Raw genomic sequence first — 72,089 nt, 5'->3', positions numbered from 1 at the left:
AATAAGTCGAAAGTCAGGAAAATAGCGAGAAATAACTAGTATATTATATATTATATATTCACACCATTGCTGGAATACAACACTATCAACGATGGCGTCTAAACCTACTTTTTATTGTAGTAATCATATTCTATCAGACACGCATTCAGATGCCCGCATCGCCCCGTCGTCTCTACTCCGGGCATCACGAGTACCCCGTCAGTTCTGTGGCTCTCTTTTTTACTCCATATTTTTCGATCTATAATTTTAGTACGATGTCATCCGGGTTAGCTGATGAGTTATTAGTTGAGGACTCGGATCTAGGTTTCATAACATTGCGAGTAAGAGTTAAATCGCTGTGTTTCGAAGTTCATTTTCAATCGGTATAACTCACAGTAAAATCCTAACTTTGAATGCAGTGTTTTGAAAAATAATGAAGAAATTAAGCAATAAATTTGATTTGTTTCTCATTTCTGCTGAGCTGAAAAGTTGACCCGGGTGGCCGCCTATCTACCGGCCGGTTGGCCGCCTTTCTGGGCCAATTCTCCTTATAAGTAAGTTAAAGATAACCGACGGATAAAAACCAAAGTAACAATGAACTTTTAATTGTCACTGTGTCAACTATCCACTTCCGTTTCTGATCTCTATTAGGAGCCCCCCAGGAGTTGGTTTAAGATAACCGACGGATAGATACCAAAGTATCAAAATGAACTTTTAATTGTCACTACGTCTACTATACACTGGTTAACTCTTATCAATTAAACCTCCGGCTGTCTTTAAGCTAGGCCACTTGGCCACTTAAGCTCTCTCACCGCATCATTAGGTACAAATTGTTTTTTTTTTTAATTCAGTGGATGTACCAGGCCTCGTTGATCGAGCAACCCGGTTATTTTCGGCCGATTTTACAATTATGACGTCAATTCTACCAATTCAAAACAACGTCGATAACAATCAAAACCGTTACAGTCATGGATACGCCTCCAAATTCGCGTAAAAATACGGTATATATTTCATATCTTTTTATTCACTGAACCCCGAGATAAAAAGTCGTTACGACAGTTACATAACGTAAAATACCCCCGTGCTGGCATAAATTATCGTCAAAATAAATAGCAATAATTATTTCTAAATCGGGGACTGGAAGCGGGCGTAATTTTTAGTGGCTATGATTATCTTTACGAGTCGAAGCCAACACGGGGTAAATTAGATAGATCGGTGTTTAATGATTTATAGAAGCGAGAGCACCGTTTATCTTTTTTTCGTCGTTTTTTCTTTGCAAAAAGTGAATGAAAACGAAAATGTGTTTTGCATCGATGTTTCAAAAACAGGTCGCCATTATTTCCTTTCCATTTCGTAATGTAGTTTTACAAATCATTTTAATGGGATTCGAACCTAAGCTGTGGCAACCATTAACATCTCACTTTTTGCACGAGACTATCGCGCAATGTTTCCAACTTTGCCTTAGCGCGGATGTTATGCAAAATAGCGTATTTGCAGAACAATTTACTACTGGGATCCAGATCCACAGTTCTTAACCCAGCCGCAGTTCCACAGTTATCCAGTTCGCTGTGGAACTGGGTGCTGCATTTCCTGAATTGTTGATTAATTCAATTATGTGTTTTTAGTATATACACACAACTATTCAAATAAATAAACCGTTTCCATTGTTGACGAATGACGCTTTTGATGACAACGTCTAAACTGTAAATGTACACATTTTGATTTCTAACCGCGCGCACGCTTTGTTGTCTGTCAGCTCTTGTTCTCTCTCTACATATACTACTAGCGCACTCGGTCTAATAATATCATCCGAGGTCGACAGAAATGAGAAATCTGTTCACATCAACTGATAATAATTAGCGACCGTTATATAGGAATATAATCGCCACTAAATTAACGTCATATTTTTAATGACACATCGGTAGTAAAATATGTCCCTGACTGAGTACTCTCTTTCCAACAATCCAGCCGTCATTTAGTTAATAGTCAGCGCTGATGTGTATAATTGTTCTCTAGTTGATTATGTATATATGATGTATTTTGTGGTCTGTGTCGCGATGACTCGTGACCCAATTATTTTATTATTCTCCGCGATCCTTTGATGCTAAACTGATTTGCAGAAAGTGGAGTAAACAAACGTGTAACAGAGACATCTATAGGCTATAGGTCAAACTACGGCCCAGTAGGCCTGCAGTTCTAGATTCGCTATGGAACTACGTAAGATGGGCTAGCGCTTAGACTGATGAATCTAAGCCAAGACTGTGCAACTGGCCCTGTCTCTTGGCTTGGGGAAACAATAGATGTGCATGGACTCTGCAATGATAGCATCCCCGAGTCCATTGGCAGGGACTCGTCTCTGTCTAGCTTACAGGAGTTGATCATGCATATACCTGGGCCCAGTTGCACATTCGTGACTTGAGTCCACAGGTAGTCCTAAATCTTAAGACTGGTTTTAAGTTGTTAGATTGACTATAGAACTAAGTTGGCATTAGATTGGTCTTAAGTCTAAGCCATGACCACGCAACCGGCCCCTGAGAATTAGGCAAATTGAAAGTCTTCAATAGAACTAGAATCATTATGGTCTCGCTATGTTGGAATTGACTCTAGGAACCCTTTCACTGCTACAGAGACGCTCCCGATAAAGAAGCGCATGCTGGATGTCAGTGACATCCAGAGAATATGAGTCTTAGGAACGTGAAACTCCCCGAAGATTTTCACATGACATTTCCATACGAAACCTACACCGGGAGTAAGATAGATACTGTACCGCGAGTAATTTTAATCCTGGGTTACAGTGTTATGAAGATACCTCTATCTCCCGTTACACCTGACTCTCTCCCCAGAGACAAGGACGCAATAGTTCTGTTGTTGGACAAGCCCGGTAAATTCTTGAGTTATTTAGCCGATAATCCACAGAGTACAATATTCAACCACACTTATATCTGTTGCGTAATTCCTTGGAGTAAAATATTAATCCTATAGCTGCTAATTTCAAATACCCGGAAATTCTACAAATTCTAAACAATGAAAAAAAACAAAAACAAAAAGATTCTACGATCGAAATGTGATTTTTTTCTGTACCAATCCCAGTTCAGGTTTCATAAGAGTTTTTAATGCGGTCGACTCCACAAGAATTTCAGCAACGCGGCTTTCTGGGATGTTTTTTTTAAGTATGATTCGAACTGGGTTTCGCCGGTGCTCTGAACACCAAACCGGAAGCTTCCGCTGAAAACCTCAACGAAGTGTACGTAGTTTCCAGGTTCGCTGATAAACCAGAAAAAAATTCCTAAAATGGTGAAAACCAAAAATCTAGATCAAAATAAGACTAGCGATGTGACCCCGTTGGGTGATTGGCGCCGATGCAATGGAGGATCTCAAAAAAAGGAAGATGAAGTTGTTCTCAGGTCTCTAATTCACGGGAGCCTAGAACCTGCTAGAAACCCGAGTGAAAAAAATAATACCCTGAGTGACTCTCAACCTGCTGATAACTGCCTTACTGACACAATCAGAGGGTTGAGATATGAGAAAATAACTTAATTAGTTTCATCAAGCCTAGACAACAACATATTACCGATGGGCCGAAGATGGACCCCTGAAGCACCCCGAAACAGCCTGGAGACCCGCGTACATAAACTCTCAACTCTATCCGTGTATAATCTCTCGATAAATACTCGCTATAAAACCATCAATTAAACACGACTGCGATGAAGATAGATATCTATATTATCGGGGTCTATCATTATCATTATTATGATGATAATCATTATTATTATTATTAAAAGTATATAGATTCGACGTTGTATACGATAACGCGCAGTCTCTCTCAAAAATCTGCCGACGATTTTTTTTCTATATTCCGTTTTTGACCTAGACAATAATCATCGGTACAATAATTGTAAATAATTACTCCCGTAGATTAACGACCCTAATTATTGCCGTTGTAATTAAGAACAAATGAACGATTACGGGTTGTTTTTTGCGCCGTTACTACCGAACAATAGAACTGCTCCGTTCGCCTTTGTAGCGTAGATGAAAACCTAACATGTACACCTAAACAAAAAGTTAGCAATATTCCAAAACATAGTTTACTATCATTTACAATATTGTATAGTTATATTTAGGGTGATATTTGAATGGAACATCCATGATTCGTACACGGGGAGACTACACAGTCTCGTGATCGGGTGTCAAACGCTTTTTCGAGATCCCGAAACTTGCTGCTGCTGCTGCTGTTGCTTCAGAAACGTATCTTAACCATTCAAATATTGCAATTGGTTGCCATTCGCGTTTTTAGTCTAACTAAGATCTTCTTATTTAAGAGAATCTTGTAATCAGCAGAGAATGATGACCGGTACTGCTAGTGAATGAAGTCACCACACCTGACCGGAAAACCCTATAAATTCCGTCAAGTACTTCAGGTTTATGGTCTACTGGTTAGAATGCTCGTTTGGCATGCTGGAGGTTACAGGTTCGAGCCCCCTATGGTTGTGCTCTGGCTGAATTTCGGTCGAGTTGTGAAATACTCACCAAAATACGTTTTTCTGGGTCTAAACCCTAAGACCTAGCTTTCCATAAAAGATGTGACCAGACAACCTCGTCTGTAGTGTTGTTGTTAGAGTATTGGAATTAGAGTCCCAGTTATTAGTTAAGCCATAAGCTGGGTACGTTAAGGTTAAAGTTAAAAATTTTGCCCATTTTTTATCTTAATGAACGCAACAACTGTTAAAAGTTATGTATAGTACTGTAGAACCTATTGAATATATGAACCATTTTCTAAACATGTTCTATGAATTGATTTCAATAGATCTTCAAAACGCTCTCAAGCACCGGTGGTTTTTTTAATGAACGCGGACAGATTTTGAATTGGAGCCAAAATAATAGCGTCATTCATAGAATCGAATGTAAGGAGTCGATCGAGCTGTCAAATTAAAAATAAAATATTGCCAGTCGATGGTGGAAATCAAAAACATGTTTATTGGTACTAGATATTATTTTACAGGCCAGGTTTTTGTGAAAATGGGCATCGTACAAATTTATCTGATCCAGGGTCTTTAAAACGTTGGGTACAGTTATACGGTCAAGACTCACATAAAACCAGCCCAAGGCCATTTTGGTTCCGTAGCAAATCTATAAACAACTTAAGACCAGTCGAAGTTCATTTTGGTTCTAAAATCAATCTAACAACTTAAGACCAGTCTAAATTCATTTTGGTTCTTAAATCTAACAACTTAAAGTCTAAAACATTTTGGTTCTATGACCAATCTAGCAAGTTACGACAAGACTAATCTCATTTTGGTTCCATAACCAATTTAACAACTTGAGACCGGTCGAAGATCATTAGAAAGTTGTACAAGTTTAGATTCCACAAAATCCCTCGGGAGTTAAACATTATCATTCTCAACGTGAATTTGCAATTCTCGACATTTTCACAAATTGTTTGTCAGAAAACTAATTGCCATCTCGGGCTAATAATCTTAGCGCCTATAGTTCAGACCACGGACGTCGAGGACACATTCTATTATCGTGTCAACACTTGTCGGACAAGTGACCTTTCAAACCTCTTAGCTCGCTGCCCTCTCTCTCGCAGTAGAGGGGTATCTCAGGACGATCGAACACCGACACATTGCCAGAGATTAATGAGGGCCGAAATTGCCGAAATTTAGCCTCGATGAGTCACCGTGCGGTACTTAAAAACCGGCTCGTATGCAATTAGCGGAGTTTTCGTGTATATCTGTCGGGATCTCTCGATTATTGCCCCTGGGGATATAACCCGCCTTCTTCCCAGGTGTGCCAAATGCTTTAGCGAGCCACCCGAAGGGCAGGACGGCGACACGAGAAAACAACCAGCGCTAGATTTCGTAACGAGTTAGCAAATCGAACAATCCGAGTTAACTGTAGATGACTGACGACTCACAATTCGAATTTACACGATAGAATTTATCAAAACAGCTGAAATTGTTGATTCATTTGGATAGATTTCGTCTTCTTTATTCATGTGACTTTTCGCGTTTCATAACATAGTTTACACACTGGAACTTAGCTGTAGTTTGTTTTTGGAAAGTCGGAGTTCAAATCCTCTGTGACCAGGTTGCATAGTCAAGGCTTAGATTTAAGACCAGTCTAAGCCCATTTTGGTTTACTAGCCAATCTAAAAATGAAAGATCAGTCTAACCTCATTTCGGTTCTACAACCAAGTCTAACAATTCGAGTCCAGTCGAAGAACATTTTGGTTCTATAACCAATCTAACAACTTGAGACCGATCTTAGACTTAGGACGATCATTGTATCAATATCGCGTAGAACTTCTGAAAATCAATGGTCAATGGACACCTATATCTGTCTCAGTGTGGCGGCGATCGTGGTAAACAAACATTTAAAAGTTGTTTCGAAGATTTGTTGCCTATGAACTTATGTTTTGTCGATGGGTCAAAAGCCTTTGATTGAGTAACAATAAAAATACAGTAGGAGTTTCTCCATGCATGCGTTTAGAGAGTCGGGGGTGGGTGCGTTATAGTATATAGTTACTCACACACAGATTTGTAAACAGAAAAACGAAAGCCGTTTCTTTATTCAAGAAACAAAAAGACAACACTCAACATACTGTGTTTAATAGGCGACTACTCTTTGTGTCTGTTACACTCAAAAGCGTTGTCCATAACTTCATCATACAATAATATATTTGAAAAGCTTTCGATGAATGTAACTTTCGTTCGTATTGAACTGACTCTTTTGATGGTCGGTAGATCGTGTAAAGTCGTCTGTGTTTAGAGTAAAATAGCGTCACTTCGCGATTCAGTAGACTTCTAATGGCCTCCTATATAAAACACTTATAGACACCAAACAGAAATATAAACATATCGTTTGTTCGCGAATAGAAAAATGACTCTTGAATTTTCGATTTGAAGTTGTCGATCGCCCCATAAAACGACTCAACTTACGCTTTCCAGTTCCCGAGTCGTCGGTTTAGATTCGACTATAGGGCTAACTAATAAAACGTTTTCTAAAACAACTAATCATGGCTTTAGAAGCTGAAATCTGGGCTTTGGGTCATCGCACTTTGTAAGCTAATAAATCATTATTTTCATCAAATCATGTCATAAAAAATTTACTTCATACGTGTGATATGATTTCTTCATTTATTTCGTCTGAATTCGTCATGCTACCACGCCTGTGAAAGAGATTTTAATCGATATAAGAACATATCCGTTCTATGAATCTGTTTTATCGAATCAGGAAGCTATCTTTTTCGGGAGTTTCAACCAAAAAAGATTTTCGTACCCGAAATTTTCGGGGGTGCCCATATCTGGCCCCGATTTATTTCCCATCCAGTTTGGCGTCTATTGTGCCCGAACAAAGGCCTCCGAAGGTCCCATTTATGGTGGAATAACTGCAATTATCTGCGCTTCGATGCGTCTATTGTCGACGGTATAAGTTGTTTGTGTCAGACTGTGGCTACCTGTTAGGACGAAATGACATGCTTCAACCTACCACTAATGCAACAGATGAGAACGTTTCAATATTTTACACATCACTATTTCCTGATTCTGTCGTCGAAAACAAATTCTAAAAAATTCAATTTAAAATCTATTTCATACTGTGAATGAGTCTTTTTGGCATCTATTGATATTTTTATTCCTTATTTCATAGATTTTTTTTTTGTCGAAATTGGATCGCATCGAAGTTTATGTAAAGACAAAATGGCCTCTATTTAATCTTTGTACATTTCGACATTTTTGGAAGATTTTCGACATTGTTTTCAAAATTCATTTCAATCAACTGAATAACATCAAGGATATGTACTTTAGTAAAGATTTTAAAGAAGTTTGGTGTTTGATATTATCAAAAGTTTTATCTAGTGTTTAACAAAATTTTATACTCTATAGTTTGATAGAAAACTGAATTTCGGGAGGACTTTTACCAGGAGGGATTTTTGCCTAGGGGGATTTTTTGCCGGGGCGATCATTACCTAAAACCTCAAAACCCCAATAAAGTTACTTAAAAACAAAACGAGGTTATTCACGTTATATACGTATCGAATTATCAGATTTTCCAATTACAAATTATCCATTTTTTGAGTTGATGCGAAGAGGAATGGTACTTTGATACTTTTCAGATGGATAACTTGTCTATTTGAAGCAGTTGACGCTTCTTTAAAATGTATAGTAATCGTCGGGTTGATGAGTGTTTAGATTTTCTATGTTTAGTGCATTCAGAAATTTATGTCGATTTAATGAACGTTTATTTGTATATTTCTGTTTATTATTAACGTTGTATTCTTGTATTGTAAAAAGACTTCTTTACACGTTTCAAATCGTCCGAAACACAACAACAACATTAGAAAGTCAGTGGTCCTCATTTCACTCAATAGCGATATATTTCAATAGCAGATCATTATCATTAGACAACTAACTTATCGATCGAATAATGCTTTACACACAGACACACAGGGCGAGTTTAACACCTTTTAGTAGTAACAAATCTGATAATCGAAATAAATCACCGGACTCATTGTTGTTATTTACGTCAAAATGAAAGGGACGAAAATATAACCAAAATGGTGGCACGCGATCAGCATATTGTTCTGGATAATAGGTATTTCACCTTATCCGTTAAGTCACAATCAAGTATTACAAGACCCAAACAGTAATAATAATAAGGTGCTTTCTTTTATATTTCGGGAGCCCTTTTCTATATGAAACGGTGTGGGCCCATTAGGAGTCTACTGAATCGAACAGGCCACACTACATACCATTCACTGGAAACATAAATGAGATTTACACGATCTGTCGATCGCCAAAAGATTCGGTTCAATAAAAGAGAAAGTTACATTCATCGAAAGCCTTTCAAATACTCGACGACGATATGATTTTCGATTTTGTGCGCGGTGAATGGGACGGACAAAAGAGAGAATATAAAGTCGCTCGCCGGAAAAGGACAACTTCTAACCCTTTAAAACACGGGTATACGTCTCGTATATAAAGAATGTCCCTCTCTTTCTCTCTTGTTGTGGTCGCTGTTCGTAATCTATACGCGTCTATTTACAATGAAAAACCAACAAACTGTTTAATAATGATAATAACAACGATTTTGTCAAAAGCGTTTTGAAAATCGACGAACGAATGATTTGTCGATTTCTAGTTATAGTTTCTACGTGTTACTTGTGTATCAAAGGCGTTTCGAAGGTCTTCGAATATTTCAGTTTATAAGCTGTTTACCAAAAGCATTTTGAAGATCGACAAACAAATGTTTTGTCAAAATTTAATCACTCATTTATTGCAATTTTTTTTCGTTTATTCAGATGACAAAAAGTACCAACTTAAACTATTATCAAGTGTCAATCCGTGAGTGCCCTGGGTCCTGAGTTACCTCTGGATTACTACCAGTTTACTTACACATATCCTACTCTATAGCGAGCTAAATATGTATCCAGAAACCAGCTCGAAAATCGACAAATTCATCTGTTTATGAAACCCAATTCAAATTTTAAACGTTGAAAATACACGATATTGTTACGTATTTCTTAAGTTCAAATCTAACTTCGCAACCTTTTGATTTTCACAAATCAGAACTAACTCTACTTCTAACGAGGTACTCATTGCGGGGCTATAGGCGGTTTTTTGCAGATGGGGTATTTATCATAACAATTCTAACGGAAATGTAGAACACAAATAAGATCTCCACCTCGGGCGAAATGATAGGTGTGCGAAATTCACGTCGAGAAATGATTAATATTCGCAGAAATCGTGTTGACACTTCGCGTAGGTAGTCAAGCCCATAGTCACGATGATAGAGTGCAATTTGCCTATTGGTGTGGGACTAATGTCGATTTTCGGTCATATTTTATCGGCGGTCCGGGTTCCCGTGTTTATGAAACCGTGACTCGAGGATTTGACGAACAATTGTCGCCTAAGCCGAGCTTTGATACAGGACGAAATGACAGCGCATTGAAAAGCAGTCAAGCGCGCATAAAGACTGATTACTAAGCTCGTATAAGAACTGGTTCTCAAGGTGTGGTACCTGGGCCAGGTAAAGAATACACTCGTCCGTCTCGATGAATGCGCCCGCATAATTTAACTGGATATAAAACCATTCATCGAATGGCTTCGTAAACATTTCGATTATCTAAGGTTTTTGTGCGAATTCCGCGCGACGCTGTTTAAATCTATAACTAAATCCGACGTGTAAATATACGACGGTACAGCGAATTGAAACTTTCTGTCGAATGGGACGTTATGTTAGCGGTGTTTGTTCACCCAACACCCCGAGCCTAGAGAGAACTCGCATCCCGGGACTGCGCAACATCCTGTCTGATCACTAGTGAGGAGATTCCCCTTTGCCCGGTTTCACAAATTGGATGAAATACTAAATCTGTCAGTAGACGAATAAAACACTATTTCTTGTAAATGATAAATGATGAAGTCCCACAATTATAATTTAAATAGGCCTATGATGAAATCAAAAACAAAACCACCGAGTTTCGGCTGTTGACTAACAGCCATCATCAGGTGGAATGCCAGAAACAGAAGTAACTTAGCATACGTATTTTCTATCTTATTCATCTATTTTAAGAAGAACTGAATCGACGAGGAAATTAAATCGATTAAGGAATTGATCCATTTGGTGAAAGTGACCCGTGAGTCCGCTTTGTAAGAGATAACATGGAATCCGCCAGAATAAAAAGAGTCCAAAGAGTTTCCATGAGCCTGTAGTATATTCTACGCTTAATTCGACCAAACACTAATGTATAATGGCAGCAAAAACAACCATTTGTGAAACATTCCGAGTTCGTGTTGTAAAGATAATATAGAAAATCCTACAAAAGAATGAAAACATTAAGTCCGAAATGTTCCCTTTAGCTAGAAGTTTATTCCACGTTTCGACTACCTTCAACTATTAGTCTTCACGAATACAAGTTTTATAACAAAATTGGGGTGATATGCAAGATTAAAACGTTTATGAACTTAACAAGTTCAAAGCAGGACCGATCAGAGATTATTTGATAATACAATAGTGAATCAGCAGATTTAAAATAGCAGCTTTGTAATCATCTTAGATATTTTAGAGAGACAGAGGGAGAGAGAGACAATATTTCTAATCATTCAATATGCAGATGATACAAACTAGGGGTAACATACAAGATGAAAACAGTTAAGAAATAAACAAATTTAAAACTATAAGTGGTAGTTATATAATACAATAGTGATTATAAGTTAAAAATCAGATAGATAGAAGGGACAATTATTTCATCCGGAGACTACGGAGCGCATCCTGTGCTGCCTGCCATCGCTTTCGTCTATTACGTAGATATAGCCGCGAGGTTTCACTAAACATCGTGCTAATACAAACCGGGACAATATTGAAAATGTAACCAATCCTTAGCGTTTCCCCTTGTCAAACACCCCGAAGCTGGCTATACTATTAAGTTGCGCTTATAGGGGTTATATCATGTAATCTTTTAATTCCATCGCGTCTCAAAGGCTATTCCGTAATGAACATTTGTTTTTGATTCAGTTTCCTTTGCCTGAATCACCGGGACCAACACTTAGGTCCCAACGGTTTCAGTTTATATATAGGATTAAATTAGTTCATTATCAGACATTCGAACGTAGAGATTTGAATGTCTGAAAGTTTTTTTTAAGAGCCAAATTGCAACTTACAACTGCGAAATTGGGTCCAGAATTTACAATGATTTATCAGTTAATGTAACGATTCATAAATGGAAAAGTCAAACAATAGTAATTTTTCTCATCCGATAAAAACTATTGGAATGAAACCACACGAATGTTCAGCTGTTGACCAACAACATCATCAGATGCAATGACTAGAGAAAGTAATGACTAAGTATGTAAGCTCACAAGACAAAATCGGATAAAAATTTTATTGTAAGACTTTTTTCCTTGATCTACAGTTCTTCTTGATCTACAGTTAAAGTAATTTGATTCGAATAACAATCTACAGATAAGATTATTAGATTATTCTCTATTGCTCCAAATTATAAATAGTTTTTCGAGGAGCACAAAACAAAAATAAATACTTAATTGATGATAATGATCTACTAAATTTGTGATCAATAGTTGGGTTCATCGCTAAAAATTGGGGGTATAAACGAATTAAGCAATTCCGAAAAGTAATTGCACTCCAGAACATAATGGAAGACTGCAAGATCCGGTTCCACATTATTGTAATTTTCAGCGTGTTTTAATTATTTCAAATTTTTAAATTATTTTTCGAGAACCGCGGAACTGGGTCATAAGGCCGTTCAACGAGTCATTAAACCATTTTAATCATATAGTTTCTAAACATTTCAATACAATCATATATTCTCTAAACATTGCAAATTGATGATTCAGATAAAAAGCCGCTGCGGTGAATCTGTGGTGTGTCAGATTGTAGTAAGTAGCGATTACGGATTTCCGATTCAGATATATTTCAATATAATGCGACAATAAACTCTAATTAGGCGTGAACCGGTAGAATGCGTCAGCTTGGAAAAAATATTCAAAAAAAGAATTTGAAGGAATAGAAAAAAATATTAATAAAAAAAAATCTCATAGACCGCAACATATTGCGCTAGTTTATCAGAGTTCATCCGGTACGTTAATAGAATATTTAGATAAATAAGACATTCGATATCCGATATTCGATCTATTAACAACAGACATCGATAGAACGTCGATTAGAAACCTTTCGGCGGACGAAAAATTGCACCGTGGGAAGAACGTGTGGAAAATACGGAAATACCTCCCCCACCACTTCAGAATCGAATTTACAAGATGTACGATCATTATTCAAATATGTATATCTTCACACCTGGGTCTCGTGTTACTGTTGGTAATGGTAAATATTTGGAGGTTTGGGGTTTCGGTTTGACGTGAGAAAATCTTGCGCGCACGATAGGATTTGAGGTTATGTGGTGCTCCGCGAGGTCATTCTCAGCAATCCCATAAGAATCCCAATATCTAACTATATCACATAATTTGTGCAAATCTATGGTACTACATCGGGTTAAAATCCCAGAATTCTTGGGTTCTTTAGAAAATGTACCATGATATAGATTAATGACAATAATTGGATTCGAATCCCAGATAATCCTCTAAAAATCGAGATATTAAGATATTACCAGTCCCCGGAGTCTATGGAACTACATCGGTGATGGCATTCTATGGAGTTTTTTGTTGTCAAATTCTGACACGAAAAAAAAAACAGAGAAAATTATCCCACAATTTTTGTCTATTTTCGCTGCTAGATTCAGCGCGGTATCACACACACGCCGGAAGTGACGTGTTATTACTGGTATTACCGGTTGCAATTCGGCAGAGGAACTGTCGGTCATTAGAGAGCGATGCTAATTCGCGCGCTTGCGCATAACATCAAAAGTTCCGCTGATAGATCTAGGCGTCTGAGAGAGAAACCGTTCAAATTGATTATAGCTACGACGCAACAAAAGCGTCGTAAAAACTTGCGAAAGTTTTTTTTTCCGATTGTTGGAAAATTGGTTTGTAAATTGTCGCTACAGTAATCGAGACAATAACTGTCTTCATATACTCAGAAGAGACCCGTCATTCTGGTGCAGGTACTGCCACCGCTGCCGCTGCTGCTGTTCTAAGTAGCGAGTAATTATTTGACTCAGAGACGATTCAATGCGTCTCTAATGAGCTTAATCGTAACGGGAGAAACACACGAACGGCTGTTCTCGCGGCGACCACTTCAAAAGTAATCTACAAACCAAACGAAGAAACGAAGAAAAGAAAGACGAGAAAGACGCATAGAAAAGTATCCACTTTGCTTTCAACGTGTCCTTATAAGAAACACAAATTTTCTCATTAACGGGAAAACGCGTTTGGTCGTGAACAGCGTGAGCTGTATTCAAACAAACACGACTTTTATCAATAGGCTACTATCATAAAAACACAAAAAGGCCTGGTACCTCGGACTTGCTTCCCGCCCGGGACTCACGCCCGAGTGAGGTCTCATAGCAATCACAAAACAGGTCTTTAGCTGGTAGATTTGCGATAGAACTAAGATCATCTTGGACTTGGACGGGTTTTAAGTTGTTAGATTGGTTAAAAGTACTATATTGAACCTAGACAGATCTTAAGTTGTTAGAATGATACATAGTTGTTATATAGAACTACATTGAGCTTAGACTGGTTTTGAGCCGTTAGATTGGCTATAGAATACCAAGATGGTCTTCAGTCGGTCTATAATCTCAGTCGACCGATGGCCCCTGATTTCCAAGTACGCGTTTTTTCGTATTCAGCTGGTTCCACATTATGAATCAAATCTCGGAGACAATATCAAAGTACGTCGACAAGTAGTCACCTTGTCCTATTCAAATATACACTTCATGCATGTATTTCCTTATGACACACAAACTGAAGAAGCTACTATTGATTTTGTACGTGTGCGCTATGTTTTTTTTAATCTGTTACGGCGATGGTTAGCGAAGGTACAGGGGAGTTGTCTTTGTACCGCGTATCGCGGGTAGGGTTTCATTCCGCGGAGCACTAGGTTTCCTCTTTCACACGATATTCTCGGAGCTGTCCGTTTTTTGCCTCCGTATTCGCCACGATATTGCGTGAATGAATTTTTTTGCTGATGAGAAGTTTTTCACGAATACGAAGAAAAGCGATACCGGACACAAAAGATGCTACCGAAGAAATCGATATAAACCACGTACGGACGGGTACAATACCGACAAACCGGAAGTAAATATACAGATACTGACTTTCGGAATTGAGATCAATATGAGATCTTCATGTCCACAGAATCATTCGAAGACTGATTGTGACTGGTTTTATCTGGTTCTGAGACTGATTGTGACTGGTTTTATCTGGTTCTGAGACTGATTGTGACTTGTTATGGCTGGTTCTGAAACTGATTCTGACTGGTTTTTCTATAACTGGGTTTTTACTGGTCCTGAGACTGATTGTGACTGGTTTTCTGGTTCTGAATCTGTGATTGAATATCGAAATATCGTCATCAGCTATGATTAACCGACCAAATTTCATTTTGTTTAAATTTGCTCCGAAATCGAAAATGAGCCAGATTCAACCTAAAACCGTGAAGTTGATTTTGGACTGATATGCAATTTGAAACCAGCAGCCGCTTATTAACATGGTGTTTTACTAACTCGAATCACTTTATTTGGATTAACTCCAGCAAGACACCCTGGGGGCTTCGTAAATAATCCCAACGGGAATATCTTTTTCAGAAAATATAATTTTTCAAATATTGACTCAGTTTTCCGGATAGCGGACAAGACAAAAGCGTTCTACGGCGCAATAACATCTGGTTTTTTAAATGTCTGATATGATATTTTCACAGCTGAAGCTAGCTCTATTCTTCAATTCAGCGTTCATTCAGTATATCACCCCTCGAAGTCACGAAGGTCCAAATTTGCACATATCATATTTTCCTCGATGCGTAACAGAAGGTCCCTAGACCCTGGACCCCTGGACCCAGTTCCACAATCAGTTGAGAGGTTTACAACAAGGCTAAGACCAGCTATAGTCAATCTATACAATCATTTGAATCTTTGTTTTAGAGCCCATGATAAAACTCAAGACCACTCATAGCTCATCTTTGTTCCATTAAATGCAAGTTAAGACCAGTCTAAACTCATTTTGATTTTAAAGCCAATCTAACAACTTAAGAACAACTTAAGACTTGTACTTCGATTTAAAGAAAAAAAAATTCTGTTAACTCGACCGCCGATCACACAACTATATTTGTACTTCGATTTCCGATTTCAAAATCAAATCCACTGTTTCGCTCCCGGCAGGTGTGGTGGGTCTGTAAGGGACACTCAATCAAAACATCAAACGAAATTTACCAGCCAAATAAATAACAGGGAAATTCCCTATTTTAAGATTAAAAAACAACAACTTAAAACCAGCCTTATCTCGTCTTTATTCCATTAACTGCAACTTACGACCAGTCTAAATTCATTTTGGTTCTATAGCCAATCTAACAACTAACAACGAGTATAAGTTCATTTTAGTTCTATAACCAATCTAACAACTTAAGACCAGTCTAAGCTCATTTTGGATCCGTCTTACAACTTAAAACCAGTCTAATTTCATTTTGGTTCTTTAAGCCACAGCTTACCAGTCTAAACTCATTAAGACCACTTGTTGGATATGCAACTGGACCCATGGGTAAGAATATATCTTCACAGAGTTAAACATTTGAAAATGAATTATTTTTACTCAAAAGGTCATACAAAGTCTATAGGACCGCGACAATTCTATTAGAACCCTGATATTTGTGTTCTAATAACTAGAATCACATTGACAACTACGATTCAATGGTCTTATTCGAGATTATCAAATCACAGATGATTTGAGATTTCAATCGCTCAGATTATCAAATTATGATATCATAAATTTATTATTTACGCTTAATGCTTCGATTGTATATGTTCTAAGAAGGAAATGGGACTCGCCGAACCAGGAATCGTGAACCCGTTATCTGTTGTACTGTTACAATGAAATTAATCCTATAAAATTTAATTCACAATAAACAAAATACGCGCCATAAATTTTCATCAATTCTCCGTGCGTTGAAATCTAGCATATTGTTTTGTCGCGTCATTAGGCCCGACAGATCAACGTCGCAAACACCGCTAATTCCGATTACGTCATCAGTTTCTGGTGTCAAATTAACGCCGATTCTTTACCGGCTAATTTGGTTTGGTTCTCGCTGGGAGAGATGAATTAATAGTTGTTAGACGGTTTGACCCCGAGCGCCTGACTGGCCGCGGACAAAACCCAGTCTAAAGCCCTCAGATGTCTAATGGCTGTCAATAAGGCAATCATTTTAAGCCAGAGGGCAAAAGGGAAATAACTCGAGATGTAACTCGGGATGGTGATGGAATCATCACTTGTAGAGTGGTCTACACATTGAACCCCTCCTGGATCCGGGGAAGGTGCCGCTTTCACAATTAACGAATCCTTTCAAGAATCCGATTTTCAAACGACTCGTTTTTGAGTCCGTGGTGAAATCTAGGAGCTTCGAAATTGAGGAAAATTCGGTCCGAATTTTAAACTCGTTCCGAGAATTTCGCGAGCTTTTGTTCAAAGATCAAAGAAAAACCTAAAATTTGAAGAAAAAGCTAGGAGAGTTTCAACTCGAATTTTATGCGAGCGATTTTTTCAAAACTACGAGGGTAGTGACGTTCAGACTAAATTTTATGAGCCATTTTTAAAACTCAGAGAGTAGTGACGTTTAGACTCAATTCTACGAGCTATTTTCAAAACTTAGAGAGTTGTGACGTTTAGACTCAATTCTAGGAGCCATTTTCAAAACTAAGAGAATAGTGACGTTTATACTCAATTCTATGAGCCATTTTCAAAACTAAGAGAGTGGTGACGTTTAGACTCAATTCTATGAGCCATTTTCAAAACTTAGAGAGTTGTGACGTTTAGACACAAATCTATGAGCCATTTTCAAAACTAAGAGAGTGGTGACGTTTGGACTCAATTCTACGAGCCATTTTCAAAACTAAGAGAGTAGTGACGTTTAGACACAATTCAGTGAACCATTTTAAAAAGCTATGAGAGTTGTGACGTTTAGACTTAATTCTATGAGCCATTTTCAAAACTAATAGAGTAGTGACGTTTGGACTCAATTCTACGAGCCATTTTCAAAACTAAGAGAGTAGTGACGTTTAGACACAATTCAGCGAACCATTTTAAAAAGCTATGAGAGTTGTGACGTTTAGACTCAATTCTATGAGCCATTTTCAAAACTAAGAGAGTAGTGACGTTTAGACTCAATTCTATGAGCCATTTTCAAAACTAAGAGAGTAGTGACGTTTAGACACAAATCTATGAGCCATTTTCAAAACTAAGAGAGTGGTGACGTTTGGACTCAATTCTACGAGCCATTTTCAAAACTAAGAGAGTAGTGACGTTTAGACACAATTCAGTGAACCATTTTAAAAAGCTATGAGAGTTGTGACGTTTAGACTTAATTCTATGAGCCATTTTCAAAACTAATAGAGTAGTGACGTTTGGACTCAATTCTACGAGCCATTTTCAAAACTAAGAGAGTAGTGACGTTTAGACACAATTCAGCGAACCATTTTAAAAAGCTATGAGAGTGGTGACGTTTAGACTCAATTCTATGAGCCATTTTCAAAACTAAGAGAGCTGTGACGTCTTGATTCAATTCTATGTGAGCTATATTTCCTTTCGAGTCGAAACTGTTCTCCAAGTTTTCCTTAAAATCCCATTGTGGCTTTTCTTCAATCGAATTAGGGACAGACACTTGTCCATTGAAACCAACAGACGTATAAAGTTTTTTTTTTAGAAAAAATTTGAATTGAACGATTTTATTTTCGTTACGACAATATAATTTGATTTGAACAATTCATAGCAATCCGGTGACGGCGACATAAAATTAACCCGACCTCCGAGATAACTACTTCTAAAAACATCTATTGCGTAATAGAATATTTTGTTCCCGATTAGAACGCTTTATTATAACAAAGCCCTCGTTGTTGCGCTGTTTGCTTCGGTTAAAAATCATCCGACGTAAAAATAAAACCAATTCGCATAATAGTTTACGTTGCTTCTTAATTGTTGGGAAAACGTAGTTAATTAACAATGCGACCACGTTAATTAACTACTCAACGCTAATTGATTCTGTTTTATCGGCAGAAGTTTTTAGGGCAATCACCAACCACACCACTGTATGCGTATTTCTAATAGGACCTATTGTCTGGACCTGGCGCGTATATACATCAATGATAGGTCGGCTATTGTCTGATTTAATCGCGCCTTTTAATCGTAAGACTATTCGTAGTTATTGCGCCTCGGTTTAATTGTTCATCGACGCGGCCGCCGATAATTCTCTTTATCCGGATATGAATAATTATTATTAAAGTCCGGCGGTTAATCCGTATTGTGTCCGTATTACGGCGACAATAGGAGAAAATTAACGTTTAAATGAGAATTTTGATTTTCCAGGAACATCAATGTATATCTTTACTTTGTAACGGTTGATTGATTCCAGAATCTGCGGAATCAAAATCGTTCTAGATTCCCTTGCTTTGTCTCTTCTCTAGCTTCCCATTTCCTCTCTCCCTTCTCTTCTTCTCTCTTTCCCACCTCTCTACCTCTCATCTCTCTCCTATTTCCTCTTACCTCTCTCTACTCTCTCCCCTCTCCTCTCCCTCTCTCTCCTCTCTCCCTCTCCTCTCGTCTCTCTCCCTCTCTTCCTCCTCCCTCTCCTCTCACCCTCTCTCTCCCTCTGATCCCCTGCTCAGTAAATAATGAAAAATCACAACACCTTTCAATAAAACACATCTAGCATCGCCCGCTGTAACAGTAACGCGTGTAATCGGACGGAGTTATGTTAAATATGTCGGGAATGCGCCGCCGATAATTTACAATTTTCCATCAGAAAATCCAATCATCACAGTTCGCGGCATCGGCGCAGTTACCGTGCGTAACATTTGTAAATACCAGAAATAACAATGTTGATTGCGGCCCCCGTGATGAAACACATTACTTGCGCAACGAGAAGAAAGACATTCATCATCAAACAGCATCGTTTACTGGGGTAGAGAGAGAGGGAGCCATCTGCTCCTTTCAGTATTCGTATTCGTATTCGTAGCAGCAACAGCACCTATTATTAGAATTCTAATTCTTTTTTCTTTGCGGTCAAATATTTTGTGGAAAAAGTATAATCAGTTTTTTGCTATGGGTTTAAAAGAAATTGTAAAATTGTATATCATATTGGTGTCATACTGTCATATTAATCATACTGGCGTACATGTATTATCATACTCAGATTTCAGATTCAGATTTAAATTCATTGCTGCAGAAATTATACAATTCTGTTTGGAGCACATGATTACAAAAAATAAAAAGTTAACAGTTACAATTACATTCACTCCAGATTTTATAAGTCATAGATTAGATTAGATTATTCTTTAATGCTCCAAATTATGCATAATTTTTCGAGCCACAAAAACAAGAGTAAATACATGGAAATATAAGTTTACATACTCCTGCACAATATCTTAACATACACTGCAAGATTTCTTAACACATTTTTTTTCGGGAAAGTTACTAGTAGTTGCGGTATGCGCAATACCGTCATCTTAAACTTTCGAAATTCGACTGCGGCGTCTTCGTATCTTCATGACATTTTAAACAATCTTCTGCGGTTGCATAACATATTACAAGAACCGTTGCCTGTGTCTGTCGTGTATATAACGTCACCAGTATCAAATTCATCAACCGCCACAGAGCCGTTTGTGCATAATAATAAACAAGAGAACAAAATAGTTAGGCTTCTTCTTCGCGTTGAGTTTCACAGAGGAGTTCCTATTGTTCCGCGTCTGTGTGTGTGTCTGGTGGTGCTGTTTCAATTCACGTCGCTTTGACGCTTCCTTTTCTCGAGACGGTGGTAATAACGCAACCGATTGTCTGTGTCCCCGTCTACATCCCTCTTTCCCTCTGTGTCTCATATTTTACCACGAATGAAATGCCTTCGATGAGAGAATAATAAAAGACTCTTTTGGCGGCTCGAAGAAGCCGATTTTTCCGTGTTGACGATTAGTTTCTCTAATACTGTTTGTTAGGTCGTTTTGAAAAGCGGTCGCAACATGCAGTAAAATATCAGTCGGCGTATTTCATCTAGTGAGGATTTTAGTATCGCAATAGAGTGCTTATATCGGTTTATGAAACGCGTGTAAGCCTGGACTGAGGTTCTTACGGTAAGTAGACTGTAGACTGGTCTATTTCCTCGTTTAGTAGATTTTATAAATACTCGCAGTTCCTGCGAACGTATGTATCGCCTTGTTTAGTAACTAACTTCTAACAATGATAATCCCTGCGAACTAGGAAAAGGGAAAATAGAGTCTGGAAATGTTTACTCAAGCTAGTATAGTGTTTCGAATATATCAAATGTTCCAAATGTTTAAATATATATCATATGTTTCGAATATATTCTAATAGTCATCTTCAGGAATGTTTCGCAATATATCTTTTATGTTTTGGTAATAATTCTTTAAATCCGGTCTTTAAAGACGGCGTGTGTAGCTGATGATCCCCCAAAACCGTTAGTTAAAAAACCAAGGTATATTAACATCACTTGTGGGACTTAGGCTAGGCTAAAAATGTGTTCGACAAATAGCTTCATACGAAGTTCAGTTTTATTGTGTTATGTAAAAAAACATCTAATTTCTTTCTCTAAAAAGAGCTTGAATCGATGATTGTGTGTTATAACAATACCAATACGAGGAAGTTTATATTCGCTGGTGAAACTCGGTCGAAAACAAAAACGATATAAAAAAAATACGAATATTCAACCAGGCACGGCTCGCAAATATATATATACATAAGTCTGGGGATCCACTTATTTTTATGAAAAAACTTAAAAATCAAAACACGATACAAACTCGGGGGATTCTAAAGGAACGGATTCCCGTCGTCATCGTATGTATTTTGTATCGCGGAATGCGCCTCCCCGGGGGACCTAAGTTTTAGGTTTTAAACATCCGACTTTTCACGTATCGAATACGTACGGTATTTAGCTCTATTCTGCGCGCTGAACAGAATTTCGTCTGAACGGCGTAAACTTGGCTTATTAATAAATGATGTTACTAGTTTCGTTAAGTTGTACGTATATTCCGGGTCCATAGGGAAAACGAAAACGGAAAAAACAAGTTTCGAGTATAGGAACGGTATATAATGTCCCCTGGGAAACGCGCAGAACCGCGTACTCGATCGGGTTCGAATCCTTTTATTCTCGGGATCTCGGCTGCACGAATGTGGATATCGTATAACCGCCTCCTCAACACTCTCAGGGGACGCCCCGTAAACCGTCGTAATAAGCTTCTCCGTTACGTTGTAACTTCGATAAAGTTTCATAATCGTTTTATACGACGACGATGTAACGTTAAACCCCGAGAAGTACAAGAAATACGTAAGACATATTCATACAGATTTTTATCCGTATCTTTCGATGTAAGAAATGAAAACTGAATTCAAAATGCTATACTCACGACATATGAATATTTATAGTTTTGCTTCATCTTAAAAAATGCAGATATTTCAGCTATTCTAAGTACAACTTTCTGATTACTTTTTACTTTTTTCTCTCGATGTTTTCGAGATTTATATACATTTTAGCCGTATCGTAAAAGTTGCTTGAATTTTTAGATAAACGTTCGGATAAGATTTAGATAGATTTGCACAAACTTACAAAAAGTACAAACTTTCATTTTATTCCTTATATTGTGGGTTTTCTTACTTCAAGTATAGTATTAGTTACTTGTCTATGTGGACGGATTCTTCATTTTACTAAAATTGTGACAATGTGTATGAGACCGACGGGGAGGGAAGGGTCAGGGGAGGCAGAGGGGCCTTGGGGAGGGAAGATCAGGGGTTTGGAGAGGGGCCAGGGAGAGGCTCAGGGGGAGGGAGGGGTCAGGAGTCAGGGAGAAGGGTGAGTGGAAGGGAGTATCAGGGGTTTGGAGAGGGGTCAGGGAAAGACTCGGGGGAGGGAGGAGTCAGGGATAGGGGTGAGGGGGAGGGAGTATGAGGGGTTTGGAGACTGGGTGAATTACTGTGAAATTACTGATGACATATGTTACAGCGGTTCGATTGCGTGTTCGACTATTGTGAAGTGAGTTCCGTGTTCGATGATCATCTCGAATACAATGGCAACTTCTCTTTAAACTTCACTCGACGGTGAATCCTCGGCCCACCTCCTCTCGCGCAGCTATCAGCGCACGTGTGAGCAGTTCAATAAATGAATTTCCTTTAAACCGCCAGTTTTGAACAGATCGTTGATAATGGACAATTAATCTGAAGCATGAACTGCGGGATTAGTAATTTGAGATGTAACGATGGTCATCGCGGTACTCAAGTACAATCGTAGATCAGAGGGGAAAGAGAGAGGAGGAGGGGTGAGAGGGAAAAGAGAGAGAGAGAGAGAGAGAGAGAGAGAGAGAGAGGGTGAGAGGAGAAAGACGAGAGAGGGTGATCGGAGAGAGGTGACAGGGTGAGAGGGTGAGGAGAGAGGTGAGAGGGTGCGAGGTGAGAGGGTAGGAGGGGAGAGTCGAGGCGGCGAGGGGAGAGGGAGGGAGCGTGAGAGGAGAGAGGGGAGTGGGAGAGGGAAGAGGAGAGAGGAGAATAAAAAGAGGGGAGAGTAGAGGGGGAGAGTGGAGATAGGAGACCGGAGGGGGAGCGGGGAGAGGAAGAGAGAGGGGAGACCGAATATTGGAGAGGCAAAGAACTCATAAAACTATAGCCTTGAAATCATTCGGGACTCAAGTCACCACAGCGCAACAGCAAACAGCAAATGAAACATATGTCTGTTATTTATAGTAAACATAAAGATAATGTGTGCAATAGCGAACAATGGGGAATTAATTAACGGTTCTAACGACTTTTGTTTATTCAAATTCAAATACTCAAAATGAACAGATGCGCTAGAACAGGTGCGCGTTGTCAACGAATCATATTTCCAATTACATTTTTAATAATAGGCGACGATGGAAATTATACCAATATTTTTATTATTTCATGCCATTAACCTGCAGCATATGGTTTTACGCATGGATAAATAGGTTTGACTGTTAGCCGAGTAACAAGGTCGTTACGGGGTCACCGGGTGACAGATGGCGCTGTTAAATTATAGAAATAAATATTATTATCATCACGGTTGTCATAAATACACGTATAAGATATGTGATATGTTTGAAACGCAGTTTGGTACGCTTCGGTCAGAGGTATAGATAGATCGGAAAATGTTCCCGAAAACCTTTCGTATACATACGAACTTATTTACTCATTTGAAAACGAGATTCATCGTGTTTACGCTTTTATGGTTATTCAACTACCTCAACTGTCTACCACAGATTTAGATAGATTGTTATTGGTTATATTCGAGGATGCAGCGGGGAGGTGTGTGGGGGGTGTGCGGGTGAGGGGGTTAATGTTTGGTTTAACGTCGGTTATCGTTCAGTGATTTGATATTACTATCATTGCCACTGATTTATTAATGTACATGTATATATACCCTTCATAACGGGTATTGTTAGTGAATATGTAGCCATCACACCTGACTGGTAGACACAGCTACGTATGTGGTCACCAATCTGACCGGACACTCTGACCGGCTCATGGACAGATTGACGTACTGCCTCGATCAATATTGGTGGTCTAGTGGTTGGTATGCCCGGCTGTCACGCTGCTGCTTGCAGGTTCAAGTCCAGATAAGGTTTGAGTTACGGGCGACCAATCGTTAGCAACCATAAGACCTATATAGTTTTGCTCTTCGGGCGCCAACATGCTGCTGGACAATGCATCTTAGCTTCATATTTCCACTTGACCTATCGATTTTGAATTTCACGAACACCGTTCATGCTATATTTCTTTATGGTATGAAATTCTCACAATATTCTATAGCGCTTCACAAGAACGAAGACGTAGTGCACCTAAAGTTCTTGAACGAGCTTTTGAAAAACCACTTGTTAAATTCAAGTCCATTCAAATCCGTCTCTAAATCCTCTAGCGGATTATTGGCTTATTCCTTTCGTGGAGAAAATTATGAATTCTGCACCCGTGTAGTTGCCGGCAGCCAAGCCACGGCGCTGTGCGTGGAGGGGAGGGGGTCGTCTTCCGCGTGGCTCATCCGTCCCAAGCACCACACACCTCCTGTGGCAAGTGAGCCGTAGTCAGAAATCCGACTAATCCTTCATGCTCTCCGTGATACATATATAGTTATTATAGTTATCAAACATCAATGGCGGACAATAAGGGGCTTATTTGCCATCCGGTACAATCACCGCTGGGTGTTCCCATCATGACGTAATCACCGATAGTAATCTCCTAAATATTATCATGACGTGATTCACCTGATTCCGTATTCGGGCTGCCCCGAATGAGCGATCTTTTCGCAATTCGTATAAATCGCCGTTAATTACTATTTCTAGAAATTTTGACGAAAAATGTTTCATTCATTAAGAAACTAATTGTCTCCACGGGATTCGCATCAAATCCACCTCAAATCCGGCGATTGAGTCTAGCGAGAGTCCGAAATATCAATGAGCCTTAATTTCTATATAAAAGTACATTTTCAATCTTCAATTTGTAAATGATCGGTTATTGATAGAATTACGCTTCAAATGTGTTGGTTTTTGTTGTGATTTATTAATTGTCAAAATTGAAGACATTTTTCGACGAACTTCGAGACCGAATCAATTTCTCATTTTTTCTGTGTATAGTAGGATTACGTTTCTAAACTTTTCTAAATTTCTACATAGTTGGTCTATAATTAAACTTGGCTTCAAATACGACGTTTTATTGTATTTTCTTCGTTGACGAAATTAAAAACATGTTTTGACGAATTTTGTCGATAGAGATTCCGCCTCGAATCATCAATGATTGATCAAGATTCATAAAATTCGCGCATATTTAAATATCTTAACGTCTTTTATGACGACTGTGACGCGCACGTGTGCCAAGATCCCAACAGGTTCGTGCCGGTTTATCCGGCGTCGCTTCAAGCTCGGACAAGTCGATTAACTCCGGGTCCTACTCGACCGTGCACTAATCGATTCCCTGATCTGCTGGGAAAGGCTAAAGTCGCGTTCAGACTTTAAAACCGGCCGGCGACAAATACCGGATGTCCACCAATAAGTCGCTGTCTCTTAAGCGGTCAGATCGCTCTCAGGGGTAAACGCGAGTTTCCAGGCGACTAGCGACAGTGACGAGTGAATCGTCATGTGACACCCCCCTCTGCGATGGAAGCCCGGTCGCGCTGTAGGTGGTATCGGCTACGATACAGGTGTCATCTATATATCCACTGATATTACACCGCTATAGTTGCCTCGGATACTGGCCGGTAGTCTATAGACATCCTATCTATAAGCATCTCTAATAATAACAACGCATAATCGATATGCGCGAATTGAATTCTTTGACTTGAAAAGGTGAAATTGCGTTTTAATTTCAATCGTTTTAAATTTCTATTAGTGCTCTTTAAAAATGACGTAAAATCGACTTCCAGGAATTAAGTTACCAATCATAAACCGTTGAGTAGTCAAAAAATTACTCATCAATTTAAGATAAAAACCCACTATTAGCACACCTGACGATGATCTCTACGGTGAGATCGAAACGTCGTGTCTTATATATGTTTTAGATTGAATAAATAAATTCTTGTTTTTAAATTCTTTTAATCTATAAATAGTGGGTTTTTATCTTATTATCCGTTCACCACGTTTTAGTGTGGTTATCGTTCTTCTCATCAATCTAATTAATATAAGACTTAGATACCAATAAGGTGTTGGTGTTATCCAAAAATTTCTTCTTTTTCTTTTTAACTTTTCTGTCCCAAACATGCTACTTGTGCAGTTTTGGGAACCTTATTCACGTAACCGGACGATAATCTTCATAGAAATTCTGAGACATTTTGTTTTTTATTTTCAATGCTTGATAAACAGATTTCTTTTTAAACCTTTCTATTATCAGTGAGTTCAATCCGATCATCTATTTTCCACGTCTGAGTGTACGAAGCTATTCTTCTATAAGCCACCTGTTTCACCTTGAGATCGAAATAACGTCCGAGGATTTGGATTTTGATGAATTGTCACAATCGAGTCCTTATTCGGCCGTCTTGAATTCCAAGACTGTTCTTGATTTGTATGATTGACTGTATAACTGAGCAGAACTAAAGACGACCTTGGACTGGTCTCAAATCTAAGCTACAACCGGGCAACCAGTCCATGGTAATAATGGGATTTATAGGCGAAAATCTCGATACTGTTGGAAAATGAACAAGACATTTCATTGAGTTAATCTGTAGATTCTATCAGTTTTTATTTCTTATACATGCCGCAGTAACTTCTTCTTCGCACATTATCGAGGAGAGGGATGGAGAGAGACAGAGGGAGGGGAGAGAGAGAGGGAGAGGGAGAGAGATGGAGAGAGAGCGAGATAGTTGGAGAGAGTGAGAGAGGGGAGAGAGAGGGAGAGGGAGAGATGGAGATGGCGAGATGCGGAGAGAGAGTAAGAGAGAGGGAGAGAGAGGGAGACAATAGACCTAATTATGTCTTCTGCGTTTATCGTCATTTATTAATGGTTCATTATCCTCCCGCCGGTGTAAATAAAACATCTCTAGTCTTTATGTTACTTGGTGTTGCGCGGAGGGAAGACGTAGACGTTGTAATTAGTGATAGAGGCGGTAATTTGGCACGTATACCTACGCGCGAGCGCTGTTCATTAATTTGTATCGATTGTTCCGCGTCGACCTCGTTCCCATCCGTGATGACGATTAATCAAATTAAAATTGGTGGCAATAAATAAATGGAAAAAAGGAAAAAAGTACAGAATCGGCGGAGAAAATATCGATTGCGTTGCGCGATGTGGTTCTCAAGGTCGCGTGGTGATTCGAATAATCAATTAGTCGAAAAAAGCTGTTATTGGTTTATTAATTTAACGTGTTCAATTTCAACGGGGGTTTTTTATTTGTCGGTGAAAAACTGATTAATCAAAATTGACGCCAGACGTCAATCAACAAGCGATTTTTCTACAATTTCACGTTTCTATAGTTTTGCAGTTCCAAAGTACATCAGTTCCACATTTCTACAATTCCACAGTTTCGCAGTTCCGCATTTAAGTTCCACAGTTCCGCCACAGTTCCACAGTTGTCTGCATTAAGTTTGAAACTCTAAGATAATTCTTTAACTCGATCATTCAGAGCTTTTTCAAATATGAATTTTCGAATCAAGTGAACACCTCAAAGTTGCCGAACCCCTGAATCCATTCTCTCAGAGTCAACGTTAGTTAATTTTCAATGTTTTAACTACAAAGTAAAGATCAGTATGACTCTCAGTCAATTTTAGTTAATTCTAATTTTCAATGTTTTAACTACAAAGTCGAATCGAAACTCGATCGGAATTCGTTTATTCAAAATTTAAAAAGATTCAATGGTATTAGCCGACAAGAAGCCAGAACTTTGCGCGCAATCTTAAACAGGAACTTCGAAATAATCATAAACACTTACTACATGATGTTGGAAAATACGATCGAAATAAACAGTACGAAAAAATCATCACAGAAATTAAACATTTCAGACGTAATAATTGGATGGAATTTTTAATCACGGAAATTAAACATATCGAACATCACCAGATCGAATCAATTTTCCTCTAATTTCAACAGAATCCAATTTCGTCGTAATTAATCTTTTATTTTTAATTGCGCAAATAATGAAAAAAAAAAATCGAACTCACAACCGTTGACACATATTTTTTTGACGAGTGAGACTTGTATGGGTTAATCATATGTGTTTGTATTGAATAATTACAAATTCTATAATTAATAAAATGTCAATCTGTCGTCGACACTGGTTCCCGCCCGCCAGTGCGCTTATATGTGTCGATTCAAAAAAATATTTCATTTTTATTTATGCGTCAGCGGTGAATATTATTAATACAATTCGTGTGTAATGTCTCGATATTTTCGTCTTTTATGCAATAGTAAAAACCTCTACAGAAATTCATTCATATACGCAGGCGATGATTCTATGATATCAAACGCATAGAGTTTATTATCATTTTTACCGTGTGCGTGGATATGAATACAGAAAGCGCCGCGTGTGTTTCCAAAACGTATCCGTCACTCTTCCATTGAGTCGGGCTTCGCCGATTCAATCGCCGGGCTATTGTCCCTTGTACCGCTAGTTTCGGGGCTTCTTTCTGGCTTTCTTTCACCGTCGAGTCAAGGAATTTCAGGGGATTCAACGGGATTTGCTCGAGCTCTTTCAATAGCTATTGTCGACGGCATCAAAGCCGGTCTGAGGCTTATAGAAATTCTATGCAAATGCTGCTAAATTGAAGCATTCAACGCTCACTATAGGCATTCGGCCTGTGGCTATTGTCGCAAATTTCTCGATCAGAAGTATCGCTAGTTTTTTTTTTCAAATCATCGTTACTACTCCGCACAAACCGAGGAGGCCCACAGTCGGGTCGACCTCATATATATTATATTTGTTAGAACTCTTCGAGAAGTTTCGTATTCTTTTTCCTTGCGAATTCTAGCCGTTGAACAGCGTTAGAGGCAATATTCGCCAGTGCAAGACGCACGGCCGAGTTGCGCGGTCGTAGATTAGATTGAAGGTCAGTCTTAAATACCGCTTTAGTTCCACGGTCAATGAAACGGTTTAAGTCGAGTCTTGAGATTTGAGAAAAATTTATCGACTCAAGCCACCACTTTGCAACTCAGCTCACTGAGCATACAGCGAGCTTTCCTAGAGAAAATGCGCAAATTAGGTCCACCTTCACACAAAAAAGATTTAACATTTTTATAATCCTAATATCATTAATAAAGTTTATATGAAATAGTTTTTTTTTCAAGAGATGATATTGCTAAAGGAATCCAAAGACCCAGTTTCACGAAAAGATTTACCACTTTAATAATGATAAAAGTAATGATTTGATAATAATGATAATTATTTTCATAATTCCATATAAGATATGCTCTTTACAAAAATACCATACACTTTATAATCGTTTTTATTTCTTCATTATTTTAGTCTATTTCAAATCGGTCCTGAAGTGAAGCTGGACACCGCTGGTTGAACGAACCAATTCGCCAAAAAAACGAACTCAAAGAAATAATGATTTTAATTCGAGCATATCATCATTAACATCTATCAGTGTTCGTCTCGCGGTTTTTGCGTCACAAAAATGTCACCGACCAAAACAACTTTACGGCAGGTTCAATTCAATACTGATACATATATAACTGTTGATGACACACTCTGAGTCCGTGTTGTATAGGCGATATAAAAACCCAGCCCACTTAAGAATAAAAAGAGTCTGAAATATTCCTCGAGCTCGCGGTTTATTCGACGTTTCGACTATACCCGCTTCATGTATTTATTTTGCTATAGTCATCTTCGGGAATACTTATGTTGTCCTCCAGAATACTTCGGAATATTTCTATGATCCGATGGGATTCATTCTAAATCCCATCTGCAGAAAAAATGACGTCACTCTACGCTAGAATATGAAATCCTCTACTAGAAAGAATAAAACGAATTTCTTAGCTTATAGTATAGTTTATTCAACGTTTCGACAACACCTTAACAATCATCTTAGGAATACTAAAAATACTGTAGAGATATATCTTATGTTCCAAGTTACTGGAATATGCTTTTAGAGCGTTTACGAACAGAATTAGAACAAATTCCGTTTCTCGACATTTTTATCGAGCGAACGAATCATGACTGATTGCCAACCGTCGATGATGATAACAAATAAATCTTGTTTTCTTTTTTATTCGTATAATCAAAACTATTGCTCGCAAATAGGAAGAAATATCATGACTATCAAAAAACGAGGTGAATAATAGGTAGAGTTACCTGGAAATGATATCCGCGGGGACGTCAATTCAGAAACTGATATTTTTAAAGACTTCGAATCCATACTCAACAATAGTCTACGCCATTTTATTATCGCGTTCGCACAACCACAAACGAGACCACATTTAACAATAAGTAATTCGACGATTCGATTATCAACAAAGTCATAATATTGAATGACAATTCGATTTCAAATCGACACATTACAATGACATACATATATATATATATATATATATATATATATATATATATATATATATATATATATATATATATATATATATATATATATATATATATATATATATATATATATATATATATATATATATATATATATATATATATATATATATATATATATATATACACACCTCTATCTACGATGACAATAGGTTCGATTTCGCCCCGGGTTATATAAAGCCGGCGAAAATGATTCAATTTAATCGTATGAGGTTTTCATTTGACGAATGAGAGATGAATCGAAAAAATAAGGAAGTTGTTTTCAAACGAAATACATCTAATTTATCCCGGCAATTAATTTATTTTTCTGATGCGGTGAAAATTGTTGTTGAGGAATAATGTTTTTTTTTTCGAAATTTATTACAACGGTATTTATCGATTCAAAATCTCGAAGATTCGAAGAATTAAAATAACTGATTATTAATATCATTATTATCATCATCATTATTATCATTATAGTTGTTACGAAATGAAAATTATCTTCATACTTTGAGGTGGTAACTTACACGAACGCTTAACGATCAATCGATATCGCGAATATCTGAAAATACAAAAAAAAAGAAAAATATTCAATGGTTTCAGGCGCGATACGAAATGAAATTCAGATCTGGGAAAATTGTTACTTCGGTTGAAATTTAATATGTTAATTGGGGCCGAATATTGAATGAAGCCGGGGGATTGAGGGAACTCCGGTAACGCGCTGACCCAGCGGGGCGTATCGCCGATCTGAAGTTTGTCACGCATTTCAACGATGGCAAAACTGACAAAAAAGACATTAAACACACACAAACCGACAGACAAACAGACAGCTGATACGACCTGTGGCTGTCATAACTGTCTTTTAGAAATATAGTCAGAATTGATATTACGAAGAGAAAATTAGTCATGAAAAAAACCGTTAATTATCGAAATGATATAAACGCGAAATTGTAGCGTGCCAAATGAGCGGGGAACAATATGAACCGAAGCGACGAGAGTCGAGCTCGAGTTGAGAGCCTGTTGCAGACGAGCCTCCGTAACTATATCGATTACACCGTCGTCCGTGTGTGTTTATCAGAAATATAACACCGTAAAAGATTTAATTCAATCATAATTCGTGGCGATTTACGGAATTAAACCGGCGTATTCTGCTGGGCGAAAATGCAGTCGGTCGTCTGTGCCGGTAATTATCATACGGGTATTGTTGAAGTTGCGCAGGTGATGGGCCCTGGGAGGAGCTGTGTCTGCGCGTATTCAAAAGTGGTTCTGGTCGCCTGAGGCATGAACACCGATGATCAGACTCAGAGCGAGAGGAACAGAGAGAGAGAGGGAGAGAGAGATGGAGAGAGAGAGAGGAATTAGCGCCGTCAAAGACGATTTATAGAAATAAATGAAACGTGCTTTTTCAAACGTCGAATGATACGCTTATCAGAGCGTGTACGCGTTCTAAAAAACGATTAAATATAAACGATTTAATCGAAAAGAACGAACAAAAAAATATCATCAAATTGGCGAAGAATATGTGCTCGAATATGAAGAGTTGCTTCGGGGAGTGAAAAAAATATCCCGCGTCCGGTCAAACGTAATAACGTTTAATCGTTTACGATTTGACTGTTTTCGAGCGAGGATTTTAACTCGCACGGTTATTAAGTCCGCGGTTCTAGAGGAATCGTAGAGATATCGGCGTGATATCTATATTTGAATTCGGTATCACGCGGGCGTCTGCGCGAGTTTTCACGCGTGAAACTCAGCTCTCCGTATATACTATTAATAGAGAGACACGATAGCAGGTGGGTGGTGCTGGCAACATCACGAAATTCATGATTTTCCATTGAGGAAATAAAAATTGCATTTTTATTTTGTCATTTTCGACGAAGTATATAGAAAAATTCCTTCGTAAACAGTAAAAAATGCTGGCGCAACGAAATAATTTTTTCTAAAGTTGTTTAATACCCCCTAGTGCCTATCATATCTTAGTGCAAAATTTGTCTGTTTTTCTGAATCTAATATTCTTAAAAGCCGCTAAATTTACGAAATCAAAAGATTGAAGAAAAAAAGATACGAAATCTATCTATGAAAAATTAAGATCGAAAATAAACAGAACAAGAAGACACAATAAATGCCGCAATAAATGTAACCGAAGATGAAATGTTTTTGAATAGAAGTAGTATGTACAAACACTATTAGCCATCATCGGGCGTGCTATATTTCTGAAATATATCGATTGCGGGAATTCGCTCTAATATTCATCTAACATGAATATTGTGTATCATCTCCAAGAACATACTAGGTTTCGGTGGTGGATTCCGTCTTTCTAGAGACTGAATAAATCTCATTATTATTTTTACTATTATCACTATCATTATTGCTATTACCTTATTTCCTGCATAAATCATAAACGGGAGTATAATCAAGTATATCAATAAATATATGCATGCGAAGTAAATGTCACCTAAGTCACCTAAGCTGTTGGGACTTGAATACCATGGGAAAAAACACTTCAATAAGAGGAAAACAGTTCGATCCTTCAAATATGAACAGAGCGGGTTTAGATTTTTAATTCTATTCCCCGCGACCTCGAGTCGGTGTATCCGATCTCCGGATCATTACGATTGTAAAATGTCCTCTAATTTACGGATAACTCACGAACCGATGAAAGGGAGCACTCCGTATTTTGATTCGGGTATTCATTAGACCATTAGAAAATGGCCGAATGAATACAATACGGCCCTCGGGCAGCTAGTAATGCTTTATCGATATAGATGATACGATTAAACGTTAGCGCGGATGACACTAATCCAGTTTTATTACGGTTATGTATTACAGTTTATGTTCCACGTAACAATCGCTTAGGAATTCGTATACATGTTCTTAAATCAATTTTGACAGGTATAGTTTGGGTCCAGTTTCATGATATAAGTAGTTCTTAGACTCCTAAATCGATTCATACAGATAAACATAATCAGGGGCGGATCTAGAGGCTGACTCCGGGAGGGTGGAACCCAAAATAGGGCATATCATATAATTAAAAGAGCAAAAAGAAAAACTCATTCTTGGAAATACAGATAAGCGTACGAATTTTAATTTTTTCGTGGTATTGCTTTAACATATTTCATTTTGCTGTAAAGTTTTTAGGCAACTCTACAGTTTTAAGGGGCGGGGTGCTCACCCCCTGTACCGGCCCCTGCCCTTTGATCCATCTCTGAGAATTCGCGAAGAAATTCAAGGGATTCGAGAAGTTAATCGTTTTGGTGTTAAACTGTGCGGGGACGTCAGGCGGCGGCTTCACAGGCCGGATTAAAGTTTCATTAGTTCATAACGACACAACAACAGACTCCGAACGAAAATTCGATTATAAAACGTATAGTTAATTCTACGCGAGATCTGCATGAAATGGGCTCGCGCATTGTGTATCCGAAGATTTAAATTCGAAATCGCGATAATAGATGTTATCATTAATTATCTGGCGTTAATTATTTTCGCGATTTTAGATCGCCGTTAATTGAATCGATAGTTAACACCGGGCTCTCTCCCTCTCTGTCCGTGTCGTCGGGTGGGTCTATCGCGTTACTATGCGCGGAGTTCATCCAACTTTGCGATGGTAACCACCGAAACCGAATTATTCGGTGATATTTCAGCTGAATTTGCCGTATAAAATTCAGGGCTGCAGTTGCTCAAACGTTAACCAGTGGATAGTTGGCACAGCGAAAATATTACAAGTTCATTGTTATTATGGTGTTTATCTGCGGGTTATCTTTAACCAACGTTTGAGCAACTGGCCGCGGACGGTTAGAAGGCTTCATTCCGTTGCACCACGGCCAAACACTAACGGATACCGATTTAGTGTACGGGGATACCTTTATAGATACGACTCAACTTTGAAAGAAACTTTTTTCTTGATATACAATTTTGTATAACCCTCTGTTTCGTTCCCGGCAGGTGTGACTGATAGGCGGGTTTGTTATAGGGACACAACAAAGATAATTGATCAGAAAATAATTAAACTTAATCTATCAAATAGTTAAGACGCACGGTTACCCCTATGAAGTGGCAAAATCAACACGATGAAAAAAAATAGAAGAGAATCCGACGTTTCAATATTCAAATATTCAAAATATTCAAAATTTAATTTTTTGTTCAGATTTGTTTTTCCTAGTTTTCTCATCCTATTGTGGTTTTTCGCTTTATCAAAATCAGGCAGTCAGCGTTGCCTGTGGAAGTCAACAGTCGTCCCTATTTCCCGATGAACTAAAAATAGATTAACAAGACTTTCCAAAAAATCCAGTCGATTCATTTTTTGGTTAGTTTTATCATGGTCTCTATAAAAGTCCATAGTTTTATCAACTCGGAATTTATTTCCGAGAAATTATAATAAAATTCCACGAAACCGAAATCGAATTTTTATTCGGATATTTCGAAATCGTTCCAATAGCGACGATCCCTCCCGTGTAATTACCAATATAAACAACATTCCTCGCGCGCTTAAAACGAGTCTTACGTTCACGTTCTAACGGAGCCGAACCGAGGAGGATTTATGGCTTTAATCTCCCTATCGGTATTCCCGGATTAGCCGTGCTAGTCGATTATCCAGGATTAGCTCACGGATAACAAACCACCTGTACTTTAACGGGCTATATTTAGCTTCGCTAAACAACTACTATATACCCCTTACTATATATACCCACAATAACAAATTATGTTTTTACTCCAGTTTTATTCAATAACCACCACCCCTACCCCCTAACCCTTTACTTACTATTTCACAGTTTTTGAATTGGTAGAAATCACTACCTACTCTTACTATATATACCCGCTATAACAAATACCAAATCATATGAACTTCTTAATTTCGGTTTTATTCAACAACCACCCTGCCCCACCCCTTCCTCCCGCTTATTTAATAGTTCACCGCTTGTTGAATAGGAAGTGTGATTATTTCATCAATTTCGGTCCATTTTATACCTAACCAAGAGGCCTTGAAAAGAAATACTAGGATGAGAAACGGAGCTAAGTAGAAGAAAATATCGAAACAAGACAGTCGATTTTACGCGCGGCTTCTCCCGAAGTTGAATTATGAAATTTCGCGACTGTCAAAACGTTCGCAACTCTTTCAGAATTCGTTCATTCAAAATTTAAAAACGATTCACACATAAGAAGCCAGAACTTTCCGTGCAATTTTAAACAGGAATTCCTAAATGAACTTCGAAATTGCGATCAAAACAAATTAATGAAAAATCTCAAAAACATTATCTCTTCTGGAATTTCTCGACCTCACCGCTCTAGTTCGGTATTTTATCAACAGACGGCGGCACGGGTATCGCGCGAATATTCTCGTGTGGCGAGCGGGATTTGAATATTGCGACGACCAGGAGGACAGGTTGTATAAATATTAAAACATCTACGACAAATAAACGACTCGTACGCTTCTGACTGCGTTAAATTGATATAATTCACCGCGTGAATTGCCGCAGCTTCCCGCAGCGTCTCTCGCAGCCTGTACAAACACAATTCCCGACGCGGAACCGCCGCGGTATTTAAAAAATAAAAATATTTCAACTTCGAACGGCGAAGTTTCCCGGGGCTCGAATCGTCTCAGCTGATGACGTTCCCGTAGATAAACATGCTTCTTTCTATACGATTTAGTCGTCGATGTTGAAACAGATTTTCACAATCGCGGAACGACCTTTCATCGTTCGTCTCCGTTCTCTTCAATAAAATCGATCGGTTGATTATTTTTTTTTTCGAACATGATATATTTCGATGAATTGAAAACGATATATTTTTCTATTCTACTCAAATTATAACCGTTTACTAATAACTGCTATCATTTAATCACATGACTGTCATTCAGGCTACGACTTAGTTCAAATTCTGTATCCTTCTAACTATCCAAACAGTATCGTTCTATCATCCTCAATTTTTGTTTTTCTTTCATATGTATTTGTGATATAACGTCTGCTCTCCAGGGCCTCGGCTGGTGACAATCATTACATGATTTTCGAGGTCCCGATGATTGTCATGAATTATGTACATATTGTAACTAATTATGAATTTATATTTGTACTTTGATAATCTTCAAATAGAATAAAATCGAAATTTCGAATAAAACATCGAGACTTGTTTCGGTTGAGAGTCGATAGACCTATATATAAAACCGGAGCAGAATCAAAACAACAACAAAATTCATCCGTAAAAATACATATTTCATTACTGCGCGAGCTATTTTAATAATAAACACGCAACTATCACAATCTTCATGATGATAATGAGTTTATTTACATGTTAAAACATGTAAGTAAACTCATTATCATTATGAAGATTGTGATAGTTGCGTTTTTATTATTATTTAACTATCTGGATACTCTTCCGAAATTATACGATCAATTTTGCTGGTGTCAAATTCAATTCAGTCTTAGTCAATCAGCGGAATCGATTGCGCTGTGGTACGTTAACTATTTTTCGAGGATGAATTCTGTTATGATTCCGCTGCGGCTTTAAATCGACATTAGGGATTACGAGTCGTTCTGGCATCGAGATCGCGTTTACGAACTGTCATTGGCTCCATATTTTGCCGGGGGACATTTCACCCGTGGCTTCATATTCCAATTCGTTATTTGTAAAAAAAACCTGGAAATATTTCATTGTTGAATAAATTGACACAACTCCGTTCGAAAGTTTATTCGACTGAGTATCTAGAAATAAATTTCCGAGAGTCCGGATTGTTTAGAAAATTTCAAAAAGGCTCGGAAATCAACAATTAAACGTAAAACATTTATGCTGGGTGACCGGTTTGACTAAAGTTCCTTTTGTCTACTATAAGTTTAAAAATCTTAGTTGGATAAGTTCATTTGTCGGCTGCGTACAGCCGGTTCTGCAATTATTGGGGGTGATTTCGGCTGTTTTGGAACTAGAATTAGTTAATTCCGAATAGTTTTAGCCCCCATATCACCCGAGAAAACTGCGATTCCCCGGTATCACCAGAAAAGAAGAAAAAAAAAGACAATCCATTTCAGTTTTGGATATTCGAAAATTTCGACAACAAAAAAGAACACAATTTCATTAATTTACATTCCATCTCGGGGCGATTCGCGGTTCGAGAGAAATGAAAGAGACACCTTTATCGTGTGACGTATCGACAGAAAGTGGGAAAAATTGTCGGAAAAATCGACCACGACGATTTTCGTGTAATCGACATCGACGAATGACGTCATTTTCAGCTCGGGTCTCGTCTGACACGCCGCAGCGGTATATAGCGGCAGCGGTAACGCAGGGAGATTAATAATTATTAATCTCCCCCAAACTGCTATCAGATACGGGGGATTAACTCTACGATTTCTAATCCGTGGCATTCGACGCCTCCGACACACACGTTTGAGAGGAGAGAGGGGAGAGGGGGAGAAGGAGAGATGGAGAGAGAGGAGAGAGGGAGGAGGGAGAGATGGAAAGAGAGAGGGGAGGGAGAAACGGAGAGAAAGGGGGAGGGTGAGAGAGGGGGGAGGATGAGAGAGGGGAGAGAGGGAGGGAGAAAGGGAGGGAGGTAGAGAGAGAGTAGCCCCTCTCTCTCTCTCTCCCTCTTACACCACATATAGTCACAGCTGATCATTCCTGTTAGTGTTACGTACTTAGTAACAGATTTTTCAGACGTTCTCCTGTATTTTTTGTGATATATTGTTCGCGAAATATCGCGTATAATTTCGCTATTTATATCGTCAATGCGAACGCGAAAACAAAGAAAGGAAAAAACCTGTGTTTTTTTAAACTGTCACCTCTGCCATAGCGTCTGCTATAGTGTGTTCGAAATTATTCGGTTCGTTCTCTAATTGTATTTACGTGAATTAAGATTTCTTTGTTTTAAAATCGATATTTTCAGAAAGTTTTTATACCATAAATGCATAGATTGTTTTTGAAGCCAGTTGTTGGATCGTAAGCCACAGTCGCAAGTGATCACATGATCGCGCAACAGCTTTCTGATCTAAAATACAATTTAGGTATCATTACAATATTTCTTACTTATGCTTTTTCAGAAATCGACAATTAACCTTTAGACAACGACGAAAATATTGAACATTAGAAATCCGCAAGATTCATAAAAAATATACCTAAATACCTAACATGACAAATGTTCACTTTATTTCCCTATAGCTAAAGATACTTTGCCGAGAATCTCAGGGGCTGCAGTTGCTGGAAAGTTGGTTAAAGATAACCGGCGGGTAAATACCGTAGTAACAATGAACTTCTAATCGTCACTGTGTCGACTATCCTCACTGGTCAACTCTAACCATGAACGTGTCCATGCTCAGACCAACTTTTGAGCAACTGCAGCCCCTGCGATCTAAACGTATTTTTGACTTAAATTAGGGATTAACCCTGTTATTTCTTCAATTGGAAACTTGGTCCAATTTGTTTCGATTCGGGGTTCCTTATACAAACCCACCACACCTGCCGGGAGTGAAACAGGAGTTTGATTTCGAAATCGCAAATCGAAGTACAGATATGAAGTCGTGTGATCGGCGGTAGAATTTACAGAATGTTTTGTTTAAATCGAAGTACATATTTGGGAAATTCGGTTCAACCACAATCTTCCAACCAGCCAGTACCGCACTTAAAGAGTTTACATTACTGGGTTTATATATGCACGTATAAACTATTTGAGCTGTTTAGCCTGACCCGCGGTGCAAATCGTAAATTCGTAAATTATTGTCACATTTAACGAGCAATAAACTTCTATCGAGTCGATGAGATAGGGAACGGTGCCGTCGGGCATGAAAATTGATTTTCTTCCGCAACCCGCGTATTGTAGTATCATTTCATCTGGTTCTGTTAAAAAAAACAACACTTTGTTCTCCGTGCCGTCGCGAGAAAAAAAATCGTCGAAAATTCATACCTAATTTTTATGTAATTTTTTTTCGGTCGATTTTTGTTGTTTTTGTAGCATCGAGAAAATCTTTATTAGAAATATCTACGTCTTGGTGTTGACGAAAATTGAATTATCCATCAATTTTATACTCGTAATAAAATGAGATTATCAATATCATTGCAATAGAAAATAGGAATTAATTTTGATGATTTCGGTTGTGGCCATTTATATTTTGATAGAAATTAACGGGAAAAATCCGATGAAATCTGAGATCAACTATGGGACAGAGCAGGAATTTCCGAATTCGGCAAAATTACAGATGTATTAATTAACGGCTTTTTTCATAACGGGTTTTTATTTTCGCCATATTCGGCTCCGTTACGGGGAACACGCAATTCCGCGTATTTAGTTCGGTTTGGTTTTCTATAAATGTACCCCTATATTTCCGCGTTGCTGCCGAGGTAGATGTGTTTATAATACAGACTCGATTTTCATATATACATCCGTTTAAACGGCATTTAGGCTCTGATCGAATATCAGCGATCGACAAAAAATTTCGAAATCGAATTTTTCCCGATCTTGATAACGCCGATGTAGTTAATTCTACACGAAATTAACGATAGTTAGGACATAGTTGAGCGGTCAGGGGATATTTCGATTTAAGCGAATCATTAGAAATCGAAATAATTTCAAAAATTAACTCTATTATTTCGGGATATATGGTTTTCCGTATTTCCTCGACCGAAAATCCAAAACGATTTTTACCGTGTAGAAAATTACTCATCGAATCTACACCATTTTTACGCAATTTTCTCGTTAATTTCGCTAGATGGAATTACGACCGAATTCAACTGAATTAGATACAGTTTCAGTATTATGTTTTTCTTACCTCTGATGCGCGCGAACCGACCGCGGCTCCGGGGCGCTATAATTTCCCGTGATATAACTCCGTTGCCTCGCGCCAACCGGGAATCACATTTTTCTAAATCCGCCGTCTAGTGATCTAAAAACATACGATAGTTTTTTCCTCGACAATATCTATAACCTCCGTTGCTGTCTCTCGTCCTCTATCCGGCGGTCGGTAACCTCCAAATTCGACCTTGGCAACGAAGAATCGATTCTGCTGCGCATTTTCGCATACCGATTATGATCGAATATTCGGGTCATACATTTCGAATCCGTCCTCGACGACTCGGAAACTTCACTAACCTTCCCGGGCGATGTTTACGCGTATCCTTACCCCGAACAGACGTACCTATGACGGCACAGACGGCTACGACAGCCATGATATCGGTTAGGCGCCCGGTTTTCGACGTATCCTCAGTTTAAGCGCAGCAGACGCAGTACTTCCAGAATTACGGCGGTACCTATCACGTATTCCTCTATACTCGGTTCAGACGGCCGTTCTGTGTGTTTATGGAATAAAACCGTGTCCAGTCCGGGGTAAAATACCTCTGCTAATGAATAGTACACGATATTGCATTCATTTTCGTTACAAAACTCGTATTGTCAAAACGTGGAAGCTTTTCTCCCTTTTAAACATTCACCACGAACACATAAACCTATTGCTGTATATGGCCGCACTATGCATTATTGTATCTAACTATTATCCAGGGGTAATTCGCTTGCCGGGTTCCCTTCATTGGTAACACAATTCCCAGACAATCCGATCTATTCTTTCAATTCAAGCCTTAACGAGCCTTAATTCAATATGGCTGTTTTATTCCCGACTGAAAGAGCCTTACATAAAATCGTATAAATCAATTAACAAGGCACGGGTGTGCTTATTCATTGTGTAAAGACATAAGACTAGACTCATTACCCTCCCTCGCCCTCTCTCTCACTCCTCTCACTCTCACTCCCACTCCCCTCTCTCTCCCTCTCGCCACTCTCTATCCTATCCTCTCCCTCTCTCTCTTCTCCCTTTCCTCTCATCCATCTCCTCTCTCCCACTCCTCTCCCTCTCTCTCCCCACCCCTCCCTCTCCTCTCTCATCTCTCCCCCTCTTCTCTCCTCTCACTCCCCTCCCCCTCTCTTTTTGTTCTCACCTCTCCTCATCTCTCCCGCTCACTCTTTCATCCCTTCCTCTCTCCTCTCCATAACTCTTCTCCCTCTCCTCTGCCTCTCACATCTTCCCTCTCTTCCTCGTTCTCTCCTCTCTCTTCCCCTCCCTCTCTCACCCTCTCATCTCTTTTGCGAAAATTCGAAGCTAATGATTCCAATAAGTCATTACTGGTTCAAAGGTCACGTCCTTTCGTTCCTTTAGATAAAACCTATCAAATCATTTTTCTGAATTTTGTTTCATCCTTGTTTGAGAGAAAGTAGATTAGGCGATGTCCCAGAAGGCGAATTGTTTATAAGAAAAAAATAGGCCAGATTAAACCCTCCGCATTTGAGCTTTGGGTAATTCAGTTAGAATATGATATAACTTTCATAGACAGATTCGTGATATATATCTTAAACGAGGCATTCGCCAAAGATCAAAGTTTGAATCCAAGTGAAACAAATTCCGAAAATTTGCCTAAATCATATTTAGACTAACATCGCAGAGGAACGGCTAATATGAGATTGATATGCGAGTTACATGTAAATATATAAATATATATATATATCCATGCTAACTGCTATTGTTCTGTCTATTAGCGGAAGACCTTACGAAAACTTTACAGCACAAAGAGTTGATTAGCGACACTGTATAGAGACGTGTAGGTATATAATGATGTTATATTGGTTTGTATTGTTGCTGGCTGTGACGGTATCAATGCTGCGAGTTTAACAATGCCGCCGATACCGAGTATCAAAAGTATCACTGATTTGTGACGTTTAGAAGGTTTATTGCCGCGACGTATTCGCTGTTAATTTCACAGTGCCTCGAGGAATGTGTCAGCATCATCATCTCACTCTCCTCTCTCATCCTCTCTCTATCTCACCCTCTCCCCTCTCTCCCCTCCCTCTCCTCTGTTACTCCCTCTCTCCCCTATTACTCTCTCTCTCTCTCCTCTTTTACTCTCTCTCCCCTTTCTTCTCTCCCTCTCCTCTTACCTCTCTCCGCTTCCTCTCCTTTCTCCCGTCTCCTCTGTCCTCTCTCATCTCTTACTCTCTCTCTCTCCTCTTTCCTCTCTCTTCTCCTTTCTCACTTCTCCTCTCTCTCTCTCCTCTATCTGCTTCACTCCCCACTCCGAAGTATTTGAAAGATTATTTTTCTGCGGTTTTGGCGAAACGCGACATCAAACGAAATACATTAATTAATTCATATACAGATTCATAAACCATCGATGGAACACTCCGAGTCCGCAAGAGATTTGGAAGATGAAATAAAATCCGCGCACTAAGAATCTGAAATGTTAGTGCCAATTTCTATACTCTATAATTTATATTTCCATACCCTTACCATTGTTCTATTCTATATCATATTTGACTATATTCTTAAGGTCATACTGACTATACTAAACAAGAATATTAATTTATGTAGGTTTGAATTAGTAGTTTTACTGTAATTTAGACTGAGAGTTTGCTTTGTTTGGTAAAGGTGTCGTGTAAATGACCACTGCGCGAAAATCGTACTAAAAATGCTGTTGACCAATCCGACTAATCAATAATTAATTACGTAATTAGGAAACGACACAACGAGATCGCGACAGTCCTCTCTCAAACTATCCGCTAATTAGCGCGTCCCAACCGTGAAATAACTACCGATTAATTAATGGATCAAACTTTCGGAGTGACATTAATGAACTCACTCTCTTCTCTGACCGGCGACTTCGATGTTAGTTTGGTAGTTAATTTTAATTGGCGACCCCCTACTGGCTGTCAGATTGTCTGTCTCATAGACGACGCGCAGTTGACACAGATGTGCAGTCGACCGAAACCTAATGAAATCGTGATCCGTGAAAGAATTAAAAAACCAACACCGCCCTATATGTATACATACTTATATACCTTTACATTGGCTTAAAAAGATTTCACGAATTCTATACCAGAAAATCTTGAAATCTCGAATTGACCGCGTATCTCAAAAAAGGAAAGAATATCAGATGGATGCCGCATTCAGAATTGAACGAAATGTTTCCTCAAGCTGGCGGTTTTGTTTGATGAAATTTTGACCAAATATCTGCCATAGTCATCTTCACGGATACTGTAGAAAACAAGAATACAATATTTATGAAGATGACTATCAGAATATAGTCAAACCTTGAATTGAACTACTAGCTCGAGGAAACATGTCAGACTCTTTTTATTCTCAGTGTGCATTCGATTTTATATCATCTTTACAACACGGACTCGGAGTGTTTCATCATTCGTTTCATCAATGGTTATAATGAGGACAACATCAGTATTACCCGAAGATGACTTTTAGAATATGGTAGAAACCAGTAGAAACGTTGAATAATCTACTAGCTCTGAGAAATACAGTATTCCTGAAAACGAATATCAGAAGATATTCGAAACGGAAACTTTGATTAAACTATGGAAACATTTCGGACTCTTTTTTATTTCTGATGTCGTATTCTATATCATTTTTGCGCCATTTTTACATTACGGACTCAACGATGGTTAGAACAATAATTTTCTAATTCCAATCGATTTTTTACCCCGCAAACGTATTTTGGCCTGAAGCCGTTTTCAAGGCCTTATACGCGTATACGATTAAGATAAAGTCTATAGTAATCTCGAGGAGAGGGGCAATGTACATCGGAATTGATATCTACCCAGCGTGTCAACAACATCAAACGGCTTAGTTTTTATTCAGCCTCTAATCCCGATACTACCCACAGATACCATCCCGATACTATCCCCAACCTTTATCTGGCACAGTCTGTGAACTTCATCAAAAATGTATCAGTTTCGGAACAGAAATCTCTTCGTAGAAGTTCGCGTCGAATTTCTCTGATGATGCCGTCATCCGAGACAGGGTCTTTAATATCAATATTTTGGTTCTGTAACCAATCTTTCGACTTAAGATCATTTTAAGCTCATTCCGGTTCTCGACATCTTTAGGAACAGTCTAAGATCATTTTGATTCTCTAACCAATCTAACAACTTAAAAAGACCATTCCAAGCTCTGTAACAATTTAAGACTATTCTAAGCTCATTTTGGTTATATAACAACTTAAGACCAGTTTAAGCTTATTTCGGTTCTAAAACCAATCTAATAACTTAAGACCAGTCTTTCATTCAATTTAATAGGCATATTAAATGGTTCTATAGTCAAACTTAAAACCGTCTCAGTAGACCAGCAGCCCGGTCATATTCAGTAATAAGTAGATGCAGTTAACGGATTTCAATGGCAAATGTAAGGGAGATACATTAAAGTATCTTGTATTTAGGAGGCTGTTTACTCCGAGGGGGGGGATAGAAACATTTACAGGGGAATCTCACAACACGACACACACACAAGCATAGATAATAGAGACACCTCTTTTAAAGACTTTTAGCTATCCGCGACAATACACCTTCAAACTATATAACAACCCTCTCAAAAAATCATTCAACACCGACTCGTATATGAAAAAAAAGAATACAACACGATCTAACAATTGGTTTAACAATGCTATATGTGCGTGTATGTGTACTCCTGGCGTAAATACAAATACAGGAGTAAGGTAAGGGAATAATATATGTATATACATATATATATATATATATATATATATATATATATATATATATATATATATATATATATATATATATATATATATATATATATATATATATATATATATATATTCTAAAAGATGTTGGTTTTATGATATAACGAATACGATACGCTCCTACGCGCCGCATCGGGACAGTCTTTATATTATGTATCATTATATTCGAGTTATAAAGAATAAATGTCGTCTTCGTTCGTCGTCGAAAGGAACTGTATAACGTAATAATAATGAATAGCATCATCGCTTTATATCAGCGTGTGTATCCGTTACAATAGAAAACTATATTGTATATATACGTATCAATGAAACATGTGCTTTAGTGACTCTTCAGATGAATAGATTTCCACTATATCCACTCGAAGACGTTGTATTCGAGATGAAAAAATCGTCCACTTTCACGCCATGATCCGCAATTAAGAATCGACAATTCTTAATTAATTTACCAAATTGCCGAAACTGTGTATATGTATGTCCATAGTAGGCCTTCATTGCGATATAGGATTTGTTAACGTAATGAAATGTCTTGGTACGATGTTCAGAGGATTTGGGGACTCGCGGAATAGACCTGGAATTAGTCGATCGAATAAAACGTTCTGATCTCCGTGTTAACTGTAGATATCAATGGAGGAATTTCGCGATAGAATTTTATACGATAGAATGTATCAAAATGGAACCCCAAACGTTTCGGCTATTGACGAACAGACATCACCAAGTGATGGACTTAGAAATTATCTAAATGAGCAACGATGAGAATCTATTACTCATTTAGCGTTTTGAATATCGAGTATTTAACTCCAGATTATGGTTTAATTCATACTTTGATTATGAAATAGTGAGTGACCATTTCGCCTGCTGTTATGTAAAGGCATCTAATGGGTGAACCTATGGTGTATGCGTTGTATAGGCGGTCAGTATGGTCAGTATATGTGACCAGTTTGACCGGTGAGCCGCAACAATAATGACTTAAATATAGGCCTATATACATATACACATATCCCCGTTGAGTATAGAATTTAGATTTCCGATAGAGATTTCCAGATTTGAGTCTAGAACGAGAGTTAAATCTTACTCGCGACGCTGTAGAACTCGGTCCACCGGACTGCCTGCGACTACTTGGACCGTATCTAGTATCGGAGGGTCCTATGAGGAACTAACCCACGACCCTATACGACATGACTCATCATAACAAGCTAATAAAGTTGTAGCCAAGTTAAAACTAGGTCACACATCGACGACATTTTATTTAGATATTTGGGATTATATTTTTCATTTTATTTTTGGTGGGTTATTTTGATATTCTCGTACTGTACAGATATGACGTTCTATCCCGTTCACGCTTGGCTATATGATTTTTTATGAAGGCGCATATAACAGTTGAATCTCTCTACACTAGCCGGTATATGGCACGTCGTATTTGCATGTGAATTTAGTTGATTTTACGCGCTCGACGATTTTCTTGACTGGGCTCATTGTGAACGGCAGATATCGGCGGGTTTCCCGGGCTACGGACGCGACATACAGCTCCGAGAACCGGTGACGTCACCGCGACATCGTGCGAATAACAACGGACGACGTCGCCGATTGGTCGGCGACGTCTGATTAATTCGATATCGCCGCCGCTCGGCTCCGCCCACCGGTGCGACCCTAGCGAGCGGTTAGCGCGACTGTCAACCGACTCGCAGCTGATTGGTCGTCGTGTGAATGGATTTGATCAATAAGGGACCAGAAACAGAAGGTATTAGAATCATTGAATAGACCGATGCTTTATGGAGAGGACTGAATATAATAGTTCACGTTTGAAGATTGTATAGAACTCGTACACAGTGAGTATTCAACGAGACTCCGGTTTTGTGTTCACGGTAAAAGTTTCTCGGCAACGGAATATATTGAAATTAAATTTGCTGTTGTTGTTCGGGAATAGTGTTTACTTCAACCGGCCAGATGATGTACATGGAATCACCCAGTGACTATAAGGAAGCCGGTATGCAGCCCCAAACGAACTTAGGGCCCCACGTGGGCCACGGTCAAACTCAGGTACCGCAGACGCAGGTTCCCCCGCCGTCGGGGACTCCGCCGCATCAGCAGTCGCAAAATTCAGCGCCGAACGGACAAGCGAACAACAACGTAGCCAACAAGAAAATACCGGACGACCGCGTTAAACGTCCTATGAACGCGTTCATGGTCTGGTCGCGCGGGCAACGACGTAAAATGGCTCAGGAAAACCCGAAAATGCACAATTCGGAAATCAGCAAACGTCTCGGAGCCGAATGGAAGATGCTGACCGAGACCGAAAAACGTCCGTTCATCGACGAAGCGAAACGTCTACGCGCCGTTCACATGAAAGAACACCCCGACTACAAATACCGACCGCGACGAAAAACTAAAACTCTCATGAAGAAGCAGGATAAGTTCGGACTGGGTATGACACCAGGGGGACCCGTACAACAGGTAGGCCGCGAAATGTACCCGATGAACGGCTATATGCCTAACGGTTATCCTATGATGCATCACGACCCTAGCGCTTACCAACAACATCCAGGAATGCCCACGCATATGGGCCTCGGACAATATCCCCCTTATCAGATGCCCACGGCCGGGCAGATGGCCGGGCAGATGACTTCCGGTTCGTATATGAATGGTAGCGCCTCGTATACGATGTCTATGGGTATGGCGCCATACACGATGGCGCCGATGCAAGCGGCCGCGCTAACTGGTTCAACTCCGTCGCAGGTACCGATCAAATCCGAACCGAGCCAAAGTGGAAGCCCACCGAATCACTCAGCGGCCGGGCCGGTCGTGGCGGGCCGACAGGGCGGCCGGTGCCCGGGCGATCTACGCGAAATGATCAGCATGTATTTACCGGGCGACGCCAACGACCCGAACGTTCAACAGCGATTACAACAGCACATGGCAGCGCAGGGATACCCGACCCATCACGTGACACATTCGTCGAGTCCCGGACACGACGCGTCCCAACATGTGAGTAATACTGTTCCGTTAACGCATATGTGACTCGCAATGAACCGCGCCGAAAGAACTTACGACCAACATCATCCATTGACAGTTTCATAGATATCGAAATATATATATATATACGATATAGATTAATATCTGTATATCTATATGAATTCGAAATGATGTGCGTGTGTAAAAAATGCGAGAACTTTGCGAGAAATTGCGAGAGGTCGTGTCGGTCCGAAATCCATGTAAATAGTTATATACGTATATATATATGTATATGTATAGAAGATCGCACCGGCCGATGCGAAATTTCATAGAGACTTTGTGAAGTAAATACGTTCGTGTAAATAGTAGATATCAATGAAAGAGAGAGAGAGTTTTCATAACGAAATATTGAGATATCGCGACTGACTGATTATATCGCTGTAAATATTGTACTATTAGTAGAGAACTGAGATATACTCGAAATAATTGGGTTTCAACGCGCTCTGTACCGTACCGTATCGTACTCCCTGTTTCTTCTATCACCTCTCCATTCTCTCCCTACGACGCGATCTTTCAGGAGACGACAAAAAAACGACTTATCCAGTTTTTGCGTTTCGAATCGATCGCCGATCTAGAAAAGAAAAAGAAAAAACGCGCGCGCGTTCTTCGAGTTTGCGCGAAAGCAGCGATGAACTTATATAAAAAAAAAACGTTTTTATTTTCCCGAAAGCCGAACGGATCGCGAAGACCCGACTCCGCAACTTGTTGCCGCTGTGCGCGTTGTACCGTTATTCGACAAACTCCGGGAAGAAAGTTGCGGCGAGTTTGCTGGAAAAGAAATCCGACATTCGCCCAAATCCGCCTGTGACAGTTTCAAATGACAATGTTCCGCGTAAAAACTGATTCGGATAAATCCGGCCGATTCCGTTATTCAGCGACTGTCGCCGAAATTGGTTCCCTATACGTGAAGCAAAAGACCACGACGCTTTCTTCAAAAGCTGAGTGACACAACTCGACCACGAGACGCAAAACCACTTCAAGGTATAAAATTAAACCTAAATATGCTGTTATTTTTGATAATGTGTAAATTTAGTTTTCCGAGAAAAAGGTTATTTTTCAAATACTCTCTTTAAGTTACCGAGTTAATATCGAGAAAAAAACTATAGATAGGTTCGAGTTTATTTTACTTTCTCTAAACATCAGCCTAGATTAGGCAACATATGAGCCTAGTTCGAGCCTATTTAACCTTATAAGTTTATTTGATTTATTTCTGGTCGGGACGGCGTCGACCCGATCACGGGCTCGAATATATTTTCTGAACCGAATGTGCTGTTTTTCAAAAACGCGCACTTTCAGATTATCGTAATCAATTGAATAACTGAATAATAGATCGCGTTAATTAGTTTTCTAAAACGTTCGCGATCGAGCGTCGATCGATAGATATAGGTGTATATCGTAATATCATAATTTCATAAGCATAATATTTGAACTCAGCAGCTCAACAGAAAACCGTTTTTTCATTTCCGTCGTTTGTGATAGGATTAAAAGCATCATCGATTTGTTTTGTATCTTTTTTACTCATATCACCCCAGGTGTCACTTATACTCCTGAATTATTAGCTATGTAACTAGATTATTTTTTTATGCCGGGAGTTGAGAACGCTATACAAATTAATCATGGGGCCAATATCGGTCGGGTGTTCGGTTTAGGTATAAGAAAAGCGTGTTCGAAGTCGAACGTTGAAAATTAATTCTACTTGTTTTGTTTCGTTGTACATCAAAGTTTGAGAAAAGAAATCTGTTCTGGCCGAATTAGTAGTCAGTGTATTGTTGTATTGGAAACGTCTGTCCTTATACGTCCCCGACGCGCCTATGATATCTCCGATATATCAGAGCAATTCGTCACTTGTTGATGATGTCAATAATCAAACGATTTTCAATACAATTTCACTGAGTTTTACCGAGACCAAATCGATTACCGTTCGTCAGGTTATCATAGCTGTATATGTGCGCGTAATGTAAGCCTAGTTCGGTCTATACCGACTACAACTGAAAATAGACTATTTCTATTGCGGATCTAAATTTTCTTTAAATTCTACTTTCAAAGCTTTCGATACTATCAGATTCGATACGATTGTCCCAAAATTATTGATTCGATCGCCGGTTTTTTTCTAATGGCCGTCGCGAAAGATTTCAGTCGAATCTCTTTCTACACGCGTGTTTTTATATCGGTCTAGCAATTTCGCATTCGGTGAGCGCGCGGGTAAAATTTGAAATTATTAATGGGTTTGCATTGTGCGCCGAGGTCGGGGCATTGTTCTCGCGATAATGCCGGCCCGGTTTGAATGCCGCGAACGGCGCGGTCGCCTCTCAATAGAACTCCGGGTCAGTGACGGCTTTTACGATCTGTCAATCACGTCAAGCATGAGCGGACCGCGTGAATAGGATCGCCGAAACCCGAAAACCGGTTTTGCACGATCGCGATAGAATTCCGAACGTGTTAAGGCGGTATTCTCTCTCCGTCGCTTCCTTTTAATACAAAACCTTTCACGAGCGAAAAACCTTAAGACTGAATTAAATTAGAAAAAAAAAATTCAATAACATTTTCAAGTGCTAATTTTCAGCGTGGCGTTTCGATAGGAATGATTTGAAACCTGTAGCTACCGCTGCTAACCTCGTCGGTAAAATTGTCTCGCTAGCTTATTATCTTTTTCTCTCTATCGGCCGATGCGGCTATAACACGACCGAATTCGAAATTCGAACTAAACCGAACTCGTACATCTTTTCCCGCCCGCAATTCTCGGCGCTAGACGACGATACGCGGTTTGTATATACGCGACGACGAAAACAAAAAGAACTAGGTCGAATCCGATGACACTTTCGGGTTGAAATTTATGTAAATTTCGGGTATCGCGGGATGTCTGTCACTCGGCGCGGACTCTCAAGCCCACTCAGTTCAGGTCTCTTCACATATTTCTCGTGAGCCCCATCGGTTCCCTTTCCGTGTGTGTTCCTATACTTCCAAACGGTTATAATCGAGTCAAGTACAACCAGTCGCGAATATATATATATATATATATATATATATATATATATATATATATATATATATATATATATATATATATATATATATATATATATATATATATATATATATATATATATATATATATATATATATATATATATATATATATATATATATATATATATATATATATATATATATATATATATATATATATATATATATATATATATATATATATATATATATATATATATATATATATATATATATATATATATATATATATATATATATATATATATACTACATCACTATTACGCCCGCTTCCTGTAAATCCCTCTACGAATAGCGTACTAGAGAAGAAAAAGCATTTTTAGGGACTTCTAAGCGGAACTGTAACTACACTTCAAATAAAAAAAAAACTCTAATATCCAATCCGCGAATTCTAAGGTACATTCTATCATACGGTGTATGGAGTCCGCTTTGAAGTCCCTTCCCCCGGTTATCAAAATCCATGACACTCACGTAGATAAACAAGCAACGATTTAATAATACTTAGTGTGTTTTACAGTAAATAACGAATGATTGTTTTCGAGTTATTTTGTAACGATGTTTTACAGCGCGCGCAGGGAACTGTCAATGGGACATCTGGTTGTTTTTTTCCTTCAAATATTACCAGTTAACGATATTCATTGAAGTACAATGTGAAGCGTGTCGACATGAATTTCATTTCGAATATTACAAGCCCGTTTTTCAAGCCTACGTTTCAGACATGGTTAGAAATATCGAACAGCGAACAGTCGCTGGTATTGTTGAGTCAATTTAATCTTCTGGTTGATACAGTAATTTACGAGTTAACATTAATCGGTTTTGATATTCGTCAATTCGTCAGCAATTCACAGCGGTTAACTTTAACCAGTTTCAATACTGTCATGTCGGTGATCTATCGGTTAACTTTAACCAGTTTAAATACTGTCGATTAGTCAGTCACCCGCTGGTTATAACCTCTATCGAGTTTCGAGTAACAGGTTCGGCGCAAGAATTCGATTATAAACCGCATCGATTGTACGCTTTCGTCGCCATTTTTGATAGTTTAATCTATACAGTCTGTTCCCGGCACGTTTAGGTAATGTCTCCGTTAATCGATTTTGGAAAAAAAAACAGTCGATGTGATAATTAATTCCCGACAAAGCGGCAACAATTCGATTTTCGACGCTTCAAAAAACACGAACGCTTGTTACAATTTTAAAAACCACAACTGGCGATACACATGAGACTAGATTTATTCTAACATCGATTTGGTATTTTTTGAAAGTTAAGATTTCTGAGATTTTCTTAACATTGCGCAGTCGTCCGTTAGTCTCGATGAGATTTGATTCGGCGCGCTCTTCACTCGGTGCTTACTCTTAATTAGACTTTATCGTCGAATTAGTCCGCGGTTCGAATTGTCGAGTACTTACAACCGGACGTATTGCGTTCGCACGCACGCAATAACGCGCACTACTAAGTCACGCAATGTCGTACTAAGTAACGCCCGTAACCGACTAATTACGGAGATGTTTATACGATATTAAACGGCGATTCGAAACGCTTGTTGCAGCGCTTAGCAACAAGTATACTAGCACACGGGAATGGTATGATTGCGTGCGTGCGTGTGTGCGTGGTTTTGGTAACGCGCACAGATTTCGCGATAACTCCCGGCAACAATCGCGAGTTTACGAGGCGTTAATTGTCGTTGAACTGTTTGTCACGTTCAATTAGCAGCCTCGTTAACTCGCTGTTACCGGGGAACCCATCTTCACTCGAACTCCGTAATAATGCGCCTCATATCCCCCTATGACTTCATCCAAACACCTGATTTGATGATGTCACAGGGGGATCTTGGACAGCCATCTTTTCTTGACGAGTTTTTGATCATATTACTATAAGTATCGATTTGATGACGTCATTTCGGGATGCAGAAGAGAATCATTTTTGCTGTTTATTACCTATTTTAACGCTTACTATTTGTGTTTGTATATAGCCCTATATTACTTATCATTCTGCTTGTTTTTCACCGACCCCCTTTGACCCCTGTGGATAATGTACTTAAGGGAAGTCGTTGCCATTTCGAACAGTTCGCAATATCGATTAAACAGAAGTTCGAATTCGCCGAATTAACAACAGTTTGAGCTGATCTACTACTCTCTGTGTAGGAGAGAGCCTAATTATTTAAACAGCCTACTCGAGAAATATCGATTACAAGTTTAATCTCAAGTACCAAACAACTGCTCGGTGTCTATTGACATTTTCACCAATTCGGCAATAAATACAACAACAATTCTACTCTCACCGGGACAAAGCGCGCGAATTCGAACTATAGTTGCGATATCGAGCCGCTAGGTGGCAGCAGTACTGTTCCCTTAATAATCCTGCGGGCTTGTACTTATTTGTAAACAATTAAAAAAGAAACTACGCAACTTTTGGTTTTTTTTTAAGATTCATCCATGTTTATTTAATTAGATTATCAAACGGCCCTTTTTACTTATTCTGTTCTTATCATCATTTTGCCTCGTCTGTTGGTAGATGGCGCTATTATAACGCATTTCCTTAACCCAGAAACAAAACTAAAAACTGAACAAAAAATATATAACACATTCAAGATATTCGTGTTAGGAAAAAAACAGTTTTTTCGCCTAACATTATGGTTATTAACTATTTTATTATCTTTTTGCTTATCGTGTTCGTAGTTCGTAGAAGGAAAATCCAGCAAAATGATTCTCTCTGTGGCTGTTTACGTGTGTTTGAGCTCGAGGATATGCGAAATTATTCGTCTTACGTTTTGAGCTTCCGCGGCTAAATCGTCATCACCAGCGAAACCGTAAAATGACGATTAGATAATCTAGTTCCATTGCTCTGATGATTCTGAAATTAAGTCAAAATCTCAAAACGTTAGAACGATAACATTTTTTCCACACATCGATGCGTAGGTTTAGTCTATCGAGTTTGAGGTGTATTATTTACTCCCGGTGCTATATCGGTATCGGTGTCGCGGACCGTATGTTTGTTCTATCGGCGACTTTATCGTTTAAGTACATGAGTAAATTCATGTTCGATCCCTCATCACTATATGTACAAACACATACACATATATAACACTCAGACAACCCAGACCACTTACTCGTAGATCGATCGATAAACCAATAGTCCGAGATACAACGAAAAAAAATTATCGAGCGTCACAAATTTTAAAGCGCCTCCTCGACCGACGAAAAATGAAAAACTGCGGCTAAATTCTAAAAAACCGAAAACGACTTAAGTTATTCCAAGTAAATCGACCACCGTAATCTATAATTCGTGACTTCAAAAAATGGTAGCATCTTACGTGATGGGACACGAACTGTTCAAGATTATTTTCTCGATTCGGTTTCTTTGCGAGGCTTGAAATTTGATATCATCTTTTTTTTTCAAACGAATGAAATTCATGTCAACATTTCTCGAGCGACGAATTTATTTTCGAGTGCTTCTTAAGGTTGTTAAACACGCTGCATAGTAGATATATTCCAGCTAATGTCTCGAAACCTCATCATTAAAACTCACGAATTCCCAACCTCGAAACGTCTCAAGTTCTGTAACTATTTCAAGCGGGTAGAATTATATAGAATTATATAGAATTAGGTCTAGGAAGCAATTTCTCAATTCGAAGCCAAACGATGCCAAGTACTACCGCGGAACTATCGAAATCGTATAGGAAAATGCCATAGCTTCGCGTTAGTTTTACGATAGTTTCCGGCTTCGTCGCGTATCGGAAGAGAAAGTCGATTTGAAGTTTTATCCACGAATGATGACATTAGAATCGCTGTAACAAAAACCGTTTTTTTTTCAAATCGCTATCGACCTTTACGAAGCTCCGTGACCGATCTTTTTTTGAAATAAGCATCGTTTTTCATTTTGTTCGTTTTTAAAACTGTGGATAGAAAATGATTCTTATATAATGTGTTAATCATCGTAGCTCCGCGCGTGTTTGATGCGCCGTGGTGACTACGATTATTCCATGTCAATCGGGACCCGATTTCGCAGTTGCGGGCTCGAGCTGATCGATTCCCAGTTGAAAGCGGTCCATTTTCTCGACGAGTTTTTTTAAAAGCTCGAGTTTACAATTCGAACTCACAACCGTGGAATCGGGTCGCGGACTATAAAATGTGCTGTAAATGTAATAATCTTTTCTAATCGAATGTTTGAAATATTTTATTTCCGTTTTGATTTGGGGCCACCATGAAGAGCAGCGGTATTTATATATACATATATAAGCTGACACGTTTGCGTCGTCTGTTGAAAATGTGTTGTCGGTTGCAAACACGAAACATTAGGAGATTTTTTTTTCGAGATGGGCGAAATTGATGAGTTACCTGGTGTCAGCAACGGCCATTGATTTGAACCGCTGATTGTGGGGAGGGTCGTATAGGGGGTAGGGGAAACTAAGAATTTCAACTGTACTCCGCTGTTATTGGCTAAATCGGGTTAACAGGGTAATAAAACACTGGGCCCAGTTCCACGTTGTTGCGAGTTTAGCGTCGAGAATTAACTCATTGAAAATGAACTCGTTGTAACTCTGATGATTCAACGCTTAACTCGCCACCGAAGAACTGAATCCAGTGTCTTGTATTTTTTTTGTACGAAGAAAAATCGCATCTCATTATAAGGAATAACATATCACTGAAATAGGCCGAGGGTCGGGTTTCTAGGGGGCAGCAGCAGGAGTCAGAGGGGGTCGGCGAGAGCGCGGGGGTTATCGTGCGGTCAAAAATGGTCAATTTTTTTTAAACTCGTGAATATTGCTATAGGACCTACTCGCTGGGGTTGGATGCTACTATATGGTGGTTCGCGTATCCGAAAGCGATGATACGGATACTCTGCGTGCGCGTGTGTGCTCTCTATCTCTCCCCGTGTGTTGCGCACGCAACTCGCCGCGATCCGGGGTCTGATACGAAACAGCGTATACAGACTGGTACGAAAAGCATTTATATATAAACAAGAAAATCTATTTTTTACGTTTATCACATTTTTTTGTTTCTCTGAGTTGGAAGAAATCTCTTGTGTATGTACCTATTATTATTATTATTATTATTATTATTATTATTATTGATTATAATTTTATTGAATGATTAATACGATTATGATGATGATGATGATTTTTTTGGTATAGCTTATTATTTTTTTTGTACGGCGAATCAGACAGCGCCGTGGCGGACCGGAAAGGTGCTGCCTTATATGTAACTAATAACGATGTTGATGATGATGATGATGATGATGATGTATAGAATACTGATGTATACGAAAATCATGTTTATATATGAAAAAAAGATTTAGAATAATTAAAAAAATTAACCGAATAGCTCTGTATAATAATAGTTTAAAAAAGAGAATTACGAAACGAATATTTGCTTTTTATAAGTGTACCGGACGTTTCGGGGGAGTATCCCCGAAACCGATAACAAAACGAATTGATATGCCGATACGAAAAAAAATTAATTAATTAATTAAAAAAAAAACAAACGATTTCAATAAAGTTAAAAGTGCGTTAAAATATAAAACGAGGTTTTATTGTTTTGTTTATTCGTTTCGTTGCCGCTTTTTGTTTTCTGCTTTGGAGGACGTTTGTTTTTTTCCCGTCTCGTGGAGTCTGGTTCGAGAGTCCAGTTGGAGTCATAAACTTTTGAATCCAAATCTCAACGATTTCATTGTACAACAACTGTTCCCTGGATCCTCGACTGCTGCAGAATATCCACTATCACCACTCGCCCTATTTGCTGCTGCTGCTGAATGGACGCACCGGAACCTGACCTATCGTCCAACCCCCTAAAATCCCCTCTTCCGGCCCGAGGACTTTCCAAAAAAGGATTCTACGTGATGAGGGTACCACATGAATAAATGATTTAATCCTGATCCTGATCTGTCCTCCGGATTTAATCCTGGACATCAGTCGGAGTTGTCCGGATTAAATCCAATCTCGCAGTCGGAGGCTCCAGTATTCACCCAGCAGTCGGAGACGCCCGGATTTAACCTAAGTTTGCAATCGGAGGCGCCCGGATCTAACCAAAGATCGATTCCCTGACCACATAGCATATTTCTAAACAAGATGAGTGAAGAAATCTCTGAAATCCACTCAAGTTTCATAGACTGAGCTCATTATCGCAATGGGCTAAATCTAGACCTATCTCTTTAAACCAAGAGCTCGATTTTACAGATTTGAAAATATGAGGATCAATCCGACTTAAGTTGTTAGATTAGCTAGCAGAATTCGACATTCGTCGAACGAGCGACATATTTTACAACAGACCGTGAAGCTGTTATTACCAGACCTTGGAATATTTCATGAATAATATTACTCCAAGGACAGACGAACGATCTATACATTTATTAAACGAAGAATGACTGGAATTGTCTAGATGTTGATCTTAATTTCAATCTTAACTCAATTGTAAAGGAATTGAGTTAAGTGCCAAGCTAAAGCTGGCTCAAGTTCAAGCTCAATCACATTCCAGTAACCCCATTTATCGGTACAACCTTTAGGGGGCATGAATTCTGTGGAGCAGGTGTTGGCAAATTAAGTATTATATTATATAAATCTTCTACATATAGATAGGTATATATTGATGAATATATATTATTATTATTACCGACATTATTATTATTAGGACTATTATTGAAATCGTGCGCATATGTATGTATGGATCTAGTCAGTATAAGGTTAAGATATAGCTGTCCTATGCGCCTGCCTGCCTGCCTGCCTGTCGGTATAATCGCTTGTTGCTATCTAACGCAAGATGTTACCTCGTAAACCGTCACGGAGAATTGTTGAACAGATGTTGCCGCGCTCTCGCAAATCGGGCTTTATCGGCGATGTATTGATCTTTACATCGAAGAAATCATATAATCACAATATATCGTATTCATTCTCGATAAAACGGTAAGGATTATTATTAGTGACGGATTAACATCGCAGTGAACCAGTCAAACAGCGGGACACCAGTCGAGGCTTGGACTTGAGACCGGTCTGAGCCCAATTTGGTTCTGTAACCAATCAATCAAATTAAGACCAGTCTAAGTTCATTTTGGTTTGATAACAGATCTAACACCTTAAGACCAGTCTAAGTTCATTTTGGTTTGATAACAGATCTAACACCTTCAGACCAGTCTCAGCTCTTTTTTGGTTCTGAAATCGATCTAACAACTTAAGACCAATCTAAGCACAATTTGGTTCTATAACCAATTTAAGAACTTAAGACCAATCTAAGCTCATTTTGGTTGTATAATCAATTTATGAACTTAAGACCAGTCTAAGCTGATTTTGGTTGTATAACCAATTTATGAACTTAAGACCCAGTCTAAGCTCATTTTAGTTCTATAACCAGTATAACAACTAAAGACCAGTCTAAGCTCATTTTAGTTCTATAACCAGTATAACAACTAAAGACCAGTCTAAGCTCATTTTAGTTCTATAACCAGTATAACAACTAAAGACCAGTCTAAGCTCATTTTAGTTCTATAACCAGTATAACAACTCAAGACCAGTCTAAGCTCATTTTAGTTAACCAACCAAGAAATCAAGACCAGTTTAAACATCAGTTTAGTTCTATCTATATGTATGACAACATGATCTTAAGACCACTTTTGGATCACGGCTGTGCAACTGGAGCCAGTTGAATGCAGCCAGGACTTTTATGACCATCTTGGTTTATTGATCATTAACTTCAGAATTGTCTTTGAAATTCAAGACTTGAGCAGTACAGTGGGTACAAGTTAAGGACACACGTGATTAAATTCTCATGATATATTTGTGAAGTTTTGGGATTCGAACATGATTGTACTGCACGAACCCCGGCTACCCTCTACTGAACGGGAAATGTTCCCTTCTTAGTGTCACTAATAACCAGAAAGTTTCTGAACTGTTTCATGTGGAATTAAAAGTATTTCAGATGCACGGCATTTGCATGACATTTGAGAATCAAAATGTTTGTAGGTCACCTCTGACCGACGAGAGGAGCACTCGAATATCGACCAATCATCGACTGAGAATCAATCAGAAACCTATCCATCCCAGCGAGCGGCGAATCGAGATGTTTCCTTTAATGAATTGTTCTTACGGGAAGTACCGATTTCCCGGGCTCGAATCATTATCAATATGTATATCGGCTAGGTCATCTCTCGATCAAATATGTTAAACACTTTAGATACTTTATAGATATGCCTGGTTTGAGGGCAGCCAGAAGACTTCATCTGATTTTCGCGGCCCAGTTTTCGCGATTTGAAGTGGTTTTCATGATGTTTACCCAAGAGTCGGTTGTGACTCATTGAAGCCAGCAGCTGCCCCTAAGTGTACACGACTAACATACTTTTATGCATATATATATATCATCAGGCTGTGTTTTACGTGGTTTTGGAAGGTGACATTTTTTCTGATATTTGAATTCATTACATATGTATTTAAATGTCTACGTAATTCCACAAAATCTGAACCAAGTTCCGCAGTCCAGGACACAGAAGTTCCACAGTTCAAGACCCAGTTCCAAGTTCAACAATTCAGGGAGGATTTAGTTCCACAGTTACTAGGTCCACAGTTCCACAGTTCAGGATTCGGTTCTGCAGTTACTGGATCCAGTTCCACAGATCTTGACTCAGATTCACATAGTTATGAACCCAGTTCCACAGTTCAGGACCCGTTCCACAGTTCAAGATTTAATTCCGCGGTACAGGACTGAGATCCACAGTTCTGAACCCAGTTCCACAGTTCAGGACCCAGTTCCACAGTTATGTACACAGTTCCACCTTTCAGGACCCAGTTTCACTGTTCTGAACCCAGTTCCGCAGTTCAAGATCCGGTTCCACAGTACAGGACTCAGATCCACAGTTCTGAACCCAGTTCCACAGTTATGAACCCAGTTCCACAGTTCTGAATCCAGTTCCACAGCTCTGAACCCAGTTCCACAATTCATGGCTCAGTTCCACATTTCTGGGCCGAGTTGCAGATCCACATTCTGATGCGTATCTGAGTACTTCCTGTTGGAAAGGATTATTTCGCAATGTGGTCCAGTGTAAATTAGTTGTAATACACGTCGTATTTTCACCTGTCACCGAGACGCGCCGCTGTGATTTGAGGAATCTACACGTATCTCTCGAATTCTGTTTACAATAGTTTTATTTATCACCTGATAATATTTCAATACATATATACAATACAAATAATGCAATCTGTAGTGTAATCTGCGGGTATGTATTGTTCGTTAGAGATATCTAGAGGCCTCGGTCTCGTTGACCTCCAGATTCCCAGTTTCCTTTAACACCTGTGGCCTAAGACGTCCACAGGCCCAGCCTATATTAGTTAGGTGTGAATGAGGGGTAGTTGCCTGGTAGAAACCCGGGGTTCGACCGATAATCGAAGGCCATGTTCTCCCTTTGGGAAAAACTCACGTATGGGGAGACCCTAGTCTCCCATAACAGGGGTAGGGGAGTCGGTAGGAGGATAAACTCAAACAAACAACTAGTTTCTAGATAGTTCAGATTGATATTTCATTACTTACAGGGCCCGGTTCCACAGTTAGGAGTTAAGAGTTAACTCTGAGTTAGTTCACCAAAGTTCGTTAATTTTCAATGTTTTAACTTAAGAGAATTAATGAATTTAACTCACAACTGTGGAACTGGACCCAGATTATTGCCATGCACTTTTTATATGGCATTTATATAAATGTTTATCTATTTCTATGTTTTCATGCACGGAACACGGGTTTACTGATAATGATACTTGTAGCCTTTGGGAGCTTATTCACACAGCTGTGGGTGAAAACCAGAGCGTATGGTAAAATCGCCATCCCGATCGTAAAATCTTTCCCAGAGCAGGGGTTCGAAATGCGACTGAAACATGGGACCTCCAGCATACCAGATGATCAGGGAGGATTAACCTTTCATACTAACCTCTAGACCATAGAAGCATTTAGTCAGCTTGTCTGGTCAGTGTTAGTGACCATTGATATATGGTGACCAGTCAGGTATAGGCCTAATCATTCAGACCCATTGCCAGGAATTATACCTTCGATTATGTCTTGCAGAAGAACAGAAAGAAACGCATAACAGGAGGCGTTTAGACTTTCTTTGATAAATCATGATAAATTTCCGAAACAGCTTCCCGAACATGCCCTCTAACCGTATGGATTAGTTGAATCAAAGGTGAATTGAATTCTGATGTAAATGAATTGAAGACTCGTGAAATGCAATTGTAGAATATTCATCACTTTCATATTGAACATACATTCACGAATACAGCTGCATCTAATAATCAGATTGATAAGTATACATTTAAGGGCTGATGGTGCTGAGAGACCGCACGGCTGAACCGCCTCCGCACAAATCAGATTTGCAGCAACCACCACCACGATCACGAGATTTGTATCAATTCATTACGCAGTCATCTTCGGGAATACTGCTCAATATAGGAATATTGCTCAAGGAAACATTCTGGTTTCCAGATGATGACTATTAGAATATAGCTGAAACGGTAAAATAAACTACTCGCTCAATGAAAATGTTCGGCCAGTTTCACGTCGGGTGCGAACTCACCCCCCTCCCTCCACGAAAGATAAGGCCCGCAATTTTAACAATGAAAAAAATGTCCCTAAGAAAAACTGGTCGATCTATTTGCTACTCTGCACCCGGCGATCGTAAAGTGTCATATTGTAAAGTACTGTAATAACAGGTCATTTTCATATTTTTTTCTGATCGGAGTACCAGATATTAAAACCAAAACTTCGAGCTGACCTCGCATCAAAACTTCGAGCCCTCGCCGCTGACGTCGTTATAAGGTCCACTGGAAGTTTATTTCGCACTTTAGAGGGCCCTGGCTACGCGCCTAGGTACCAACAGCAATTCAACCAAAAAAGATGGAGTCAAACCTTATTGCGAAACTACGCTAGTTCTACGTGTATTAGTAATATATTATCGTGACCAAAACGTAGAGTGACTCAAAACAAGTCATAGTTTCACGATACAAATTAGTCAGTTTAAAACGTATATCGCTTTGTCGCCGAACAAAGCCTTTTGTCTTAAAGCATCTACGAGTAGTCGTGATTATGGAGAGAGACGCCGCGGCGGAGGGTTAACACTATGTAGCTGGTTTCCAGGAGAGCTGAGCCTAGCCGCGGGGCCCGATCGAGTACGTTTTTTACGCTATAATCCCCGGTGAAATCGCTCGCAGCCACGCGCACGCGCACGCGCACTGGAGATGCTGGCGCTTAGGATGCAGATGTAGACCACGGGTGGTATATAACATCGTCACAACACAAATTAATTAAATTTCCCCAGTCGACATGGCCTATCCCCGACCCATTCTATCCCTACGCTACTGAGATCGGCACTTTTTCGATGAAAGACTTTCGAAGATCAAAGGAACGAAAAGCAAAATACTCTATGTAATTAATCATGGATATGCTGAACTGGTAGTTTGATAATGGTAAAATGTTTGATTGGATTGTACATCTCCACGTGCGTGCGTGTGAGATTTATTCACAGACTAGCGGGTAAGACTAATACCGGGATCTGGACTGGGTTAAACGCGTTCCAGTCCGAAGGTCGTACCAAATTTACTGGTTTTAAAATTGGACGAAAATTAAACAAGATTTACGACGAAGATAAAGCTTTATCGATGGTTAAAGTTGTCATTGTTTCCGAGTCGAAAAGTTTATGACAGCGAATCGGCGCGTAACTAACATATTCCAAGCGACATTCGACATTACGACATACGACTATCAGTTCTATTGGACCGAAACTGGAGACGAGTTCGAGGACAAAGCACCTCGATCAGACAATGAAAATAGTACAGACATAATTGGTGCCCGAGGCCGCGCGTGGGATTTAAACAGTATTTGAAACTGTTGCAGCCAAGGCAGGCGATCTGTCGAGAGAAAATGCGGATACATTGTCCTTTCCGTCACCCAGAGAACACCGAGATAACGTGGAAAAACTTATATCTTTTTTTTTGAGTATTTGATAATTTCGATTTGAATGTAAAGAATTTATCCTTGCATACATGATATACAAGTGAAAATGTTAAACTGTTGTCCTTGTAGAAATCAAATGAGGAGAGAGGAGAAAGAGGGGTAGAGGGAGAGGAGAGAGAGGGAAAGAAGAGAGAGGGAGAGGGAAGAGAGGAGAGAGAGGGTCAGGAGAGGGAAGGAAGGAGACAGAAAGAGGGAAAGAAGAGAGGGTGAGGAGGGAGAGGAGAGAGAGAGAGGAGAGCGAGAAGGAGTGAGAGCTCTGTGATCTTCCTGGAATTGTTGTAACATATGGTGCCAGTGTCGCATTATGTCGTGTATTATATGAATGTACTGTATCGGCCTATACGCGTCCTTTATTGAGGATTATAGAGTTTAATGCATTGTTTAAATACGCGAGAAATAGTATTACATATCCGATGCGGCGAGGAGGTTGAGGGGGTGAGGAGCGTATAGTCTACAGGTGTCCCTCTGTTAGGGTTCAGGTGTCTCGAGGTGTGGTTTGTTACGAAATACAGCAATAAGAAATACAAAGAAGGTTTTACAAAGTCAACTCCGCTCTGTCGTGATGAGTGTAGCGGGATGGAAGCGACATTGCCATTTTTATTATCTTGAAATAAGGATTGACCCTGTTGTTTATTTGATTGGAAGATTTGGTCTGATTTGTTTTGATTCGGTGTCCCTATAAACCCTATAAACACACCTGGCGGGAGCGAAACAGAGGATTTGATGATTTTGAAATCGGAAATCGAAGTACAGATATTGTTGTGTGATCGGTGGTCAATTTCACAGAATTAATTGTTCAAATCGAAGCACATAATTAGGAAATTCGGTTCTGGTTCATTCAAGCAGTATTCTAACGGCAAGCGACTGATTGAGGATGTGACAATGATAGGGTATACTGTGCATTATTTTCTACACCCCCCCCCCCCCCTTGTGAATACCTCTGATTTGGGAGGCGCGTCTGAAGGGGTTAGCGCTGTCCGATATCCGGGGACAATAAGTCACACGATAACCGTGTGTAGAATGTGAGAACAAGTTGAATTTCGATGTAACACATGTTTGTTTAAATAACTCTGGTGCGCATTGTTTTAGTGCAATTCTATTGTATTTCAGCGTTGAGTTTATATCGATCGCTCATCGAACGGCCACTTTCAATGAGCTTATTTCTACAACATAGCTTTATCAGATATCTCCTGGTGCAAACAAGGGATTATCAACTACGAATTATCAACAGTTTGATTGACTCAGAATTTTACAAATTATATTGTATAGCACCAGCAATGCTGTTGTTACGTTTATTTGTATATTTGTAGTTATTGCCGCCTGAGTCTACTCTTACAATGCTAAACTAACAGTCACCCCAGATGCAATTCAAGACTTAAAAGTCAAAATTTGTCTTAATTCTGAAGACTTGTCATGATTTATGACATTGGTAATGCATTAGAACCAAATTGAGTTTAGACTCAAGATAGATTGGCCGTGGAACCAAAATGTGCTTTGACGGGTCTTAAGTTGTTGAATTGGTTGAAGAACCAAAAGGAGCTTAAACTGGTCTTAAGTTGTTAGATTGGTTATAGAACCAAGATGAGCTCAGACTGGTCTAAAATTGCTAGATTGGTTATAGAATAAGTTGGCCTTTGATTGGTCTTATATCCAAGCCATTTCTATGCAACCTGGCCCAGGAGATAAAAAGCACATGAAAATCTGCGGCATTAGTAGTTTTAATTGCAAATGACGTAAAAAACTTTAGAATTCTAGATGAAAAGATAGAAACGGGAAACTTTCGAATATCGTATCAAAACAACAGAAACACGAGACAGAAAACATGTCGCCCAGACTGTTATTGAATTACATAAATACGTCAGAAATTCCAACAGGCTACTTTTTATCAACGGAGCAAATCAAATGTCGAAATAAAAACCCAGTAAACCGTTCCGCTACTTTACAAAACGGCACGAATCTATTTCTACCGCAATTCAAAAACTCTGAGGCCGGTTGCACATAAGACCAGTCTAAGACCAATTTAGTTCTATAGCCAAACTAACGACTGAAGACCAGTCTTGAGATTTAAGACCGCTTCTGGACTTATGACACGACTGTGCAACTGGTCCATCTAGTAATTAAAAAGCGAGGCGATGGTACATTTCGCCGGTCTGTCTGTAAGAATGTATCGGTTCTTTATACCGTGTAGTGAAATTGTCGGCGAGCGTAGTAGAATATTAAAACGCTAGTGAATTTTAATAATATAATTGCCTTTACACATGTGACCACGATCGCTTATTATCGATCCATTCATATGTAAATTACGTCAATTATTATGCAAATGAGCCGAACACGTGTTGCTGTCAGTGCGTATACTCGACGACTCGACTAGCATCGTCTCGCATGCTGCGGTCTGTGTTCGTCCGCATCACTAGTTCTAGAGCCAGCGTTTACTTAATGCCTCAATGGCTGGTTCACCAGCCCAACCGTCCAGATGCATTTTAGTTAATGCCTCACTGACTGGAGCGACCGTCCATGTTTGTTTTGTTGACCTCCTGGTCAGAGCGCCGTGCACCATTTGCCAAGAAGTGACCTAGCATGAATTGATGCGCATTGTTTCGAAAAGGCACCGCTAGCCTTCCGTGAATATGAGCCGTTTCGGCCGATCGGATGGGAACGATGGGGGGGGGTGCAGGGTTGATACGTGTACATACATGATGGAGTCCCCACAAAAAAAAAAACGAAAATCTAGTCTGACAATGTTCATTGAGCAGTACTGATTGTGTCCTCATCATAACCATTGATAAAATACTCTGATAACCATTCGTAAAAAACTACATTCGATTATAACCATCGATGAAATGCCCCGAGTTTGTGTTGTTAAGATGATATAAAATCCCTGCACACGAATAACAAAAAGAGTCTGAAATGTTTTATTGAGCCAGTGTAGTTTTTTCAACGTTTCGACTTTATTCTGATAATCATCTTCAGGAATAGTACAGGGTCCAGTTCCACAGTTCTGAGTTAAGATTTGACCCTGGGTTAAAACATTGAAAATGAACTAACTTTAACTCAGAGTCAACTCTAACTCACAACTGTGGAACTGGGTCCCGATGTCCACATTATAACCATCGATGAAACACTCGGAGTTCGCGTTGTAAAGATAATATAAAATCCCTGCACTCTAAGAATAAGAAGAGTCCGAAATGTTTCCTTGAGCTAATAGTTTATTCAAAGTTTCAACAATCTTCCTCATGTATTGTTTCTATACTCGTCAGCAGGAATATTGATGTTTCCTCATAATAACTATTACATAATGAAACACTCTGAGTCTAAAGATGATCTGAAATCCCTGCATACTAAGAATAAAAAGAGTCTGAAATGTTTCCTTTATCTAGTAGTTTATTCAACGTTTCGACTTATTGCTAACTGTCATTCATCTTCGGGAATACTGAAATATTGATATAGTATATACTTTTATCCTAACACTAATACTAAATATCAGGATGTAGTCGAAATGTTGAAATGAAATGAACTACCCTAGCTCAAAGAAACTTCAAAAGATATAAATCGGAATTACGTTTCGCTGGATACGAGAACTATGTCAATATGACATAGTTAAATACAGAATCATAATCTGATAATAATTCTGAATACGAAATATTTCAACTAAATCGCTAATTACTGATCATGATAATGATGATAATAATAGATATAATAATAATTATCTAATAATACGTTTATGGTCTGTGTGCGATTGTATGTAGCTGTAGCTCTTGTTATTAGCGGAAGATATTGATCTTAAATGTGGCACATTCATAATTAAGCGCAAATCGGTCGTTACTCCGTCAAATTGGCCATTAAAGAATTACTACAATCAACGGCGTTTCGTCATCTTCCACACACACGGAATTTTCTTTTCATTATCCCGGAGCCCTCCGCCGTCGTCGCCGTCGCCGCCGGGATAGACAACACCCCCCGGGGTGTCTGACTGATTTACGCCCCGGAGATGTTACATAGCCGAACAGCTTGAGGTTGGTGTAAACTCCTCGAGGCTGCGAATGTCGCGTTAATTTAAAACTCGAATCGACAGTTAGAACGGATCGGATTCGCCACATAAGAATCACACTACGAAATTACTAGAATAATTTCATTTCAAAAGTAGAAATAATTCGGCTAGTATGTGACCGTACTGAAATTTTTCAAATTATCCAAATCACGATTTGAAGACATGGAAACATATCGTTAGAATTGATTTAGTTCATAAAATGGAGTCTCTTTTCTCCGTTGCATCTTGAGTAAAAGACGATTTTTTGTCAATTTTTAAAAACAGCGTTGCATGGATAGGAAAAACGATCGTTCATTCAGACTGAGTATATTCTAAAAAGCAGGTTAATGGAATGAAAAATAGACATTCAATAGAAGACGAATCCAATATATTTTTGCTATTTCAACATGAAAAAAGAAGACGTTCTAACAATCCATCAATACAACGTAAAATGGATATAAAAACGATGGTTCATCCAGACTGCACAATTTCACTGGTTATATTGAGATTTATGAGTTTTAACAAGAACTGTATTTACCATTATATGTGAATATATATATAAGAAAAATAAAGGTTACAGCAAATGAAAATTATACATTAGTAGAACGGTGATCAAAGTCCCACAATCAGAAAGCCGAAAAGTTGAAATATCAAAATGTCAAAATCTAATGCAAAATTTAATATAGAATCCGAATTTTCGATTTCCATCCACTAAAGACCATTTTGAATTAAATTTCACGGAATTTCAGTGCAGAAACCGAAAATTCGGATTTCATTTTTTGATATTTGATTTTTTCACGTCTTTTTGATTGTGGGACTTATTATTATTCATTTGCAACACAGTACGAAGTTCTACCTCATCTTAAGTAAAACCTGCCTGGTGTATTCTACTTTTGAAGCCGAATCAAGTCATCATTGTGCTAATTTGTGATTAAACAATGATGTGATTATAATTCAGCTGGACTGCGTGTAGACACACTACCGACCGGAACACAATCGATACGGATCATCGTCAGTCAATATTTATACATTATCTCCTATATACACTGGTTCCATCATCGCTAACATGTCCGGCACCTGTGAACCTGAAGGTCTCAGAGTAAATTCGCTCTATTGTCCATTAATTGACCCCGGTCACCGGCGTAAACATCGCTCCCCATTCTGATCATGGACGTTTGTCTTTATAGTTCACTTCCGGTGATCTATTGTCGGCCATGTTTGTTTTTCATTTATAACTAGGTTGCGATGAACTTTCCGCTGACGGCGTTTGTATAATGTTATGGTGGCTAAATACAAGAGACTGGGAATTTGATCCTCAGAGTCTTTTTCAAAATTGGACTTCGCGTTAACTGTATTTTTTTCACGGTACGTTATGTCGCAACTGGTTTAAACGATAACGGTTCTTATTATTGAAATTAACGCCATTTGGTTGTGATGTATTTGAGCGTTGTTACTGGCGACAGATGTCACCGTCAAGTTCCCCCCTTCTCTCTGAAAAAATATATGTATATATACCACGAAAAGCTGATCCGATAAAACATGATATCGCATTAATGATCATTATACGATTGTCTGTGTTGAACTGTTGTAAGCCGGTGCTCCGGTAACTGCGCGTCGTAAAGCAGTAGATTCTCTATCTCCCAACTAGACGTACTGACTAAGGGGGGTGGTCTTACAGACCCTGAGGGGATAACAATATCACGACAATATGACAATGAACCACATCTAAGCCTACTGGTGTCTGTAGTAATTAGCGATTTTGAACGGAGTTTATCTAGCATTTGTGCCGCACAAAAGAGCTTACGAAATCTGTATGAATTTAGGGATTCGAACCCGCAGAACGACAAGCTATTAATTCTTCATAAATACGGGTAAATATGGCAAAATATGCATGCATTATAAGATATTCACAAATTCGGGATTCGAACCTGCAGTAAAATGCACTATTTAATCTTACACAGGTTCGGGATGATCAAACTAATCCACAAGATCGAATTCAGGACTCGAACCCACTGTCACTACCTCACCTCGTCTCTATAATCGCGTGCTTTAATACGGTGCCTTCAAACGACTTGCACTTCATGGCGGTTGCATATTGTAAAATCACAGTGAAATATGACCGTTATAAAAGGGTATTAAGTATCGCCTGCTGGGAGAATATGAGAGTACGGGAGAGAGAGAACCGCTCTATGCCACTTTTACTACTTTTGGTCTTTTGTTTTTGTTGATCTTACAAAGGCGTTTGATACGATGCGGTCGAGTATTTCAGTCGCATTACTTGACTACAACACTTTGACTACACAGCATTAGTAGTTTTTTTGTTGTCGAGAAATAGTCCTTTTCCTGAAAGTACATTAAAACGTTCTGTATTATGCTGTGTGTACAGATTCACTGATGTACCGATTTAAAAGCAAAATTCATATTATTCAAAATTTGAAAACTTAAATCAGGGTATACAACGCTTCGAACTCATGAGAAAGTGTACATAATACGCGTGTTGAAATAGAACCTCCGACATATAAAGAGTAAAAATCCGAAATGTACACATTTTGACTGGCCACAACATTTCGACTGGCCACTGACGATGGGAGTGACTAGTCGAAATGTTGCAGCTAATAGAAATTCAAAATTAGCAGATTTCGGAATTGGTCGTTTTTTATTGTGGGATTCTGCTGCTGTTTCAAAGTCTCTCTCGAGAAAGACCATTTTTCAGGCGCTAGGGCTATATCTCAATTTCCATTCTCGTTTGAGATGTATATTCTTCTACGTATATAACGTTCAAATTCCACAGTATCTGACTCCTTCCAGCTCCAAGTTCCTCAATATCTGACCCCTTCCAGCTCCCAGTTCCACAGTATCTGACCCCTTCCAGCTCCCAGTTCCACAGTATCTGACCCCTTCCAGCTCCCAGTTCCACAGTATCTGCCCCCTTCCAGCTCCCAGTTCCACAGTATCTGACCCCTTCCAGCTCCAAGTTCCTCAATATCTAACCCCTTCCAGCTCCCAGTTCCACAGTATCTGACCCCTTCCAGCTCCCAGTTCCACAGTATCTGACCCCTTCCAGCTCCCAGTTCCACAGTATCTGACCCCTTCCAGCTCCCAGTTCCACAGTATCTGACCCCTTCCAGCTCCCAGTTCCACAGTATCTGACCCCTTCCAGCTCCCAGTTCCACAGTATCTGACCCCTTCCAGCTCCCAGTTCCACAGTATCTGACCCCTTCCAGCTCCCAGTTCCACAGTATCTGACCCCTTCCAGCTCCCAGTTCCACAGTATTTGACCCCTTCCAGCTCCCAGTTCCACAGTATCTGACCCCTTCAAGCTCCTAGTTCCACGGTATCTGACCCATTCCTTCCAGCTCCCAGTTCCATGGTATCTGACCCCTTCAAGCTCTTAGTTCCACAATATCTGACCCCTTTCAGCTTCCAGTTCCAAAGTTTTAATTCCACTATCTAAGTCAAAGCGATGAAAACGAATAAATTTAAGGTCAACTTAAATCGAAAACTGTGGAACTTTTGAGCCAACAAGTTCTAGTAAATATCCGGCAGATTTCCGTACGCAAGCACTACAGAACCAGTTCCGCAGTTGATAGCTCAGTTTGCCTGCAGACATTTTCAATATTCTGAGTCAAGTTTAACCCAGTACTACTAGGACAGTTTCCCTGTTGAAAAGATTAACCTTTCAGTAATAATCCGATAATGTTACAATATGAACACATTCTTTGTTTCAATTTCAAAATAGTATTTCATAATTACGATTGTAAGGCAGTAGTTGATGCTGTAAGGAATTCACGTCGCTTGCTGATAATGATTAGTTGTGTGGGTCTCTGTGTACGTGTGTACGGTGTACATCAGCCTTAAGGCGTTGTCATTACAGATTACAAGGTGTCGAACAGTGATAATAAGATATTAATCCGTCAATATATCGGCAGAATATCTACCTCATTACTATTTCTCTCTCTCTCTCTTTCTCCATTTCTCCCTCTCTCAATCTCCATCTTCCTCTCCCGCACTCTCTCCCTCTCACCTCTCTCTAAAGTGTGTCATCAATACGCATTCACCAATGAACGCTGTTTAAAAAGGAAGTAAATATCACAAACCTTGATCTCTTCTCTGTTCGAATACTCAGTGGCCGAGTATATAAGATAAACAAAATGCAAAAATTATCTTTATAACCAAAATTTGAAATCATGCCCTGGGCCCAGTTTTATTCGAATTTTTGGTGTAACTTCTATTGGTTACTTCATATTTTCAATTGAGGACAACAATTCAAACTTTACCGTTTTAGGCTTAAACCTTTTCGTGTAGGTAACTGGACCCAGGTAATTGTTCCTGTTTATATATTTTTCCTATAAGTAACTTCGTACGATTCCAGGAATAACATTCCTTGTGGTCTAGTACTGTAATGACGATGATGATATCCCTATCGTCTTAACTCATATGAACTATGACTCCGCGTGGAGTGGACCGAAGTCCTAAATAGCTAAGGTATCTGGGTATACTAGGCCTGGTATTAGCTCTTTAAGGTCATTTTCCTTCAGATATTCAAAAGTTCTTTATCTACAATGTTTTTTACTTGTCAAGCGTTATATTTCAGAAAATACGTAGCGCTTAAATTTACTCAATTAACCTGTTTTCCCTTTTACATCATACAACTCGTTTTTAGTTAGTCCCTCACACCTGACGATGACCTCTAGACTTCGACACGTTGCATGTCTTTTCTATTTTTTTCATAAATAAGATTAGCTTTCAATCTGTGAAATGTTGTATATAGTAGATTTCGTTTTATCTTAAAATAGGAATTGACCCTATGTTGTTTATTTGATTGGTGTTGATTTCGTTTGATTTGCTGGTGTCCCTTACAAACCCACCACACCTGCCGGGAGCAAAACAGGGGGTTTGATATTGAAATCATAAATCGAATTACAAATATAGTGGCGTCATCG

At 39.0% G+C, this 72,089-nt stretch overlaps 1 protein-coding gene across 1 annotated transcript; it reads left to right on the top strand.

Moving 5' to 3' along the window:
- The first annotated feature begins 46,885 nt into the window (after window positions 1-46,885).
- On the top strand, window positions 46,886-51,104 carry LOC141911064 (transcription factor Sox-2-like). Its single transcript, XM_074802026.1, has one exon. The coding sequence runs from the start codon at window positions 47,053-47,055 to the stop codon at window positions 48,121-48,123; it is 1,071 nt and encodes a 356-aa protein (XP_074658127.1). The 5' UTR covers window positions 46,886-47,052; the 3' UTR covers window positions 48,124-51,104.
- The last annotated feature ends 20,985 nt before the right edge of the window (window positions 51,105-72,089 follow it).

This window comes from Tubulanus polymorphus, chromosome 9 (genome assembly GCF_964204645.1).
Source record: "Tubulanus polymorphus chromosome 9, tnTubPoly1.2, whole genome shotgun sequence".
Classification (NCBI taxonomy): domain Eukaryota; kingdom Metazoa; phylum Nemertea; class Palaeonemertea; order Tubulaniformes; family Tubulanidae; genus Tubulanus; species Tubulanus polymorphus.
This window is presented reverse-complemented; position numbering and strand designations above follow the sequence as displayed.

What these genes read in the sequence shown, in the direction of transcription:
- LOC141911064 (XM_074802026.1), top strand. Translation starts at nt 47,053, where the DNA reads ATGATGTACATGGAATCACCCAGTGACTATAAGGAAGCCGGTATGCAG.